The sequence below is a fragment of the Schistocerca gregaria genome, chromosome 4 (genome assembly GCF_023897955.1).
Source record: "Schistocerca gregaria isolate iqSchGreg1 chromosome 4, iqSchGreg1.2, whole genome shotgun sequence".
Classification (NCBI taxonomy): Eukaryota; Metazoa; Arthropoda; class Insecta; order Orthoptera; family Acrididae; genus Schistocerca; species Schistocerca gregaria.
Genome location: NC_064923.1, coordinates 310,902,534 through 310,974,622, shown reverse-complemented (window position 1 = coordinate 310,974,622; position 72,089 = coordinate 310,902,534). Strand labels below are relative to the sequence as shown.

Here is a 72,089-nt window from a genome sequence, read left to right as displayed (position 1 = left end):
CCCATTCGAACTCTTAGGGATTTATGAACGCCCCTGCAGGATTCATGGTGTCAATTCCCTCCAGCACTACTTTAGACATTCGTCGAGTCCATGCTACTTCATGTCGCTGCACTTCTGCGTGGTCATGGGAGCCCTAAGGCCTTCATATACCTGGGCATTGAGTCAAACAGAGCTTGGATGGCGTCTACTGTTACAACTCCACTTGCAGATACAACACGATACCACAGTTCATCAAGAGTAGTGACATTTTCTGTACCCAGAAAGGCCCGTACAGCACCTGCAATATGAGGTCGTGCATTATCCTGCTGAAATGTAGGGTTTCGCAGGGTCTTAAAACATCTGAAATGTAACGTACACTGTTCAAAGTGCCGTCAAAGCGAACAAGAGGTGACCGAGACGTGTAACCAATGGCACCCCACATCATCACGCCGGGTGATACGCCAGTATGACGATGACGAATACACGCTTCCAATGTGCGTTCACCGCGATATCGCCAAACACGGATGCGAACATCATGATGCTGAAAACAGAACCTGGATGCATCCGAAAAAATGACGTTTTGCCATTCGTGCACCCATCTTCCTCATTGAGTACACCATGGCAGGTACTCTTGTTTGTGATGCAGCGACAAGGGTAGCCGCAGAATAAACCATCTGATTAGCTGTGCAGATTGGGGACAAAATTCGACAGTATAAAGGGCATTATCAATTTAGGAAAACGCGTTAGGGCCATTGATAAAAAGTTTACTGAATATTTTGTAGCTAAAAAAGGCAAGAAAGATTTGTATCGTTAAGTGAAGAAATAAGTACAGGCTCTAATGGAAGAATAACCGAGTAAGTTACAGGGCAGTGACACACGCGAGACGGGGAGGTACCTAAAGATTTTTTCGCAGTCGCGTAACTGTCGGTAACAGCTAAAGACAGGCTCACACACCAACCATAGAGACAGTGCAAGGTAGTAGAGTCAGTAAGCCTTCGACCAAAAAAAAAAAAAAATTTCTCACGTAATACAATCGTTCCAGTTTTCATTTTCCTTCTTGTACTTATTGCATATTACCCGTCTTTCCCTGCAAATTATCCCCATGTTTCTCAGAACTTCAAACATCTTGCACCATTTTATATTGTCGAACGCTATTTCCAGCTCGACAAATCCTATGAACGTATCTTGATAACTCTTCAGTCTTGTTACATTATCAACCGCAACATCAGGAATGCCTCTCTGGTGCCTTTCCTCAATGCAAATTTATTGTCAGCGAGCAGATCCTCAATTTTCATTTCCTTTTCTTAATTTTACTACTCTTGATTTTTTTGTATGTTGAGTCAGTCCTTTGACAATCATTTCTTTTTTGATTTCTTAAAATTGTTGTGCATCCATTTTTCCTTGGCTTCCCTACACTTCCTATTTATTCCCCTCCTAACTGATTTATGTTTTTGTATTTATGAATTTCCCTAAACATTATTGTTCTTCTTCATTTCTTCTATTAGTTGAAGTATTTCTTCTGTTACCCAAGGTGTCGTCACAGTCACCTTTCCAAACCCATGTTTTTCTTTCCACCTTTCGTGATTGTCTTTCTTAGAGATATCCATCCTCTTCAATTGAACTGCCTATTGAGTTGTCCGTCAACGCAGTAATTAAAAAACTTAAAGTGTTTCTCTTTATCCCTTGGAATTTCTGTACCCCACTTCTTTGCACATTGATTCTTCCTGACTAATCCCTTAAATTTCAACCTACTCTTCACCATTACTGAATTGTGTGAGTCTGGGTATGCCTTACAATCAAATATCTGATTTCGGAATCTCTGTCTGATCTTTTCCAAGTATACAACCTGTCGTGGTTCTTCAACAGAGTATTCGCAGATGATACGTGAAATTTATTGTGGAACTCAATTAGTATTTCTCCTCTTTCATTCCTTCTATCGATCCCATGACCTCCCATAAACCTTTCTTTCACATCCCCACCCACAACCGTGTTCCACTTACACATGACTTAGATTTTTAGCTTGCTTTACATACTGAATTATCCGTCCAACATCCTTAAAGGCTTTTCTTTCTCTTCATCCTCTGTTTGCTTCGTCGAAATGTACACCTGAACTATTGTTGGCGCTGTTGGCTGCTGGCAATTCTCATGAGCACAACTGTATCGCTAAACTGTTCACGGCAACTCACGCTCTGCTCTACTTTCGTATTCATAACTAATCCTATGCCCGTCACACAGTTTTCTACTGCTGTTGATGTTCCTCTATATTCGTCTAACCGGAAATCCTTGTCTTCTTTCTGTGGTGCCACCGCCAGACACCACAGTTGCTAGGTGTTAGCCTTTAAATCGGCCGCGGTCCGGTAGTATACGTCAGACCCGCGTGTCGCCACTACCAGTGATTGCAGACCGAGCGCCGCCACACGGCAGGTCTAGAGAGACTTCCTAGCACTCGCCCATTTGTACAGCCGACTTTGCTAGCGATGGTTCACTGACTTCTACGCTCTCATTTGCCGAGACGATAGTTAGCATAACGTTCAGCTACGTTATTTGCTACGACCTAGCAAGGCGCCAGTATCCGTACTATTGATATTGTGAATCATGTACCATAAAGAGCGACGTTCTCCATTAATGGATTAAAATTAAGTATTCCACCAGCTACGCCCGTTTTTCTCAATTCTAATTCCCGTGTCATGTTCCAGACGTCACGCCAGCCAGCGTGAGCTAAAACGCGTGCATTTCGGTCTCCTTTAATTATACGGGTTGGCTCTTCTGCCAACCACAACACTTTCCATTTCACTTCACCGACCCCCACTGTACCTAAATTTCCCTTTTCAGATTTTCTGGCTTCCCTACCACGTTCAACTTCGGAATTTCCACGGCCCTCTTGAAGAACGCTACCCTTTCGTTGGTTATTCAATCTTTTTCCTACCCCTTAGGATTCTCCTCCCCGACATACGCATAGGAGACTAGTAATGAATCCTTTGCCAACGGAGAGATTATCGTCACACTTTTTCAGTTACATACCACGTTTCCCGTGGCTACACATTATGTGTCTGTAGTGCAGTGTTTTCGGTTGTCTTCTGCAGCCTCAACATCAAGGCTGATTCTTGCGCTTTTTAAGGCTCTTTCCCACCCCAAGGGCGAAAGTGTGTGCTCAACCTTTCTTCGCTCCTCCTCCCACTCTGACAAGGCCGTTGGTAGAACGGGCTTATCTGTTATGCTGGAAGCCTTCGAGCCTCATTCTTGATCACTTTATTCAAAATTTGTGTGACGAGGCTCGAACCAGAGACCTAGAACGTTTTTATTGCTAGTCAAAGACGCTACACCTCCTTTCTCCTCTTTCTTTTTTGATCTCATTTTGATCTATATTGTTCGTTGCGTTTGTTATGGGTTGACTTCCCAAGACACCCGTTCAAGTTCATCATTGATCCATGCACTCAGTTTTTTTTTTTTAATTCCAGAGAGCAGATAGCCCTCTGACCGCACACAATGAGCCACCGTACCCGCACCCCTAGACCACCGATAACTAGACGGTTCAAATCACTGTATGTAACAGGCCTCTCAGCATACAAAGCCAACAGCTGTGCTGCGGATTTAGTACCTCAAAAGATGTTGGCAACGACTTCAGTTTTGAAAGCTTTTCATCAAAGGCTAAGGCAGCTGTGCGTATTTCAAGTATATATTCGATCAAAATCTCTCTGTTGAACAAAGAATAAATATTGATTAATTGCATCATTCTTGTTCCTATCTGACAACAATTAAATAGCTAATTCACCCTACTCCCAAGTCAACTATCTTCTGGTTGCAGAAAAGTACGTCGCCAATCATAATTTGTTGCTTGCGTATTGGAAGGACAGGGTAATGGGAAATTGATGATCATTCAAGGCAATAGCACCTTTAATTTTACCTCCCAGTGGTGCGATGAAATGACGAACAAAGTAACAGTATTGAGCCGTGATTTATTTTCAAAGAATATAGTTAAGAATTTATATTATTTACTAGTGATTCATCAAGAACATTAACACATTTAATCACAATATGTGAGCATGGAAGTAGTTGCCAGGGAGTAAGTGATGAAAGTTTAAGCAAATTCCTTTTCAACATATGGTAATTTATTCACTTTAATGGAGCCTAAAGCATTTTTTTTAAAGAAACAGATTTAAAATTATAATCCGAAAGCACCCTCTAAATTCCAAGTTACAATTTATTCAGAGACGTAACGAAACAAATTGTTTTGACTGTATGAGCTTTGGGGCTAAGAACCTTGCCACTCCCTTTTGACACGGCCGTAGTTACGGCCGCTCACAACAACCTCTGAAAGACTACACCGGTGCTAATCTGCAACACACCAGATTTCTTTACACTAAAAGCTTTAACAATTCACACAAGCACACCAACTATGCACACCGTAGGAGGGATGCAAATGGTACAAAACAGTAAAATTAAAAAAATATCCTTGCCACCGAAGGTGTAACTTGATTTTAACTTCTAAGAAAAGTCTTATGGTGGAAGGGTGGCAACTTTATATACTAAAATGACCATTTAAATAAAAGCCCATGAAATGCAATCTTCTATAAAATAATACAAGGTTGGCCAAACAAGTTAACATACTCTACAGTACACAGATACCGCCTCTCAAGATGATAGGCAAGATCAATACATATTTCAGGAATCAGGCCGTTACACTCCAAGCAATAAATTCGCTAACACACCAAATCCGACAAACATGACAGAGGCAGCTGCTAACGTACGGCAGATTGATAGGGAGATTACCGAACAACGCGAACCGCAGGTTGCTCTAACCCGTCCCTACTCCACAAGGGCAAAACGGACAACCCAATTCATAAACAACCACCTTCCCGCGGGTAAGTAAACGAAGAGGAATGGTGGGACGACCCCAAAACAAAGCGGCCGGTGACCTCACCAAGAAAATAAGTAGAATTTAACAAGTAAATGAAACAACATATCACCAATCACTTAACTTCTAATAAACTGCATTTTCTCGAGAAGACCTGCCACAGCACCCCCAAATTGCTCTCTCGAAGCGCCCGCTGCCAACCGCTTCAAAGGACGCAGGAAGGCTCGCCAATCTCCAGTCTCACACCGTCGCAGTTCGCAACTGCCAAACTGATGTCGTGGGTTGACTCCCGTTGCTCTCGCCACTACCCCTCGCTATACGGCGCGGCCCACTGCACTCACGTGACGACCCCACATGCGGCGACGCTCAAGGCGGACAAGTCATCTTGTGTCTCAGTGAGCGACCGACCAACTGATCGATCCAACAGCCAATGACCATCGCCCGAGCAACTCGAGCAGACTGGCGGCCTAACGCACAGACTCAGATGCAGGAACTAAGCCCCGACCGGGCGACCACTCGGTGAGTTCTCTTACTGGCGGAGTTGAAAGACTCTCATTTACCCGGCTTTAAAGATTGATACAAACGAAAGACATACTAGCACTCCGGACGACAGACAGACACTAACTACCTCACAAATTCGGACGAGGGACAGACTAGCAAGCTAGGGACGAGAGACTGGCGAGCTTCTTTTTTTTTTATTGCATTTCAATTCCCCATCGTGGCGGGCTGGCAGCAGAAAATGCGCTGCTCTTCAGCAGAAAGACAGAACCAACAATAGAAGACAGTTAAAAATATACAATGGAGAGAATATGGTGAACATAGATATAAAAAAAGGGGAACATTATGGAAGGCAATAGACAAAAAAGGGGCGACTGTAAAATGGAGATAAAAACTGTAAAAAAAGTAGCACACACATCCTGGCGAGCTCATAGCGCGCCTTAAATGCACCTGAAGAGGCAACCTATCCCGTTTCCCACCAGAGGGAGACACCAAAGCTGCGATTACCACAGCGGCGCCACCGTGAGAAACGGAGGGCGACTGCTTCCCACTACGCGCTGTGGCGCGCTCTTCAAAACAGCAATTTTTACCATGGCTCAAGTACAATTAAAAAGATCAGTCGCTTCTGCAAAACAAAAGTTCCGCTCCCTCGTAAGACACTGAGAGACAGGATTCCAATCCCAGCGTCGCCATCTAGTCTGTACGTGGCAGAGCACACACTGGTTGACTAACGCAAGCACCGACCACTTCTAAAACACACACACACGAGGTATCCTATCACGTATATATCAAATACAAATACATGAGGCAACTCAGTATGATAAGAAATCAAACAATTGTTAAAAAATAAAAGAGTTGCTCGCAGATGAAAAGGCATCTCTCTTAAGAAAATTCAGTATTAAGATGCTGACACATAGTAAAATATGATCCTTTCCTTGAAATGACACTGTGCAATGTAATTCAATTAACAGGCGAGGTAACGACCCACGCCTACAGTTCTATGAATGAGCAATAATATTTCTGCAATATTCAGTTTTCAAGATATCAACAAGTTCTTAGTGCAGACACAACTTTTTCACCAATAAGCAGAACACAATTAGTGGAACAAATTATTAATGATGCACAAACTACGTCGCCTCACAAGTAAAACTATTTGAGACATTCCGGTTAACATTTGTTCCACAAGAAAAACGCAGTTTAAATAACCCAAAAGAACTATTTCGAAATAACTGTGATACAAAGACGTACCAACCTCTTCTGTGAGGTTGGTTTGCCATCTTTGATTGAAGATGTTATTGAACTTCGGGACCAGATGGCTTGATATATACAAGTATATGATAATAATAAGCATTTTCTGAAATATTTGTAATGCATGAAGGTTATTAACAAGATAAAACTCTCGCACTGACAAAAAGACGTCCGTGAGTGCGTCATTAATCGACGATTACTCAAGAACACGCCTACGATCTGCCTCATTTATTAATGAGGTTTTGTATTTCTGTTCATCATTTCCTGGCTGCTGTTTAACAATATGGATAACATAAAGCTCTTATATTAAAGCACGCAATAATTTAGGGTATATTAGTTTCAGAGAAGCGACCGGCCACAGGAAGATGTAGCATGGCTCATTTGTATCTGTTCTTTTTGTAATCACTGTCAACTACCTCTTGCTGCGTAGGTATGCAGGCAGCGTTCAGACTGAATGAACATGGCGTTGGAAAAGCTACTTGCTGTATTCTGATGATATGTTGAACTAAAATGGCAGTGAGAAATATTTGTCTTACAGCTGGGCATTCTAAGTGAGGAGTTTCACAGCTTATCTTTATTCTATCTTTTGCTGTTTCCTTATGAGTTTCATTATAGCTACTCTTTTGAATTTCTTGGAATCTATCCATTTACGCCACTCAATAGCTCTTAAAAGTTTCGTAGTTCCCCTCATACTTCTTCATACGTCTTCAAGTTTCATATTTTAAATTTATAACTTACATCCACATAATATAGGCGAGACAGCAAACTCGGATTATTTTAATCGTGATTCTTCTTTTGTATTTTGGTGGCTTTATCCTTCTTGGTTATTCCGTCACCTAGTTACAAGGACCATCGAAAATTTCCCGTTTGAGGGCGTCGCTGCAGCGTAATGCAATGTAGAGTAGATCCGATGCGGGTGTGTAAGTATAGACATGTAGGCTCTCCGACGTGCCTATAGTAAATGAGAAAATGTGATCTGCGGCGACGTTATTACCAAATAAGTGCAAACAAATGTTCAAATGTGTGTGTAATCTTTTGGGACTTAACTGCTAAGGTCATCAGTCTCTACGCTTACACACTACTTAACGTAAATTACCCTAAGGACAAACACACACACACCCATGACCGAGGGAGGACTCGAACCTCCGCCGGGACCAGCCGCACAGTCCATGACTGCAGAGCCTTAAAAGTCCAAACAGTACAAAACGTTTTGTTGTTCTTTTCTTGGCTGCCGAAGAACAAACTCCGGTAGGCATCCTTCAGACAATGAAAAATGTATATGAGGCAGCATGTTTGTCGCAAACCGCTGTTGTGGAATGGTTCGACATGGGGCGCTGTTGCTTCACGGTAAAGCAAGTCCACATACCGCAAATGTCGTAACGCAGAGGTTATGTCATCTCAACTGGGAGACACTCTAGCCACCTTCCTATAGTTCTTACCTCTCCCCATGTGAATACCACGCTCTCAATCACTTAAAGAAGATCTTTTAGAGTTGACGATTATGGTCGGACTAGGATGTGCAGCAGGCAATTACGGAATTTTTCACGCAGCGGGACACAGCGTTTTAGCAAATAACTATCTTCAAGTTCGTGAGTCCGTGGAGTGGTTGCCTGGGTGTTGACGACGATTTTGCGTCATAGGCATACCGAATCTGGACTGTACAGCCTTCAAACGGAAACTGTTTGATAGCCCCTTGTCTAAGTAAATTAAAACCCTTCGTCAGTTTTAGTGGTTTTTTGGTATAGTCTTCAGTCCGAAATTTAGTTTAATGGAGCACACCACACTTATTTATCGTTTATAGGTCTATCTATGTTCAGACACTGTAATTACTTGAACCCTCGCTCCAATTAAATTCTTTCAAAAAATAGTTCGTAACTTTCTCAAGAAGGAAGCCTTTATTTGCTATATTAAGTCTTCATTTTATATCTTCTTCTTCACTTCCACCATAGTCAGCTACTTTACTGCAAAAATACCAGCGGTGCTCTAGTACTTTTATCTAACTAGCTGAAAAAGACGTGCTTTGCTTGGAATTTATTTTCGTTTTTTTCTGATAACATTTTGCATCACTAGCCACGATCGTAAAATGGAATATCTAAAAATCGTAAAAGTGTTTGTATTTCACTCTTAAAAATTATCTTGAGTGCTCAAAAACAATCTTAATTAGTCTTGAATCCACTTAAGTATTCAACAGTATCGTTCTGAGCTGGAATGTATTCTCACCAAAACAGAAAAGTAGCTCAGCCGAAAACTTTCTTTAGTGTTCTGGAACGTTCTAGAGAGCTACGAAAAATCATGCAACATTTTGGAACTTTCTATAACATTCTTGAACAGTCTCAGCTACTCCGGCACTCGATTTCTAGCTACTTCATCGACTTCCCACGAGAAGTCGGTTAGTGAGATGCCCTCTTTTGACACCCATATCTTCTAACCCAAACCTTGTTTACGAATGAGGATGTAGGGCTACCGTACCATACACCTCCCATGGGGATGTGAGGGTGGAGTATTTAGTAGTTATAGCGGCATGTATGGCAAACTGCGCTTGCATTATATACACATATAATGCGTGCGTGTGTGTGTGTGTGTGTGTGTGTGTGTGTGTGTGTGTGTGTGACATGCCCTAATTTCAATGTACTCCATTGTAATTGTTTTAATTTTGTTGATGATCTTATAACTTGTTTTCAAGATACTCTCCATTCGCATCAACTGATATGCCAAGTAATTTACCCTCTCTGACAGAATGACATTGCAACTGCCAAATCTTAAAATATCCTTTTTTCCTAATGGTGAATTATAATTCATTTTTCAAATTCTTTCCTCGTTTCCTTAGCTGCTTTTTTATGTTTAAAACATAATACTGGTTTCCATTGTAGAGACTGTTTATTCATTCATACATTATTACAGAGATTGCGGTCCAAAACGCACTGTACCATACAGCCACAGTTACAGTATGTGCTGAAATTGGTATCCATGTGCCTAACGTATGTGATTATGCGCCTTAGCATGTTCTGTCTCACACGTTCACATTGGCTAGGCTGCATCCGAACAAAGGCAGCACGAATATGCTGCTCCAGTCGGACGTTAACACCGAAATGGGAGCACCATCATATGTAGCAGCCACATAACCGTACGAATTATCAGTGGCACATAATCCAGCAGGGAATGTAAAGTCACTCGCAAGAAACGCCCTCGGATCAGCTGTTAGGCATTATGTTCAAGACCATGAATATCGTCATGGAAATGATGAAGGAATTCACGGAGGTCCAGAGGCAGAACACTCAGATCTACGTTGCCCTCTATTTATTTATTTATTTATTTATTTATTTAACCTGATCAGATTAGGGCCATCAGGCCCTCTTTTACATCGGACGAGTGTTCCACACATGCAGCATTTCACACATCAGAGTTACATCATGACCACAGTTTAAATGAGAATATTAGCTTACTCTAGTGACAATATGAATAAAGAGTAGTGACTAAGACCTAATAAAATAAATGCGGCAGTATTTTTACAACAGGTGCTATACATACAGATTATGATAAAAGCAATAATAAGCAATAATAATAACAGTAAAAAAATCAAATAATAATGACAAACATGAGAAGGATTGGCAATAGTAATGAAGGTTTGTGCAGATGTACATAATATCTTGATGTGTAAAGTAGATGTCTAGTAGTTTAGCGTGTTTTAGGGAATGGAGATTTAAGGAGGGGGAAAGAGGGAAGTAATGAGGTGAAGTGCATTCATGTACAGAGGAAGGCATTACTGTTGCTTAAGTAGATACGTCATTAACTGTTTTTTAAAGCTGGACGTGTTTTTAAGTTCTCTAACATAACGACGGAGGTTATTCCAGAGTCGGGGTCCCGCTACTGTAAAGGACTTGGAGAAGGTGACTGAGCGATGCAGGGAACGGAGAGGATTTTATTATAATGGGAACGTGTGTTTCTGTCATGTTGTTAGCGTTTGTACTAATTTCTTTTTCAGATCGAAAGGGAAGAGTTTTTTATATTTTTGTAGGACATGAAGGGAAGCTGATGCTTTTTTGCACACTGCATTTACGTGCCCTGTCCAATTTAGATTTTCATCTATTATTACTCCCAAACTCTTTGCTGAGGGAGAGAAGTTAATATTTGTTCCATTTAGGATAAGAGGTGGTACGGATTCCCGATGTTTTGGGCTAATGAGCTTAGAGTGACCAACAAGTACCGCTTGGGTTTTAGATGGGTTTAGTTTTAGACCTATGTCGTGTGCCCATTTTGACAGTGCATCGAGGTCAGTACTGAAATTTTTAGTAGCTTTCTTGACTTTGCTTGGTTTCGCACTTAAATACAACTGAATCTCATCAGCATACATATGGTATTTGCAGTAGATCAGAACCGATGACACACCGTTGACATACAGAGAGAAGAGTGTAGGACCTAATACTGAGCCTGATACTACCTGCTGCCATTGCGATTTTATATTCCCAGATAGGACGCGTTGCTGACGAGACGTCATGTATGAGCGAAACCATTGCACTGCACTTGGTGAGAAATTTAGACCGCTAAGTTTGGCCAGTAAGATGTCGAAGTCGACAGTATCAAATGCTTTGCTGAAATCTAAGAAGCAAATGATAGTCGCTTCTTGTCTGTCCATGGCAAGTTTCAGACCATCTGTCACCTTTATCAGAGCAGATGTTGTGCTTCGATGTTTACGGAAACCTGATTGGTATTCGTCTAGTAGGTTGTTTGTAGTGAGGTAGATGGTGAGCTGGTCATGAACTATATATTCTAAGGCCTTTGATAGTGCAGGAAGAAGGCAGATGGGGCGGTAGTCAGAGGGTGCTGTGGCTATGTCCTTTTTAGGCAGTGGCTTAATTTGTCCCAGTTTCCAGGCCTCGGGGAAAACACTTGTGGTTAATGAATCGTTGAAAATGTCTGTTATAGAAGGCAGTAATTGGTCAATAATACGTTTTACCATCTGGATAGTGATACCATCATGTCCAGTAGATGCTGATCTAATCCGCATTATGGCTTTCTTGACAGTACTGCAAGTGACGTGCTGTAGATAGAATTTTTCTTTGCTGCAGTCGTTCAACCCTATGAAGTAATCAATGATTCTCTGTTCTTTTTGCGGTACAATTTTGGTTGTAGGTAACGTGAAGAATCGGTTTAGTTCTTCAGCTGGGACCATGTGATTTTCTGCAACTTTTAATTTTGCCTAAACCGAGACTACGAAGATTTTTCCATAGGATAGCTGGTCTACATCTATTGTCAGCTAATGTACGGGCATGTCTGAGCTTAGCGTTTCTCACCGCTTGACTGACTTTGTTTCGTTTCTGCTTGTATACAGCATGGTTTTCAGGTGTAGGGTGTATCTTGTGTGCTCGATGTGCAGTATCTCTGAGATTCATGAGCTGTTTTAGTTCATCACTCAGCCAGGGTGCACGTTGCCTTTTTACTTTTCTGGTCTTTATTGGAGCATATTTGTCGTACAGTTGAGTAATTTTGTTAGTGAAATCCTGGAGTTTGTCGTTTATGTCCATGAGGGGAGTAGAGGTCATCCCCCAAACTATTTCTTGTGCCTCAGTTTCGAGTTCAGGCAAATTTATGCGTTTGAGGTCTCGGTATGTAGGCACCAGTCGAGCTTTCACTCCTTTCTGCGACTTCCTCAGTAGTTTCAAAACCCCATCATGGATAGACAACCAAATATCCAAAGCCTGTCATTGTACGTCTTCAACGCAAACGGCGTTGTTAATCAAGTGGTAGAGTTCAGAGAACTCATGAAGGAGTCCCCCATCGACACATGCATCATGGGGGAATCCCACCTAAAACCGGGAATAAAGTTGACAGTTCGCAACCACGTTAGCTAACATAAAGACAGAACACCCCAAGCCGGAAGGGTGGCCATGTACGTAGCAACAGGGATATCCCATCACCAGGTATACTTACCAGCTACCAATAAAATCGAAGCATTGGCGGTGGAAGTAACCACTGCAACCGGCATCCTAACAATTTTTGCCATCTATCGACCCCCGCAATACGCGATAGATGAGGGAGACATAGGTGCTCTAGGGCAAATTGAAGACAAACTAATAATAGGAGGCGAATTCTATGCCAAATACCACGATTAGAACTCAAGCGTAACCTCCAGAGCAGGGGCCAAACTGCAACAACTACAGCGCGACCACCACTTCGAAAGATGGGGTCCGGTCGATCCCACACATTTTCCAAGAAATGGAGGTAGGTCCGACGTGTTAGACATAGCCCTCACTAGGGGAACCACTGGGTTTGTGGCCGCAACCCATTGATTCTGGAGGTCGACCTGGGGGATTGTGTAGCACTCCCACTGTACCAGACGTCTTACAAACTTACCTCTGATATCGCTCGCGTTCCGCCACCTGCTGCAGAAACAGTAGAACAAGCGCTACAGGTAGCATCTTGCAGGCAGCGGAAATGCCACTCCCCCACAAAGGGACGACCTGCCCCAGCAAGTACAACTACCAGAACATTTGCTATCCCAAAGCCGACACAAGAACAGAGTGGCAAAAGACTGGAAGATCACCAGAAATTAGGCCGCCAGCAGGCTGCTCAATCGTCTACAGATTGAGCTGAAGGTAGCTCTCAATGAGCACAGAAACCAGCAATGGCAAAACCGCTTCACAGCTCTCAAAGTAGAGGATCACACACTATGGCAAGCAACCAAACAATTTACAAAAAGACGCCATAGGTTGCTGCCACTGCACGGCGAGAGGGGTCTGGCCTACAGCCATGCTGAAAAGGCCAACGCCCTAGCAGACACCTTCGAAAAGCAGTTTCAAGTGGCAGAACACCACGATGACGAACATGAAGAGTTCTTCCTCAGTGCTGAGGAGGTCCCAGAGGACGAACCCTCACTTTTCTCCCCCGAAGACGTCGCAAAAGTAATTAGGTCCCTGTGGTGTCACCGCCAGACACCACACTTGCTAGGTGGTAGCCTTTAAATCGGCCGCGGTCCGGTAGTATACGTCGGTCCCGCGTGTCCCCACTATCAGTGGTTGCAGACCGAGCGCCGCCACACGGCAGGTCTAGAGAGACTTCCTAGCACTCGCCCCAGTTGTACATCCGACTTTGCTAGCAATGGTTCACTGACAAATTACACTCTCATTTGCCGAGACGATAGTTAGCATAGCCTTCAGCTACGTTATTTGCTACGACCTAGCAAAGCGCCATGATCAGTTTCTATTGATATTGTAAATCATGTACCATCTAGAGTGACGTCCGTCATTAATGGATTAAAGTTAAGTATTCCACCAGCTACGCCCGTTTTTCTCAATTCTAATTCCCGTGTCATGTTACAGACCTCACGCCAGCCTGCGTGAGCTAAAACGCGTGCACTTCGGCCTCCTGTAGTAACACGGTGTTCGCTCTCCTGCCAACCACAACAGTCCCTCCCTACAGAAATGGTGCCAGGACATGACAGTGTCACCAACAAACTAGTCAGAAATCTTCTGCCATCGGTTATCGAACACCTCGTGAATGTCTTCAACGAGATTAATCGCATCCACGAGTTCCCAGCTTACTGGAAACACGTGGAAGTGGTCGCTATACACAAACCAGGGAAACACCCTTTATTCCCGCAGACTACAGGCCGATTAGCCTCTTTCCAAACCCTCAGCAAGATCTATGAGCACCTCCTGCTAATACCCATACGAGATCACATCACCCATGAGCGACTTCTGCCGGATTTCCAATTCGTATTCCGACAAAAGCCCTCGGCCGCACACCAGATCATGCGACCAGTGGAAGCAGCTACAGAGGGCTTCAACCACACAGGCTACTGCGGGATAGTGCTACTTGATGTAGCTAAAGGCTTCGACTCAGTATGGCATAAAGGGCTATTATACAGGTTATACACACAAGGTTTTCTCGGGAGCATACTCAGGTTCATCCAAAGCTATCACACGAACAGCACTTTCATTGTCAAGGTAGAAACAGCCACCTCCACCAAAAGGTGTACTCTTTCCGAGGTGCCCTGGGGATCGGTCCTGTGGCCCATTTTGAACAGTCTGTACACTGCGGACACCCCTCAGCCCCATTGGTGCACACCGCACAGTTTGTAGACGACACAGCCTTTTACACTCGTAATGCGAATATGCAGTCGGTCATGACACAGATGACATAGAAACCAGGGCCCGTCGCTGTCGCAGCAACGTCAATCCTGAAAAGACAGACTATGCTGATCACCAGGAGCCTCGGGAGACGCGGACCCCCCACAAGCCCCCCCCCCCCCCCCCCGACCTGCACCAACACAGATCCCGACTCACCTGGCGCAGATCTGCCAAGTATCTCGCCGTAACCTTGGACTCGAAACGAGGTCCACAGGAAGGTCTGCACCAGAATGTCTGTCCTGTACCCAGTCCTCAACACAACCAGCTCCATCCCTGCTCTGTAGGAGTAAATGTATATCAGGCGCTGACACGACCAGTAATGGAGTATGCATGCCCTGTCTGGGAATACGCGGCGAAGCATCTGAACACCAGAGGCTGCAGAACCGTGCCCTCAGAAGGGCACTGCATCTACCCATGCGATTCCTCACCGATGATCTGCACGTCGCTGCCGAAATTGCCCTCCTCGAAGAAAGATTCCAAGATCTGGCAAGAGCTTTCTGCGAGACCTCTTCCATATCCGGAAATAACCTCGTTCATCCCTAGGTCGGTACGACATATCCTGTGATAAGCACGAGAGCCCTATCACGATCTTCCACTCGAAGAGAAAAATCCTAAAAATCTCCAAATCCTAAAACCATTTCACAATCCTTAAAATACGCAACATCTCACGAACCTTAGACAAGTACAAGACACAACCAGAACACCATCACAGTACACAGGCAATCAAAACAATCCATGATATTCACACGCACAGACACACAACGTACTGAAGAAAAACAAGCAGTTTCGAACCGTAATAAATGTCTTTTAATGAAACGTTATACCTCTTAATCAAATTTTTATTGTTCCTGGAAGCCATTAAATAGGCTACCTGCAACTAATACTAGTTTCTTGGTTCCAGTACCTGAGAGAGTCGCTCAATAATATACCCTGAATAGCAGAATTAAAGGATCACTTTTTCACAGACGCATTATTGCCTCCCATTGCGAAGCATAAGTTGAAATTTGTCTCAAATGCTCCTACAACCTTCCTCTGTAAAGGTGCAAAACCATGGCGATCTGTTATGCCACTCTTGGGCTCGGTGACACTTCAGACGTCAAGGTGTCGACGTATGTGAAAAAAGGCCACAGCACTAGGCAACCCACACCCAAGCAGTGTCAACGGGGTTGCCTAACCCTCAGGCGCTACAGAATCCGCCAGACTGAATTGGTGTCAAAATTTCTGCACTTACATTTCTAATGAGCTGAGCAAACGTCCATGGGTGTCACTAAGGGTGTTGCTCACATTCAGTCGTGATGCACCTCGACAGTGTCCTTAGAGAAGGTTTGAAACCTCCGAGGGTATCAAAGGTGTGTCAAAAGTTGTCACGAACGTCTCTCTGTTACTTAAGGCACTGCGAACTTTCGTCTTCGACCGCGAAATGTGTGAGAATCAACGCCCCAGAGAAAGGAGTGGGTTCAATGGCGCCCTTTGTGTCGCCACCTGAGTCCTTTTCACGTCGATTCCGAGTGGCGGTATATCTGAAATGTTTTCCTCGGACGCCTACACGACAACCACGTGACTTCAACACTGGGAGTTGCCGTTATGATCTCAATCACAGAGGCATTAAAAGAAAGGATTAAATTTGAATATGAGGTGCTGTGACCACCTTAGCATATTGTGACACGTCGACAGTGGTTTTGGGTAAAGCCTAGTGAAATTTGGTCCCAATGTGACATGAATAACCCACCTTACTGCCCACATGATATCCTGACAAGAAAACCACCCAACTGCACCCCTTCAGATTTAGTGGTAAGATGACCCAGCGGACAGGCCGTCAAAAACTGAACAAAGATCAAGCACGAAAACGGAAAAAAGGCGTACTGAATTACGAATAAAAAAGGAAAATAGAAGGAGTGAATAGTCCAAGCTTACCAAGTGCAGCATTGAGTGCAGTGTAATAGACAGGGCGTCGTGGTTGAGTGGTCATCGTATTGAAATGCGACAGCGGCGAGCCAGGTTCGAAATCCCTTCATGGCACTCTTTTCACAACTTTATGAACTATCCGTCCAGTCATTGAAATGTTTCTTCTCTTTCTGTAGCCTTGGCAGCTTTCATTCTACTCACTGGTTATAAAATGTGAGTCATGTGGTATGAATACATTACCGTCGCAAGTAAATGTGATGAATAGTGAGAGCAGGCGAGATGCCACTGAGATGTGTCACAGAAATAAAAACAACGAATAAACGGATGTGAACTATGTTACAACAAAGGAATTCAAGAGTCAAAACATACAAAACGGATCGCTACTTCAGAAACGTTAAAAACATATATTTTGATAAAGCGCAGAGAAACTGTATGATTGTGAAACTGTTGCATTCATTTGTTGCAGGTTATGTGACAAACTATTATGTTTTCATTATTTCCTTGGCAGTGATTACAGCCACATTCACACAAACGCCTAAAATGGGCAAGGAGGCATATCTCACTCACTCACGAGGGTGCAAATTAGGTTCTATGACATCTACATCTACATCCATACTCCACTAGCCACCCGACGGGGTGTGGCGGAGGGCACCTTGAGTACCTCTATCGGTTCTCCCTGCTATTCCAGTCTCATATTGTTCGTGGAAAGAAAGATTGTCGGTGAGCCTCTGTGTGGACTCTAATCTCTCTGATTTTATCCTCATGGTCTCTTCGTGAGATATACGTAGGCGGGAGCAATATACTGCTTGACTCCTCGCTGAAGATATGTTCCCGAAACTTCAACAAAAGCCCGTACCGAGCTACCTGAGTGTCTCTCCTGCAGAGTCTTCCACTGGAGTTTATCAATCACCTCCGTAACGCTCGCGCGATTACTAAATGATCCTGTAACGAAGCGCGCTGTTCTCCGTTGGATCTTCTCTATCTCCTCTATCAACCCTATCTGGTACGGATCCCACACTGGTGGGCAATATTCAAGCAGATGGCGAACAAGTGTACTGTAACCTACTTCCTTTGTTTTCGGATTGCATTCCTTAGGATTATTCCAATGAATCTCAGTCTGGCACCTGCTTTACCAACGATTAACTTTATATGATCATTCCATTTTAAATCACTCCTAATGCCTACTCCCAGATAATTTATGGAATTAACCGTTTCCAGTTGCTGACCTGCTGTATTGTAGCCAAATGATAAAGGATCTTTCTTTCAATGTATTCGCAGCACACTACACTTGTCTACATTGAGAATCAATTGCCATTCCCTGCACCATGCGTCAATTCGTTGCAGATCCTCCTGCATTTCAGTACAATTTTTCATTATTACAACCTCTCGATATATCAGAGGAGCATCCGCAAAAAACCTCAGTGAACTTCCGATGTAATCCACAAGGTCATTTATGTATATTGTGAATAGCAATGGTCCTACGACACTCCCCTGCAGCATACCCGAAGTCACTCTTACTTCGGAAGACTTCTCTCCATTGAGAATGACATGCTGCTTTCTGTCATCTAGGAACTCTTCAATCAAATCACACAATTGGTCGGATAGTCCATATGCTCTTATTTTACATGTCACATGAACTGTCCCTAATGCCATGTATGACACACTAGAAGTGTTCTCCGTTGGAGGATTCGCATGATTTGTCGCCTTGGCATCAGATGTTTGCGTTTCCCATTAGAAAGCCACTTCCTTTCGGATGCTTATGGAGTAGTTCAGCAAAATCAACTTTCACTATAAATCCCTTCGGTACACCTCGCTGTTGTGAACGGACGTTACACCACGACGCAGACACAAATAATTTGAATACAGCGAACAGTGACCAGAAAAAATAGAGGTACGAGGAAACTGTGAAACGATTCGCCCTCTCTACAGTCCAACCGTGACCACTTTACCACGGCACCGTCTGTTCTTTTATTCCCTCAATGTTGCATTTTCTGTTCTTTGACTGTTTATATTTTGCTTCTCTTTTTTTTTTACTGTTCAGTATACCTTATTCCTGTTTTCATGATTTATATGTGTTCAGTTTTCGATGTGCTGTCCATCTAAAGGGAGGGAGGGGGTGCGATCGGGAGTTTCCCTTGTGAGCTGTAGCCCTTTTCTCCCTTGTGTTGAAACGTTGTAGTTCGAAGCATCGCCGAGAGTGAAGGTAACATTGCAGGGCGCCACGTTCTTGCACCATTACAAAGGAAGGCTATTGGCATGTTTAAGTTAAAGATCATATTTTTGAAAGGCAGTTATAGGGTTTCGAAAACATCATACCTTAGCTTTGTTGCACAGTTTATATGTTGTGCAAAACACAGCCTCATGTCTAACAACAACAAAAACCAGAAAATGGCGGAAACTGCTACAGTCAGTTTGTTGTGTGCATCCCTTTATGAGATTCTACAATCACTCAGTAGAAAGACGCACTGACTAAAAAGCATCATGTGTTCTTATGAACTAGATTTTTGTTGAAAAGTGTACAAATTTTCAACAGTATGCGCTGTCATCCACGGACACACAGTTGTTAAATGATCATTCGTCAATAGTCATTGTGCCACAGCTGATAACAGTGAACATTTGTTGTTCCAGCGATCTCCTGGATATTTCCGTGACAGTTAATAGAATAAATTATTTAGTGTCTCAAATTGTCAGCTCTTATTACACTTGCCAGTCATATTCTCACTGCCTGTCATAATTACAGCAGTTCTGTGAGCCTGATGCTGGATTCTAAGACTAGAAGCTGCCACTGATGGGTAGTCCATTCCAGTTCCAAGCATAAGCCGCTGTGATACTTTGGCATCATACAGACTAGAGGGCCCACCAAACTGGTCCTCCAGAATCAGTGTACATCAAGACATCAGACTTCACGTCACACGACACTTTTGTCCACCTGATGGGGCAGTACAGGAAGGGACTGAGAGAGACTGAGCTCTCTCCGGGCAGAGCATCGACCCGTCACCTTCGCAGTGGGTCTGCCACCCAGGAAGCGCCTACGGATCGGCGTGTGGGCAGCCTACCAGACGAAGAGTCGCACGCCTATGCTACAATGCTACAGGCCGACACAGCGACCAGGTGAGAGCCTTTAGTCTGTCACTAATGACAGCAGATTCCACTATGATTGACACTACAATTGGCTGTCGCTGAAGCCACAGCTCCAGAGATGTATATTGTAGAATATCCTTAAAATAAAATAATAAAATAGAAAAACAGTACTACTTTCCTGTGCGGATATGGGCGACTCTTAAAAACTGGATACCAGAAGCATAAATTTGGTGGAAATAACTGCTGTTGGACAAGCCTACGAAGGACTTCAACCCTGGAAGTGGTTATGACCCAACACACCAACAGAGGCGACAGAGGCATGTCAGCAACCAACGTTTCCATCAGTCCCACAGGATGAGTCAGAAAAAAGCACTGTCACTTGTTCGATGAAAATTATATTTTTGCCATATCCAGAATAGGACTTAAAGACTGGAAAGTAACTTTTAGGCTCCCAGGTGTACCACTGTATCTGTCTCAGTGTAAGAGAAATAGTAATGAGAGGTATCTCCTTCCCAAACATTCTAGAATTTGGGGCTTGACAGGTCACAAGGCACCCAGTGATAAATTCATACCTACGACATACACTAAATATGGCAAATGATTGACCAGAGTCTCATTGGACAATGATTATACCTAAGAATTAGTTCAAATAGTCACTGTAGTTAATTTCTCTTGTATTTTGTGAGTTATACCTGGTTTGTTCATTTAATAAAAGCAAAAGTAAATTGCAGAAACATGACACAGACATGGACAGTTGGTACTAATGAGACGATAGCCGCTCTTAAGTAGTGAGTTTCTACATTATTAGATGAAACTGAGTAGCAGAAAGGATATAGTGAACAGTTAAGTCAGCAGTTACAACATTAACAGATGGAACAGCAACCGCAATCAGGTTTAGGTAAATTAGAACTATGGTAAGTGTTAGGGCAAGGAAATAAAAACAAAAAATGTGCTTGCTTTTTAGATAAAAACTAAATGACTTAACACGAATGTAAATTAAATTTCAGAATCATTTACAGGTAAGATTTGGAAAACAGATGCACTAACTTCCGAGCTTACATAAAATCCAGATGGGGATAGTGTCAGGGTCAGGGAAGCAGAACACAGAGCATTGGACATTTTCTTAACAGAAATTCCCCCAGCTTTCTCACGGGCAATGCGTATGGGATGCCATAGTGATTTAGCTGCAGGTTGCATTTACAATCATTACTTACTGCAACAAAAGAGCAGTATGACCAGAAATTATATATGTCTGGTAAAGAATGTTTCCACTGTTTGACGGCACAATGTCGCCAACCATAATACTACAATCGAGCACAAGACTCAGGAATGTACATTCAGGAAACACATCAAGCGCACCAAGAAAACAAGGTGTGAAGCGTCAGCAGAAATGCCCCTTCTTCAGAAACCATTCCCAGTACAAACAGTATTGTGAGAGGGCACACAAAGATGGATTGTTGCTTGATAGTTTAGGTAAATAATAAAAAAGTGTAGATTTCTAGTGGAAACAGAGCTGCATGTAATCGGTTGCGAGCCTGGACTTTGTGGACAACAAGAGACTGAACACTCCCAGATACAGACTGCATAGTAGAATTTCTTTAGGCACTACACAGATCGAATAAGGCAGGAAATACAAATTTTCTTGAGCAAATGGAAGTGTTTCCAATTGTGGTACAAGAATTTTCTACAGTAGTTTGATTAGACTTTCTGGTTACGTATCACACTAAAATCTATCTTTGACAACAAAAAATTGAACACAACAGGAATTCGTTATCAATGGGTACATCAGTTACAGGTGTTTCTATGTTCGAGGTACAACAATTTCTAAGATAATGCCAAACTAACTGTATACAAGAGCATTAAAGATTGTTTCACATAACAGGGTACACACAAGTTCATGTAAGTTAATTTGAGATACAGCAGATGTCGATGTATTGCAGCAAGTTTTATGTCTGGCAAAACAGCTATCAAATAATGACATTCTGGACAAGAAGCATTCTTTTATACAAAGGTTTATAGCACATGTAAGGAACATAAATGGTCAGGTTACGGTGCCAATAAATTTCAGGATGGATGAAGTGAATCTCCTGAAAGGGTTTGTAGTAACAACACTAAAAGTACTCAGTGAAGAAAACATGACAGGTCAGTGGCAGAATATAATATCAAGTTAACCATTAATAAATCTGGTTTCCATAATAAATTCAGTCAATTGAGGGGTTATGAACATAAAATAATTGAGTCATTCTTGGCACAGTATGAAGATTTATTTAATTCTATAGACAGCTATCCATAACACAGCATCATATTAGAATGGACACTCATATACCATAAACCAATAGGTTACTGAAGCACCTCCAGTCTCTGAAAGAACAGTTCATAGGACAACTGTCAGAACGCTTAATAGAACACAGTGATAGTCAATGGTCAGCAATTTTGTAATTGTACATAACAAGGCATCTGGCAGAACGAAAAAATATCGAGTCTGTTGTGATTACAAATATTTAAATGAACGTAAAGTAACTGATGCATATTTAGTACCCAACATCTCTGAAACATTGGATAACTGCTAGCAACATAAATTCTTTTCCACTGTGGATATGACCAGTTGTCACCAAATAAAACTATTCCCAGATGATAGGCCTAAACAGCATTCACAGCACTGTCCTGTCACTGCGAGTAGTGCAGAATTCCTTTTGGTTTAAAGAATGCACCTGCAGCAATCCAGTGCTTGTTAGATGGCATCCTTCAGGGTTTGAAACTGAAAATATGGATTGTGCATTTAAACGACAGCATAGGTTCTTTTAAATACACTCCTGGAAATTGAAATAAGAACACCGTGAATTCATTGTCCCAGGAAGGGGAAACTTTATTGAAACATTCCTGGGGTCAGATACATCACATTATCACACTGACAAAACCACAGGCACATAGACACAGGCAACAGAGCATGCACAATGTCGGCACTAGTACAGTGTATATCCACCTTTCGCAGCAATGCAGGCTGCTATTCTCCCATGGAGACGATCGTAGAGATGCTGGATGTAGTCCTGTGGAACGGCTTGCCATGCCATTTCCACCTGGCGCCTCAGTTGGACCAGCGTTCGTGCTGGACGTGCAGACCGCGTGAGACGACGCTTCATCCAGTCCCAAACATGCTCAATGGGGGACAGATCCGGAGATCTTGCTGGCCAGGGTAGTTGACTTACACCTTCTAGAGCACGTTGGGTGGCACGGGATACATGCCGACGTGCATTGTCCTGTTGGAACAGCAAGTTCCCTTGCCGGTCTAGGAATGGTAGAACGATGAGTTCGATGACGGTTTGGATGTACCGTGCACTATTCAGTGTCCCCTCGACGATCACCAGAGGGGTACGGCCAGTGTAGGAGATCGCTCCCCACACCATGATGCCGGGTGTTGGGCCCGTGTGCCTCGGTCGTATGCAGTCCTGATTGTGGCGCTCACCTGCACGGCGCCAAACACGCATACGACTATCATTGGCACCAAGGCAGAAGCGGCTCTCATCGCTGAAGACGACACGTCTCCATTCGTCCCTCCATTCACGCCTGTCGCGACACCACTGGAGGCGGGCTGCACGATGTTGGGGCGTGAGCGGAAGACGGCCTAACGGTGTGCGGGACCGTAGCCCAGCTTCATGGAGACGGTTGCGAATGGTCCTCGCCGATACCCCAGGAGCAACAGTGTCCCTAATTTGCTGGGAAGTGGCGGTGCGGTCCCCTACGGCACTGCGTAGGATCCTACGGTCTTGGCGTACATCCGTGCGTCGCTGCGGTCCGGTCCCAGGTCGACGGGCACGTGCACCTTCCGCCGACCACTGGCGACAACATCGGTATACTGTGGAGACCTCATGGCCCACGTGTTGAGCAATTCGGCGGTACGTCCACCCGGCCTCCCGCATGCCCACTATACGCCCTCGCTCAAAGTCCGTCAACTGCACATACGGTTCACGTCCACGCTGTCGCGGCACGCTACCAGTGTTAAAGACTGCGATGGAGCTCCGTATGCCACGGCAAACTGGCTGACACTGACGGCGGCGATGCACAAATGCTGCACAGCTAGCGCCATTCGACGGCCAACACCGCGGTTCCTGGTGTGTCCACTGTGCCGTGCGTGTGATCATTGCTTGTACAGCCCTCTCGCAGTGTCCGGAGCAAGTATGGTGGGTCTGACACACCGGTGTCAATGTGTTCTTTTTTCCATTTCCAGGAGTGTTTTTTGATGAACATGTAAAGTGCCTAAATGTAATATTTGAAAGTAGAAGGACAGCTCGCCTCATGGTTAGCATTGGAAAATATTATTTTCCTTACTTACAGTTTACTTACCTTGGCTGTATCACAGGTAAGATGGAGTGAGGCCAAATTGTCGTCTCACTTTAGCTGTGTATGACTGTAATTGTGCAAAGAGTAAAGCAATCACAATCATTCCTCAGGGTAGCCTTTACAGAAACTGCACTGCCATTGATTAGATTACTGAAGAAAGGTGTTACATTAGAATGTCAAAAATATAAAGGAGACACTGAAATCTGATCCTGTATTGCTTTTCCTTGATTTTACAACAGCATTTGTACTATCATGTGATACAAGTAACAATGCCTTAGGTACCATTTCGTGTCAAAACATATATGGAAAGGAGAATCCAGCAACATATGCACGATGTCAGCTGCATAGGGCTAAGCACAACTATTCTACAACGAAAAGAGAGGTGCTTCAATAAAAAGTATTTTGTGTTTCTACTGTTAGCTATATGGTCATAAATGTAAAGTACTTTCGGATCATGAATCCTTGAAGTGGTTACTGGGACTGAAGACCCTTCATGTTAACACACAGGATGGGCACTGGAGTGACTTTCGATACAAAGTAGTTTACAAGCTTGGAATTAAGCAAACAAATGTGGAAACATTTAGTAGAAAAATCGTAGTGTTACAAGTACCTAGGTTGGTCTGACAGAATAAAGGAAGGCACAAGCAGCTGATGAAGAATGTCAGTTCTACACAAAGTAGCCTCAGTTTCTAATGCATGATGTTTTACTGTGCAGATCAATAAAATTTAAAACACATGTCTTCATTCTGGCAGCACTCCAAACCAAAGTGTTATGACAGCCACATGATCATGTGCTGTTGGAAGAAGGTTGTAAAAGAGCAACTGATAGATGAATTACAGAAAGAATTCGGTGAAAATCACATGGTGATGTGGAACAGCATATCAGAAATAGTTTCCCACGTGCTCAAAGTTTAAAGTTCAGTCACCACAGATTACAACTCCATAGGATACCATAATCAGACATACCATTTCAGATGGTAGGAATTAACATGTTAGGACTATTTAAGAAAAGTTTGGTGATGAATAAATATGTTATAATGATGACTGACCGTCAGTGGCCAGCCTATGCTATGGACTGACACAGAAACCTCCAGTCAGCCTTTAGGCTTCCACTGATGACAGCAGATTCCCTTACAGCCGATGCATAAACTGACTGTTTCTGAGGCGACAGCTACAAAATGTATAGTGAGCAATAAAACGAGTAATAACTAATAACGCCCCAGACCATCTATCCCGTCAAAATACAGTAGTAGGGGTTTCATACCCAGAGAGGATGACTTGTACAGAGCTAATTAGCAGTCTCACTATCAGAAGTGTTTCATATTTTTGGCAACTTCAATAGTTCAGTCACATTACTCAACTGTTGTTTTATATAATACTTTGTACAAAGAATTTATGTAATTTTAAACAATTATCAGCTGCTATATACAGACAACAGCAAGGTCTATCTAAAAAACGGTTGTTAAGCAGAACTTATATGCCTGAGTCAAAATATTCCGATAAATTGTGGACGTATTGTCTAATGTGGTATCCCTTTACTTAGTTTTTGAACATTAGGAAGTTTTCAATTTATTGCTTGAGGCTTACCTGAAACCTGTTGTAGACTGTTGCAAGAGATTATGAAACTCTATTACGAATCGCCAAAAGGGATATACAGTCGACATTAAAATCATTTTTACTTCTAGTTTTAGGGCAGTGTATTGCACAACTGATCCTAAATTCACTTTTGTTAGAAGATTTCCTCATACTGTAGCAGTGAATATGCAGAATACGCTAGGAATCTTGTATGCTGGGAAATATGAGAGGTATTTGTATATGTAAGGCATGCAGAACTGAGCTTTCTAGTTAACTCATGCATATTCCTCTACCATCCCAGTTTATTATTCATATGAATTCACAGGAACGTCACACACGGAGTATCATCTATTCAGTGCTTTTGTTAGGGCTGTACTCCTTGGCAAATGTCATTCTGACCGATATGAAAGATTTATCACCCGGTTTTTCGAAAACTATTTGGTAAAAAATTTTATTTTTGCACATATTACAGTATGATACCTTCACCCAACAAAAAACTCAGTTTATTTCCTTTACTCTTCATAGAAACTGCGCTGTGTCAAATGAAGTGAAACACTACACGAAATTTTAGAGTTTTCAGAGGTGAAAATGCATTCCATAAGCTTTAAGTATGGTTGCTTTTAGTTGATACACTGTAGAGAGTGATGTAGATGTAGATACTATATCAAAATTTTATGTTAAGTCCAAATCAGATCAATATATCATTTCGTTCTCCATTTGTTGGGTTTTATATCCGACGGACGATTGCGTGCGACACGCCCAGTTATGTCCATGTAGACTTGTTGGCTGATGTGAAATACTTATCATTCGGTTTTAAGAAAACTATTGGACGAAAAAAAATATTTTTGTACATCTTACAGTCGGATTTTTAGTTTGATGAGGAACTTAACGTCTTTTCGTTATATGCCATAGCTCCTGGGCTGCATCAAATTAAGTAAAACATTGCACGAAATTTTACAGATCTTGTAGAGGTAAAATCATATTGTGTAAACTTTGAGCATGGTTCATTCTATCTGCCACATTACCAGAAGTTAAATAAAGATTATATATTTAAATTGTATTCGAAATTGAGAGCAGAACGATATGTAATTTCGTTCTCGAGTTATAGAGTTTTATATCGGATGGACGGTCGCTCCTGACTTGCCCATTCACTCCATTGTGCATCGTGAATCATGTACTCATAACAATCGTCAAATCTCATAAACGAGTCAAGAAATCGAAAGGAAGTTTCCTGCAAATGATAGCACTCAATGAGGCACCTATGTTTTGTGACAAATATTCTAACTCTGTGATACAACAATAAATGGAAGTAACTTGTCCACAACTGTGAGAAGTCAGTGTCTCAGGACGCATGTGGGTGTTCATAGGAGTGAAGGAAAACTGAATTGGCCAACGCATACACGCCCAACAACACCTGACGAAAGACATAGTAAGACATGTGTGCAAGTCTACAGCAGCCAAAGAATTAACAATATACTGTATGCGTTCCAAGAACAAGCACTGAACCTCACTGCACACCAAATTTAATGCGACATCACTGAAGATTTAATCTTTTCCCAGTCTTGTAATCTGCTAATGTTACCCTGAATTTTGTAGTGTTAGGATAAGAGTTCACCCATACAAGGGGATACCTTTTAATGGGTACCATATTTACACTTTTTTTAAATCCACGCAATCAAGGGCCTTGTCAAGATCATGGAAACTTTCAAGGGTAATGTTTCTTGTTTAGTTTTATGAGAACTGAGTTCTTGAGCTTGTATATTGCTTGCTCAGTACAAAATGTTTTACAGAAATCAAAACGAGTTGTTGTGCAGAAAAAGGCCAATATTTTAACCTACTTTTAAAATATTTTTTGGAACACAGGGGGGTGAGAAGATGGTCTTTAATTATAGATTAAGTCCTTATTAACATCTTTACAAATGGGTGTTACTACTGCAAACTTCATTTTAAGCAGTTATGCGTAGTTATTCTCTCCATTTACTTCCTTCTATGATGAAGAGGCTACTAGGAGTGTTATCCATGAAACGAATGGTATTTATCTACCAGTCATTAAATATCTCGTTTAGGTTTAATCAGTCAATCATCCTTTGGACGTAATACAAGACACGATGGGTATCAAGGACCACATGTTAAATCAGTCATGTGGATAACACCCTATAAAAGAGTATGGCAGCGAGAATAAGTCAAGGAAGACTAAAACGGTGACCTAAGGGAACAGATCAAGAAGAGGCAGCATATCCAAAAACTAGAGACAATCAAAGGAAAAAGTAGGTTGGCAGGCGATGGCGTTGTGCGTTAAAGGAAAGATCTGGGTTCACGCCATGGTCCAGGGGAGAGCTTCAGTCTGTGAGAGAGTTGGAAAACAGTGCATCCCGCTGGAGAGAGAAAGATTGATTCTAGTGTAACGTAGTTTTAGTAATATTAACTAATTTCCAAAGCAGCATGGGATACTCAAATCCACCAGAAACTAGATCTATGGACAGTAGTTATATGTATCCATGTACGATTTTAAGTTTTATTTCTTTTATGTTTATCTCGCAGATAAGAGCAAGCAGCTATGTTTCCTGTTGTTGTTGCTGTTCCTGACGTTTCTAATACCGTTGCAAATTGATCTCTGTATAAGTAACAACTGACAATTCGCTGTCATAAACATTACACAAAATGTATGTGTGAAGTATCAATCTATTTGTTTTGTACAGATCGTGTCATCAGCGGTTTATATTTCAGACTTTATTAGTTCTTCACACTATGGACAATGTTACTTCGTATCACACATCCAAGCAAAATACATCTTCTCATAACTAAGAGTTTATATTCTTGAAAGCGGAAAGCGTAAGATGTTCACAATATAGATATCTGAAATTTCAATGGTGTTACATATATGCCGATATTGTTAAACTAACATCATGTAAAGACGCTTTCACTCTAACTACAATCGACGTATGTGCCTTGCTAAGTTCAGAGTACTATTCTAAAAGCATAAGTATGCAAGCTGTGAAATATAATAAGAGTGACTTCTAAATATTAACTACAATAACTTTAAAACCTCCTTGTTGACCTGAATTAAGTCTTTGAAATTTTAATCGCTTTTACACGTCAAACATTGGTATTTAAATGGTACACAGCACTGCAGCCAGCTAGCACTCAATACCGGACTGAAGATAATGTTCATTAGCGTGATAAGAAATCTGAGAGAAATGAACTAATACGCATCACAGATAGCGCCACACTTCATACACAGCTTGTACTTAAGGCTGAATAAAAAAGGTAAAAAATTCCGTTCCATTTAAGTGCTACGCCCTAAGCAGTCTCAGATTATGTACAGAACTATCCACTGTCATTTAGTGAATTACTTTCATAGCTTCGTAATGGGCACATATTTCATAATCACACAATGAAATGTGTGTGTGTGTGTGTGTGTGAGAGAGAGAGAGAGAGAGAGAGAGAGAGAGAGCAACTCTCCGATTTCATCATGTGATTGCAAAATATGTGCTGCATTAGGAAACTACAAAAATGTATATCAAATTTGAACCACATTCACGGTGTTGTATGGTTTATTTAGTGGTGGAAATTCTTCAAGCTCTCCCTGTCTTCTCTTTGATCCAGTCGACGTAGTACGAAACTTCAACGTACACGCCAGGAGAGCCTTTGGTAACACATGGTTTCCTGGACCACGAGACTATACCGATCTGAGTTCCGTTCACTAACAAGGGTCCTCCTCCGTCTCCCTGAAAATGGAGAAATATAAGTCAATCAAACTTGCTACAAGTCAAATGCTACATTAGACACAATTCAGAGGATGTATTTCAACGATTTCATGTCTCGCACACCCAGAGCTTTCACAAAATACGGATAAATTCGTAATTTTAGTTACCTTACAGGATACTTCCAACCGAGTACATATCACAGAAACTAGAACATTATTAAAGAGAAATATCATTGACTTAAATATATTATTTCAGGATAGAAAATGTTCACTGAACAAAAAACGGGTCAGCATAGCCTTCCATAGATCTTCAAAGAAATTCGACTGTGTGACAAACTTTGAATGGCAGAGGAAAACCGAATCAGAGCAGTTGTACCTGCATTTAAAACCCCTTAAATCCGGTCGTGACTCCAGTACGTCGTGAAGCGTACTCAACAATTTTTGGTTCTTTTTAACAAAAGACCCAGTTCAGGTCCTAATAAATTATTAATTTTTTACTTTGGTAATCGGTTTCGGTGTGTATGGTTATCCGCAGAAATGAGGCTCAGATGGTGAGATGAGCCAGCACACAGAGCTTCTGTGAGCACCAGCTAGTACCTGGAGCAAACTCACAGGTTCCAGGTACCAGCTGGTATTCACGGTACAACAGCTCATTTCGCCACCTGAGCCTCTGGTCTGGAGATGGCCATACAGATCGAAACAAGTTGCCGGAATTTAAAATAACTAATTTATTTGTATCTGTATTGGTTTTGTGTGTGTGTGTGTGTGTGTGTGTGTGTGTGTGCGTGTGTTTTAATATTGTATTTTACGCTCGCGGTGGTTCCTAAATAACGTAAAAAATATTTATTTCTGCCTCGTTTATTCGCTCATTACCTGATGTTATGTTGACAGCTGTTAATTCTTTCTGCAACACACACAGCTGAACACTCCTAACAAGCTATCAATGAGCTGGTATCATTACAGACAATAGGTTATACTATAAATGCGGCAAACTACAACTAGTAAGTTCAAAACTTTATGAGGCTACATGAATTATTAAATCTGTTAATATGTCGTAGGTATATCTCCACTTGTTGACTACGAGTACCCGCAATTGTAATATTATAGGAAAACAAAAAACCGGAAAATGAAATATCTTGTTCGAGAAGTAATAGGATTAGAGAGGTAATAGAGCTTAGATAAGTAATAGGCATGAAGAAAAAAACTTTTTGTCCAGAAAACAATACGATAATGGTATACCACAAGCGCATTTGGTTAATAAGTGATGGAATCAATACGATCAAGCAGTAAGTGGACAGCTAAGTTTCCAGAACCCATTGATACAGAATTTAAACATAGCACTTACAGTAAACATGGGGTCTGGTTTGCATTCTACAATGCTGGAGTAAAAGTGATACGAGAAAATGTTACATAATTAGAACTAACGTGTTACATCAGATAAATGTTTGAACTTAATTGGAAATAGGTCTCAAAGAAAGGAACGAAAACAGATTTAGCGAATTGTATGGGAAAAAGAGAAAGAAATTTTCTCATTCATTTTAATTATGTAAACAGACACGAATTGTGTAAGCCACAGGAAGAGAAGACATACAAATAAATAAATATTTCAGTCTAGGTATAAGAATCAAATACTACAAGTACGAAATGGAAGAAAATAGTATGAACTGCGTAGGAATGTAATCATAAAGAAATGAAAAGTAGCGAAAGTGGGCGCACAGTGGTGGAAATTTAGCGACGACAAATCTGACGCGGCTTTGAAAAAGTCAGTTTCGAATGTCAGTGAACAGTTTACCTCTTCAACACTATCCTGGTGTAGTTACGAGGATTTTTCCTTTATACTACTTTAGTAGCTTGTGGGTCAATACTGGCGCGTTTTAGATCAGCCCTCTGCGGGAATCACATAGTGAACAGTTTGCTGTTATTACAGCTTAGGCAACTTGCGCTCATTGTACGGTAAAAGCTGCTTATTTTCAAACGTGCACAAAATGTTTTTCCCAGGTCCTAATGTTTTTTCTTAACACTAACAGCGACTGCTACTTTTGATACTTCTGTGCGCATGACTCAAAAATAGCTTGGTATAGACACATTCTAAAATAGATTAGAGCAAAAAATGGTCAATAGTGATTGAATAAAAGCAATTTTTTGCTTGTGTATAAATCAGTAGCGGGAAGTTATTATTCCTTTCAAAAATTTGTGGCTGTAGAACCACATGTAATAAACTACTTCAACTAACTTACAATTTAGCTTCTTTAAGACTGAGTAATTGGGAGGCCGCTGCAACATAAAGAAATTTGGCATGACTACCAGGACCCGGAACCAGTGATCCGACACTCTTACCTCCTGAATAGGAATGTGGCCGTCAATGAACACTCTACAAACGAATGTGCCTCCTCTGTTCAGAGCAAGTGACAGTCTACAGCGAGATGAAAGAAACCAGAGAAATTAACATGGAATGAAAACAACTACCACTTCACCTGCACATTTACAAGTACACGTCAAGAAGACACTTAGCTGGAACTATGATTACAGTTTTTTATTCGATACACTCTGGAATAGAATTTGATAGTTATATAACGTCTGTTCTTATGAAGAAATTAATCATGTTTGCATATTTGCGATAGGTGCACTTTTAGGAGCTTTACAATCTTTATTTCTTTTTTGGCAGTCATGCACCATTGCATTTTTAGAACTTTACAACCTTTATTTCTTTTTTGGCAGCAACACAGCATTCCGTTTTCGTATCTGGAAATGATCTATACTGAATACTGTAGACACTACAGGGTTGGAGGTGAATAAAAAATCCCCACGATTTCTCAGCTACCATTCCCCATTCACATTTATTGGCATTTTTTTATTTCCTTGTAGGTGTTGTGTGCTGAGATTAACTGTTTTGTTTAGATAACTTTGATAACAGTAACAACGTGACATTAGGTGACTGATGAAAAAAGTGTTTATTTTGCTACACAATCAATTGCTGTCAAAAACTTCGACAAGCTGATAGTAGTTTCGTTCTACTTATGGACAATTTTCTGATACTGGTCAGAATACCCTATTTTCCACTTTGTTTTCTGACGCATTACCTACCGCTGCCTTAATTATTCAGACAAGTATGCAAGCTTCAGTGATATATTTCACTAATAACAATACTGATGCTCGTCTATTTATTTTAATGCTGAGGCAGCTATATGTAATGCATCAGAAAGTAAAATGCTATAACAAAGGTGCTTCATGCGTAGACCATAACTAGTAACAACTTAATGAAGTTTTTAGCCTCCGCCAATGGTGTAGCTATATATACATGAAACAGATTGTAGCTGTGTAGCACGACATTTCAAAAATATTTTGTTCCCAAGGGGATCCACAGCCTCTCTGTGTTTACTTTATGAAAATTATGTTATTAGCTAAATTCAGCCGTGAATCATTATCAATCTCGTTTGCTAATTCACGTGTTACATATCGTGTTTATGACATTCCTTTACAAAATAATGTGATGAGCCCGATGTATAATACCAGACACAGCAAATGTGCTTGATAATGGCTCAGGGCCGAAATTAGATAACAGCACGACTCTAATAAAGCATTATGCAGCTTACAACGGACTTTGAATTCTTTCATTCATTTGAAAAATATGTTTCGTGACTCATATTCCATTAATTCCACTGACAAAACTACCTAGTACAGCGAAGAAGACAATTTCCCGTTCCTGTCCAATGCAAGTCTCGTGTTAAACGGTGTCTCATACCGCTCTGTACATAAACCGATTTTTCACGGGCGCTTCAACTTGTAATGTTAGTACAACTAAAATTCAAAATCCATATAGGCTGTTGATAATTGTAAAGCAGTGAAGAAAGTAAACACTTCTGACTGATTCTGTTGTTTCATTTTCTCTCCTATTCCTTCTACGACTTGATGTTACCACACTTCTACTGTAACCATATTTAGGAGTTTTGTGGTGTTAAGGCATGCATGGAAATCAGAGAAGTCCTGAAGGATGTACCAGCAGAGTAGTCAAAACGACAGTTTCTTGAAAGAGTAGAAGGGTAAAATGACAGCAACTTATTTTTATGGAAAACAGCCACTAAATTCTGTAGACCTATATGTAAACAGATGAGTGTAACTTACGCTACATTGCCCCCTGCCTCCCTCAGGCATCGCTGCGCAGATGTCCTCTTCCAGAACCTGGTACTCGTAGCCTGCATACGCCTCCTGGCAGTCCTCGTCAGACCACACCGGGATGTCAGCCTTCCGCAATTTTTCAGCTGAAGATTCGGACTGGAAAAATAACACATTCCAGTTTCACAACTGTTTATCGAAACGAATGACATTCGTAAACCTCATAACTCTAAAACATTACGCAAGCTATCATAGAAATAAAAATTAAATTTTATATCTACGAAATGATTTTGTCGTATCACTTGTCCATTCTCAATACGTTAGTCAGTTAATTCTATATTATGTGGGATATTAATCCAATTCAAATCTCAATTATGTGCAATGTGTCGGATAAACGTTATCTGCACAGAATTTGGCTGTGAGAATTGCGAAATGTTTGCCATTTGCACTTAATAAAGCACCCATCTTGCTTGAGTGTTATTGCAGAAAACAAGATTTCAGTCTGTCACACTCCTCATGCTACTACCAAACAATCATATATTTAACAATAAACGTAAAAATAATTATTATTTACAATTAACCTGAAGAATGTGAACGAATTTATCTTCTGAGAATTGCGAGATCCTTCAAGAAAAGGCTACAGGGTTATTGTCGATGAAGGTCAATTGCAATTTTTGCCATTAATTCTTCCTTGGTAAGTGGCTCACTGAAGAATGATAGCTTTATTATTTCTCTGGATATCATTTGCGTGCTTATATTCTGTCCCCCATTAAATACTGAAATAACTTAAATGAATGGCAGTAATTTGTTTCCGCAGTGAATTACTTACAACAAAATCCCCACTCCGGAGATTTCAAATGATGATCAGATACCACAAACTATATTTAAACAAATAAACTTCTATGTAACGTTACGTTACTACTGTGTGACGTCATAGTGTATATTTCAAAACGGGTGTACCGTTCTGCTGGCAGAAATATTATAGTAAGCTAAAAAAGTATTGGGCATTTCCTGTAAATCCTCCACCTTCCACTGCTGTTTACAGTTTTGTCTGGTTTTCACTAAAGACAACAAATTTCTGTTGTAAGATATATGTAAATGTCATATTTTCAAATGTTAAATAGTTTCTACAATGCATTGCTTAATATCAAATACTTTACTGCTTGTGCCTTTGGAAGCACACTGACAAGTGATCACGTCCATACATTACTATTTACTGCTATTTTGTGCAGCTGAGGAGAGAATGAAGCTGTCTCAACCACTCTGACAGGTCCCTACCTTTGTGTAACCGTCTCCAACATAATATACCTGTACGCCAGTAACCGCCTCGCCATAGGTAGGAGAACAACCCCAAGCATCACGCAGGCAACAGGTAAGAGAAAAATACTGGCTCCATGGCAGTTATAAAACCAGAGAGCAACTGGAGAATCTACAGAATGCCTACGTGCTGACATTAATCAGACGATAACCTCCAGAAGCAGAGGATCGATAAGACGGGCACGAAGCCATCAGTCGAAACACCCAGCAGGAAAGAAAGCAATCTTATTACCTACTCTCATAATAACTTTTATTACATGTCTCTCTAATTACGGAGAACGTAATTAATAAGACAGGTGATTCATGTGAAAGGTTTCCGACGTGGGTGTGGCCGCGCGACGGGAATTATTAGGCTTTGAATGCGGAATTATAGTGAGACTTCCCATTTCGTCAGTTTTTAGGAAATTCAGTGTTTCGAGATCCACAGTGTAAAGAGCTTGGAGAGAATACTCACTACGGTGCCATGGAAAACGCAGTGAATGACGGCCTTCACTTAACGACTGAGAGCAGCAGCGTCTGCGTACAGTTGTTAGTGTTAACAGACAAGCAACGCGGAGTGAAATAACTGCAGAAGTCAATGAGGTACGTACGATGAACGTATCCGCGAGGACAGTGTAGTGAAATTTGGCTTTAATTGGCTATGGCAGCAGACGACCGATGCGGGAGCCTTTGCTAGCAGCACGCTAACGCCTTCAGCGCCTCTCCTGGGCCGTTCCGTAGGTAAACCACAACGGAGGGGTATCTGTTGAGAGGCCAAACAAACGTGTGGTTCCTGAATAGGGCAGCAGCCTTTTCAGTAGTTGCAGGGGCAAAAGTCTGGATGATTGACTGATCTGGCCTTGTAACACTAACCAAAACGGTCTTGCTGTGCTGGTACTGCGAACGGCTGAAAGCAAGGGGAAACTGCAACCGTAATTTTTCCCGAGAGCATGCAGCTTTACTGTATGGTTAAATGGTGATGGCGTCCTCTTGGGTAAATATTTCGGAGGTAAAATAGTCCCTCATTCGGATCTCCGGGCGGGAACTACTCAAGAGGACGTCGTTATCAAGAGAAAGAAAATGGCATTCTGCGGATCGGAGTGTGGAATGTCAGATGCCTTAATCGGGCAGGTAGGTTAGAAAATTTAAAAAAGGGAAATGGATAGGTTAAAGTTAGATACAGTGGGAATTAGTCAATTTCGGTGGCAGGAGGAACAAGACTTTTGGTCAGGTGAATACAGGGTTATAAATACAAAATCAAATAGGGGTAATACAGGAGTAGGTTTAATAATGAATAAGAAAAAGAGGACTGCGGGCAAGCTACTACAAAAAGCATAGTGAACGCATTATTGTGGCCACGATAGACACAAAGCCCACGCCTACTACATTAGTACAAGTTTATATGCCAACTAGCTCTGCAGATAATGAAGAAATTGATGAAATGTATGATGAGATAAAAGAAATTATTCAGGTAGTGAAGGGAGACCAAAATTTAATAATGATGGGTGACTGGAATTCGAGAGTAGGAAAAGGGAGAGAAGGAAACATAGCAGGTGAATATGGGTTGGGGGAAAGAAATGAAACATGAAGCCATCTGGTAAAATTTTGCGCAGACCATAATTTAATCATTGCTAACACTTGGTTCAAGAATCATAAAATAAGGTTGTACACATGGAAGAATACTGGAAATACTAGAAGGTATCAGATAGATTATATAATGGTAAGACAGAGATTTAGGAACCAGTTATTAAATTGTAAGACATCTCCAGGGGCAGATGTGGACTCTGACCACAAGCTATTGGTTATGAACTGTAGATTAAAACTGAAGAAACTGCAAAAAGGTGGGAATTTAAGTAGATGGGACCTGGACAAACTGACTAAACCAGAGGTTGTACAGAGTTTCAGGGAGAGCATAAGGGAACAATTGTCACAAATGGGAGAAAGAGATACAGTAGAAAAAGAATGGGTAGCTCTAAGGGATGAAGTAGTGAAGGCAGCAGAAGATGAAGTAGGTAAAAAGACGAGGGCTAGTAAAAATCCTTGCGTAACAGAAGAAATATTTAATTTAACTGATGGAAGGAGAAAATATAAAAATGCAGTAAATGAAGCAGGCAAAAAGGAATATAAACGTCTCAAAAATGAGATCGACAGGAAGTGCAAAATAGCTAAGCAGGTATGGCTAGAGGACAAATGTAAGGATGTAGAGGCTTATCTCACTAGGGGCAAGAAGATAATGCCTACCGGAAAATTAAAGAGACCTTTGGAGAAAAGAGAATCATTTGTACGGCTATCAAGAGCTCGGATGGAAATCCAGTTCTAAGCAAAGAAGGGAAATCAGAAAGGTGGAAGGAGTATATAGAGGGTTCATACAAGGGTGGCGTACTTGAGGACAATATTCTGGAAACAGAGGAGAATGTAGATGAAGACTAAATGGGAGATAGTATTCTGCGTGCAGAGTTTGACAGAGCTCTGAAAGACCTGAGTCGAAACAAGGCCCCTGGAGTAGACAACATTCCATTAGAACTACTGACAGCCTTGGGAGAGCCAGTCCTGACAAAACTCTACCATCTGGTGAGCAAGATGTATGAGACAGGCGAAATACCCCCATACTTCAAGAAGAATATAATAATCCCCATCCCAAAGAAATCAGGTGTTGCCAGATGTGAAAATTACCGAACAATCAGTTTAATAAGCCAGGGCTACAAAATACTAACGCGAATTCTTTACAGACGAATGGAAAAACTAGTAGAAGCCGACCTCGGGGAAGATCAGTTTGGATTCCGTAGAAATATTGGAACACGTGAGGCAATACTGATCTTACGACTTATCTTAGAAGAAAGATTAAGGAAAGGCAAACCTACATTTCTAGCATTTGTAGACTTAGAGAAAGCTTTTGTCAATGTTGACTGGAATACTCTCTTTCAAATTCTAAAGGTGGCAGGGGTAAAATACAGGGAGCGAAAGGCTATTTACAATTTGTACAGAAACCAGATGGCAGTTATAAGAGTCGAGGGACATGAAAGGGAAGCAGCGGCTGGGAAGGGAGTGGGACAATGTTGTAGCCTCTCCCCGATGTTATTCAATCTGTATATCGAGCAAGCAGTAAAGGAAACAAAAGAAAAAATCGGAGTAGGTGTTAAAATCCCTGGAGAAGAAATAAAAATTTTGAGGTTCGCCGATGACATTGTAATTCTATCAGAGACAGCAAAGGACTTGGAAGAGCAGTTGAACCTGAATGAACAGTGTCTTGAAAGGAGGATACAAGACGAACATCAAAAAAAGCAAAACGAGGATAATGGAATATAGTCGAATTAAGTTGGGTGATTCTGAGGGAATTAGGTTAGGAAAAGAGACACTTAAAATAGTACAGGAGTTTTGTTATTTGGGGAGCAAAATAACTGATGATGGTCGAAGTAGAGAGGATATAAAATGTAGACTGGCAATGACAAGGAAAGCGTTTCTGAAGAAGAGAAATTTGTTAACATCGAGTATAGATTTAAGTGTCAGGAAGTCGTTTCTGAAAGTATTTGTGTGGGGTGTAGCCATGTATGGAAGTGAAACATGACCGATAAATAGTTTGGACAAGAAAATAATAGAAGTTTTCGAAATGTGGTGCTACAGAATAATGCTGAAGATTAGATGGGTAGATCACGTAACTAATGAGGAGGTATTAAATAGAATTGGGGAGAAGAGGCGTTTGTGGCACAACTTGACAAGAAGAAGGTACCGGTTGGTAGGGCATGTTCTGAGGCATCAAGGGATCACAAATTTAGCATTGGATGGCAGTGTGGAGGGTCAAATTCGTATAGGGAGACCAAGAGATGAATACACTATGCAGATTCAGAAGGATGCAGGTTGCAGTGAATACTGGGAGATGAAGAATCTTGCGCAGGATAGAGTAGCATGGAGAGCTGCATCAAACCATTCTCAGGACTGAAGACCACAACAACAACATCGCATGGCTTTTGGACCTCCGTTTAAAGTCCCAATTTGCACGTACTGGGAGAGAATACCACAGCATTCATAACAATAATAATAATAATAATAATAATAATAATAATGAATATTACAAATCACACTGCTCTAATCTAACATTACCACACCTGGTTAGTGGTCTTGCGCCTGTCAGCAACGTTTTCTTTCTTCTTCCTTCTTTCTTGTAGGAGAGAATGGATTGTAAATGCAAATAGTTAATTTGGGAAAAAAAGTAAACACGTAGCACAACTTATGTGTGAGACTTGTATCACTCGTGTTAACAATCGCATCCTATTTTATAGATAAACCTTGGATTAGGAATAACAGTACCATTTCCCTGGTAATCTTCCTGCCACATATAGTACTTGTGGTTTGATATTAATTAACCAAACAGCTGCATTTGTTAAACAATCGCAACAAAAACTTGTATTATACTCTTGAAGCTGATGCAATAGCCACGCACTTGCTCCATTACAACAAGAATTTTAGCGTCACCCAACTCTGGTTTGTATGATGCGTTCGTATGTTACTTATATCCCCTCTAATTGGTTTCCAGTTTTTGCCTGGTAAATTTTTTATATTTTTACCATTTTCCTTATGTTTCTATTTTTTCCCTATTTTTCATTATTTTACATATTTTCCCATATATTTATCCATATTTTATTCAAAGATGCACAACAATATTTATGCTCTTATTGCATATCCCATCAAGTTTCTTTAGCATCATTAATTGTTTGGATCCCTTGAAAATGGCAGAGGGATTCTATAACGTGACTGCAAAATCACTTGTTCCGCTTTTGCTCCAAATGATAACCCAAAACGAAACCTTCCATCACCACATAATGCTAACTATCAAACACAAATCTTATATGCGCTAAAGCACACATACTAAATTATGTGAACTGCTGAATTTATGAGATACAGTTTTACACCTACTGATTCTTAAAAAAAAATCACCATGACCACCCAACAATGATGACATCCGTATTTACTTTCTCATATGTTAATAACACAGAATACAGTCCATCTACTGCTGCAAAAGCTTAACTTACTTTTCATATTGTAAAACAAATAGGTGAATTGCTCTATTTTGTGTGTCGGTTTCTCAGAGAATTCACTGTTTCGCATACATTCGGGACGCGGTTCGGAAGTACATCTACCTGTGGTAAGTACAGGGTGGTGTTTGAAGATGGATCCATCTGATTTAGATCCAGGATAAAATTTGGAGTGGATGAACCGGCATTAAGTCCAGGATAATATTCAGGGTCTGTCTGCCAGTGTTATGCCCAGGATACTGTTTGCGGTTGGTCCCCAAGTGTTATGTCTCAGTAGATCTGTGGATGTCGGGGCTTGGGGCCAACACATAAAACAGTATAATAGAGCTATGTTTGCTTACAATAACTCTAGCTCCATGAACATTATCATTGTTTCCTTCTATCAGATATATATTGTAAGCTTGCAGTATATGTATGAAGCTCGGCCAGCTGTAGACGGAATATATTGTGCTATAAACATACAAGAAAGAACAAATTGATTTCAACGTTGTTAGGTAGTCACAGAGTGATATATTTGTAATAATCAGTAGGTATAAAGCTGTATTTAAGATATCTAAAGTCTTAAATGCATTTTGGTATTTGTTGTAGCTTACATGATAATTGGCTTCTTAAGTTAGCCTTATGTGTAGATGGAGATTCTATTTCTTGATTACCATTTACAGGAAGAGGAAGAACAAGTGTTCTTGCAGACACTATTTGGCTTGGCTTAGGGTTGCAAATCACTAATGGATGCTAAAGAACCTTGGTAGGGTATGAAACAAGAGCATGAATATCCTTGTACCTCCACACCTACAAATGGATAAAAGATGTGGAAAATGTGGATAAAAAACGAAAATTTTGAATATATAGGAAAAGTATGAGAAAATAAGGAGTATGATGACAATATCTATCCGAAATAGGAATACAGGATGTTCTGTATTTATACAGAGGGAGTAATCGAAATTTTCAGCACAAGCATTTTATGTGCAGGATATCAATGACGCTACATATGGAGGTGAATAATACCGCACACACCCTTAAAAAACATTATAAAGAGGCTGTCACCAGGATTCCTGTCAGAAATGACCTTTTGCGATGCAAACTACCCCACATGCCAACTGCATGTAGTTCCCGGCTAACATTTGCTAGGAAATGAGTTGCGATGGAACTAGCCACTCACCGCAAAAGTTCCTGCCGCGTTTGAAACCTATTGTCTTTGATAAGGTATGATACTCATGTCTGATCCCTGTTGGGTAGGAAGTAACACATTGGTTGACTATTCTAGACACGTACGCCCTCGGAATTTCAACAGAAGACGACAGCGCGCAGCATCTGTCTAACCTTTCCGTGCTTACTAAATAAACCTGTAACGCGCTGCTCTTAAGTCTTATTTCATGGGCAGCTCTAAATACAGTATCTCCTTTCTGCCATTCTGTCATGTCACCGCGTCGACCCCTCTTCATGCACTAACTCCATACGAATGACTGACACATAAACACTACATCACTTTGGTGACTTACATTAGCGATAGACAGTCACATAATCGATGGTACTTCTACGCCATCTATAGAACTACATAGTAACAAGTGTGCTCTTTCAGGAGGCGGCTTTGTGTGGGACTGATGACCTAGCCGTTTAGTCCCATAGCCCCCTCAATCAATCAATCGGTCAAGGAGTTGACTAATACTTTTTCGGCGAGATATGGGTCCTCTGTTTCCAAGCACAACAAAATACAGATTATTCCAAGTTATTCACTGAAATATTTTTCGTATACTAAATTTATCGTTATTGTTTTTTTGAGTATTTGGAATGAGCTGAATGTAGTATGAACTTACAAAATTAACAATGAGTACAACAACATGGAAATATTTAAAAACTTGTTGTTAAATATTATTGAGAATTCCTGCTTTTAGTATCTCCTCAGTTGGATTTGGATATCCCGAAATAACACGTCGGACCTCATTCTGCTCTGCGTAGTCCAGCAGTTCTACATGGCATGGACTCCACAACGCTTTGGAAGTCCCCTGCAGAAATATTGAGCCGTGCTGCCTCTATAACCGTCCATATTTGTGAAAGTGTAGCCTTATGTGCACAGACTGACCACTCGATTATGTCCCAAAAGTTGTCGATTGTATTCATGGAGAGCGATCTCTCTGGCCAAATCATTCCCTCTAATTGTTCAGAATGTTCTTCAAGCCAACCTCGAACAACAGTTGCTTGGTGACATGGTGCATTCTCATCCATAAAAATTCCATCGGTGTTTGGGAATGGTGCCGCGCAGGATTAGCCGAGCGGTCTGAGGCGCTGCAGTCGTGGGCTGTGCGGCTGGTCCCGGCGGAGGTTCGAGTCCTCCCTCGGGCATGGGTGTGTGTATTTGTCCTTAGGATAATTTAGGTTAAGTAGTGTGTAAGCTTAGGGACTGATGACCTTAGCAGTTAAGTCCCATAAGATTTCACACACACACTTTTGGCAATGGCTGAAATTCGTCTCTTAGTAGCCTAACATACCCGCTTCCAGTCAATAATCGGTTCAGTTGGATCAGAGGAATCAGTCCATTCCATGTAAATACAGTGGAGCCACCACCATCTTGCACATTACCTTGAGTCCATGGCTTTGTGGGTTCTGCGCCACACTCGAACCCTACAATCAGCTCTTACCAACTGTAATCGCGACTCATCTCACGAGGCCACGGTTTTCCGGTCATCTAGGGTGCAACTGGTATGGTCGCAAGCTCAGTAGAGGCGCGCCAAGCAATGTTATGCTGTTAGCAAAGGCACTCACGTTGGTCATCTGCTGCCACAGCCCATCAACGGCAAATTTCGCCGCACTATTCTATTCGATATGTTTGTCGTGTCTCACATTGATTTATGCGGTTATTCCAGGCAGTGTTGTTTGTCTGTTAGCTCTGCCAACTCCACGCAAACGCCGCTGCTCTCCGTAGTTCAGTACAGGCCGTAGGCATTGTGTTGTCCGTTGTGAGAGGTATTCCGTGATATGTAGTATTCTCGGCACACTCTTTACACTGTGGGTCTCGGGATACTGAATTCCTTAGATTGGATTAGATTAGATTAATACTAGTTCCATGGATCATGAATACGATATTTCGTAATGATGTGGAACGAGTCAAATTTTCCAATACATGACATAATTAAGTGAATTTAACAACATAATTAAATAATATACCAGCTTTTTTGTTTTTTATTTTTTTAATGTTTTTTATTTGTTTTTTTTTTCTTTTTTTAATTTATATGTAAAAATTCCTCTATAGAGTAGATGGAGTTGTCATTCAGAAATTCTTTTAATTTCTTCTTAAATACTTGTTGGTTATCTGTCATACTATTGATATTATTTGGTAAGTGACCAAAGACTTTAGTGGCAGTATAATTCACCCCTTTCTGTGCCAAGGTTAGATTTAAACTTGAAGAGTGAAGATCATCCTTCCTCCTAGTATTGTAGTTACGCACACTGCTATTACTTTTGAATTGGGTTTGGTTTTAATTACAAATTTCATAAGAGAGTATATATACTAAGAAGCTACTGTGAATATCCCTAGATCCTTAAATAAATTTCCGAAATGCAATATCGCATGTTTCTAGCTAGAACTATCATTCCGCATTCAAAGTTTGTTAGTTCCTGTCGTGTGGCCATAACAACGTCGCAAATCTTTTCATATGAATCACCTGAGTACAAATGACATCTCCGCTAATGCATTGCCCTTTCATACACTGTGTACGCGTTACTACCGCCATCTGTGGAGGATCATATCGCTATGCCATGACTTTTGCCACTTCAGAGTATAGTACTTTCAACTGGAAAAATACAATAGCAGGTTGATCTGTCTTTGCTGTTATCCAGACGGATCCTTCACATTAAGATTCACCAAACTCTTCGTAACTCGTGCTCAAACTGGTCTCCTAAATTCTGATATGATTCTGTGCTTGTTGGCAGACGGTTGTTCGGGAGATACTGTTGACCCATTTTCCGTGTCAAACCGTTGACTTAGTACATTTAGTTTATATGCTGTTTTTCTACCTGTCTGCGTTTCCTACACATTGTGATTCTCATTATGGCGTGTGTCCCACGTGGCCTCCAGCTGTTTTCTCCACCTGAATTGCAATGCATTTACGGATTTGTACGTACACATTTTATTTATTTTACTGTTTGACCCGTTAAGTTCCCCTCATGTGAGTCATACTGCCTTGGTGCATCCTTCCGTGATTTTGGTGTGGGACGGGTGCGGACGACGCGCTTGTTGCCACGGATACCAGCCGTAGAGAGTCTCCAGGGTAATAACTCTGTTGTTACCATGTGACTGAAGTTACTGTCACGAGAAATTCTACCTCGATGATAAGTCAAAGGCGCTACAGCTAATCGTTCTTCTTCTCCTGTTCCACATCATTTTACCTGAGCTTCCAGTGGACGGGGAGACTGAAAACCGAAATGTTTTGTCCCTTTAACTGGATAATTGTTATCATCGTTAACTATGACTGTACCGTTCAGAACAGTATCTAGACAGAGTTATGTAATACAGCTTTTGTGATAACGCTGTGAGATGGTAACACAGTGAGATGCGGTGCAACAGTAAGTCATAGAAATCCGTTCTGTTTTTCTCCTACGTACAGTATTTCACCAACACTTCATTTCAGTTACACTTGTGACTTGACACTGGCTCACCTCTGTAGCTCCCCATCCGACCACAGTGGCTACGGTCCCGTTAGGAGTCTGCTGTCCCTGTTCCGGTAGAGGGACGGGCTGTACTGTGGGTCCTAAGGTGAGAGGCTGCACCAGCTGAAAGCAGTCAAAAGAATCACCGTTATTACACTTTCCATTCTGTTGCTAGTACGGTGAGGATGTGCGGGCATTATAAAGAGGAACTGAGTACGTGGAGTGTACACTCGTGTAACTCTTAGGTTAGTGCAAAACCTTTTCCTGATGGACTGAATTTCTGTGGCATGAATTTCAAGTCTCTTTAGAACAGAAGTAATGCAAGCAATTGTGACGTCTAAGTATTTGTGTTTGCATTGGTGGTGATGCTGACGCAACGGCAAGCAGCCTACACATCCTGAAGAGCACTTTGGGAACCACAAAGATTTAAGTCCCTATAAGGACTGGTCATCAACAATATTGTTACATACCTCCATCCGGTGACACACTTATCAATGCTCAGAATTTGGCGCAAAGTCTGCTGATCAACCTAATGCTGGTGATGAAAGTCTCTTCAACAAGATTCGAACCTGCTATATCTGTGTACAGCGTCACTCCACAAGAGCATAAGATCACCTTCCGAAATATCTGGGAGACATTTTTCATGATTATTCCCATTTTGGACTTAGAAACTCGGTTGTTTGAAAATGGATTCCCCACCAGTTCTTAAGGGTCACAGTATGGTATTCAGTTATATTCAGCAAATATTCATACCAATAATTCATACAGCATTTGAACAGGAGTCACTAAACAGGATAGAATATTCCACAATTTTTGAAGTACATAATGATGTAAACTTGAACTGGGAAAAACATGTTATGGAGCTACTCACACAATTAAATTCAGCTTCTTTTGTTCTTTGTATAATTTCAGTCTCGAAAACAAGCGAATCAGTCCCATGACATGTTTTGCCAATTTCCACATAATAATACATTATGCAATGATTTTATACGGTAACTCTATAGAGTACTGATTACGCAAAAGTGGCCAATGAGAATAATATGTAGGCACCTCTTCCGGTGTTAGGAATTTCATCTGGACCTTCATAGTACCTCTATTCGCTAATGAACTTCGTCATAAATAATCTACGAAAATTTTAGAAGAATAGTGATGTCCATACCTACAACGCTAAAAGAAAAAATGGTATTTATTACTCATTATCAAAGCTGTCAGTGGCTGAGAAAGTAGTGTAACAAGGATCAACAATTTTTTTTATGGTTTTTCCGATAATATAAAATGTCTGCCTGGTAGCAACACAATTTATAAATCGAATCTAAAATAATTTCATCTGGACGTTCCTTCTGTTCCAGTGACAAATTTTTATTTAAGAACTAGCAGCCAATAAAGAAACAGCTGGTTTACAAGGATACTTCAATGAGTAGAACTGAGAAATATATACGCTCGTTACTGTTAGAACTAATCATGTACACACATACTGTCCACTGACTGGATCTACACCATTTCCATTAACAAATCGTTCAAACAATGAATGGAATTTCTAGCTATGTAGCTAAGTACCTAGTATGCATATATTTTGAAAAATAAAATACTGGCGTGAAAGCAGATAACCCTTGATGGGAATGTCGTTCGTTATTTGACATGAAAATATACGGCGTGAATAGCCTGTTTATGAGGTGTATGTGCTGTGAAGTGTTGTGCGCTTCTACGCATGATGTTACCTGCTAGTTAAGAAAATTTAAAAGAGTTCAGAGGAGACCATAGACGTATTGTAGGAGTCCAGTTCAACCCTTAAGAAAAATATGAGACCAGGCAATTCTATGATCCTCAAAATAACAAATATAAAAACTAATTAGCTGAAAAATGTAATTGAAGTCATTGAAGTGTGTGGAGCCAGTTCTCTACGAAAGGTAGAGCTTTTACAGTTTCAGAACAATAGCACGTAAATTAACAGACGATTGTATTCTCTTATTATGTGGCATCTGAAAATACGGCATTGAAACACGTTGCAAGAATACTAATGCAACACATGTGCAATACAATGTGTATATAGTGTGCATGTTTTTATTGTCTACATCCAAGTGGTGCACATAATTAGCGTCACATAGTGCATCGAAACCCAAGTCAGCGATCAACTATTTACAACATAGGACCAAAGTAAGTCGAGATCTGACATTACTTGCTTAGTACAATAGATACTGTAATACTTTAAGGACATTCATTAAAATTTCCAGAATTTTGCATGTCCTAACAGAAAAAATAATACCAATAGCAAGAGTAAAACTATATAGAACTGTGTCAAACAAGAGACAGAACAGCCAGGTCGTATTCAAAACTCCCTAACAAACTAAATTAACAATGTTGTGTCTTAACAATATCCAAGTTGCAAGTACTTTTAACAATCACATTCCAAATGCAGCAACTATAGGAGTAAGTAGTTCAGCTGAAGAAGCAAGAGAACTTATTAAAGGCATCATTCCAGAAAATTTTAAAACTAAAAATACCACCAACATCCTTCAGTGAAATTACTATAATTCTAAATATTCTGAAAAACGAAAGCTCATGTAGGAATGATGGAAATCCAAAAAAATTGTGAAAAGTTATTGCAAGTTATTCAGTAATGTCCTTAATGATACAAGCAATATATCACTGCCACAGGAAATTCCTCCATGGAGGTTAAAATATACGGTTATTAAAACAACTGATAAGAAAGTGTTAAAACAGGCTTAAAAATTATGATCTAGTCTCGTTACCGGCATCTTTTTCCAAAATATTCGAAAAAGTAATGTTCTTAAGAGTATTTACACACTTCAGTGGAAACAATCTACTTAGCACAACACAGTTTCGAATCCCGAAAAGGTTGCTCGACTGAGGGTGCTATTTATACATTCACTCATCAAAGAGTACAAGCCTAAAATAATAGTATATCACGAGTTGGAATTTTTTGTGATCCTTCGAAAGCGTTTCATTTTGTAAATCAGGATACTCTCTTACAAAAACTCAAGTTTTATGGACTTGATGGCTTAACACATAGCTGGTTTGAACCATACTTAACAAACAGAATGCAAATAGTTGTGCTGAATAATTCAGACAATGTCGTAAAGGTGAAAATTTTAGAGACTGGGGAAAAAATCACAAATATTTGTCTCACACGATTAAGTTACTAGGTCCCTCCTATTCCTTATATATGTGAATCACCTTCCACTTAACATTCAACAAGCAAAATCTGGTACCTTTTGCAGACCATACCATTATTATCCCCCCCATGAACCATGGACCTTGCCGTTGGTGGGGAGGCTTCCGTGCCTCAGTGATACAGATAGCCGTACAGTAGGTGCAACCACAACGGAGGGATATCTGTTGAGAGGCCAGACAAACATGTGGTTCCTGAAGAGGGGCAGGAGCCTTTTCAGTAGTTGCAGGGGCAACAGTCTGGATGATTGACTTATCTGGCCTTGTAACAATAACCAAAACAGCCTTGCTGTGCTGGTACAGCGAACGGCTGAAAGCAAGGGGAAACTACAGCCGTAATTTTTCCCGAGGGCATGCAGCTTTACTGTATGATTAAATAATGATGGCATCCTCTTGGGTAAAATATTCCGGAGGTAAAATAGTCCCCCATTCGGATCTCCGGGCGCGGACTACTCAAGAGCATGTCATTATCAGGAGAAAGAAATCTGGCGTTCTACGGGTCGGAGTGTGGAATGCCAGATCCCTTAATCGGGCAGGTAGGTTAGAAAATTTAAAAAGGGAAATGGATAGGTTAAAGTTAGATATAGTGGGAATTAGTGAAGTTCGGTGGCAGGAGGAACAACACTTCTGGTCAGGTGACTACTGGGTTATAAACACAAAATCAAATAGGGGTAATGCAGGAGTAGGTTTAATAATGAATAGTAAAATAGGAATGAGGGTAAGCTACTACAAACAACATAGTGAACGCATTATTGTGGCCAAGATAGATACGAAGCCCACACCTACTACAGTAGTACAAGTTTATATGCCAACCAGCTCTGCAGATGACGAAGAAATTGAAGAAATGTATGATCAAATAAAAGAAATTATTCAGATAGTGAAGGGTGACGAAAATTTAATAGTCATGGGTGACTGGAATTCGGTAGTAGGAAAAGGGAGAGAAGGAAACGTAGTAGGTGAATATGGACTGGAGCAAAGAAATGAAAGAGGAAGCCGCCTGGTAGAATTTTGCAAAGAGCACAACTTAATCATAGGTAAAACTTGGTTCAAGAATCATAAAAGAAAGCTGTATACATGGAAGAAGCGTGGAGATACTGACAGGTTTTAGATATATTATATAATGGTACGACAGATATTTAGGAACCAGGTTTTAAATTGTAAGACATTTCCAGGGGCAGATGTGGACTCTGACCACAAGCTATTGCTTATGAACTATAGATTAAAACTGAAGAAACCGCAAAAAGGTGGGAATTTAAGGAGATGGGACCTGGATAAACTAAAAGAACCAGAGGTTGTACGGAGTTCCAAGGAGAGCATAAGGGAGCAATTGACAGGAATGGGGGAAAGAAATACAATAGAAGAAGAATGGGTAGCTTTGAGGGATGAAGTAGTGAAGGCAGCAGAGGATCAAGTAGGTAAAGAGACAAGGGCTAGTAGAAATCCTTGGGTAACAGAAGAAATATTGAATTTAATTAATGAAAGGAGAAAATATAAAAATGCAGGAAATGAAGCAGGCAAAATGGAATACAAACGTCTCAAAATGACATCGACAGGAAGTGCAAAATGGCTAAGCAGGGATGGATAGAGGACAAATGTAAGGATGTAGAGGCTTATCTCACTAGGGGTAAGATAGATACTGCCTACAGGAAAATTAAAGAGACCTTTGGAGAAAAGAGGACCACTTGTATGAATATTAAGAGCTCAGATTGCAACCCAGTTCTAAGGAAAGAAGGGAAAGCAGGAAGGTGGAAGGAGTATATAGAGGGTCTATACAAGGGCGATGTGCTTGAGGACAATATTATGGAAATGGAAGAGGATGTAGATGAAGATGAAATGGGAGATATTATACTGCGTGAAGAGTTTGACAGAGCACTGAAAGACCTGAGTCGAAACAAGGCCCCTGGAGTAGACAACATTCCATTGGAACTACTGACGGCCTTGGGAGAGCCAGTCCTGACAAAACTCTACCATCTGGTGAGCAAGATGTATGAGACAGGCGAAATACCCTCAGACTTCAAGAAGAATATAATAATTCCAATCCGAAAGAAAGCAGGTATTGACAGATGTGAAAATTACCGAACAATCAGTTTAATAAGTCACAGCTGCAAAATACTATCGCGAGTTCTTTGCAGACCAATGGAAAAACTAGTAGAAGCCGACGTCGGGGAAGATCAGTTTGGATTCCGTAGAAATAGTGGAATACGTGAGGCAATACTGACCCTACGACTTATCTTAGAAGCTAGACTAAGGAAGGGCAAACCTACGTTTCTAGCATTTGTAGACTTAGAGAAAGCTTTAGACAATGTTGACTGGAATACTCTCTTTCAAATTCTGAAGGTGGCACGGGTAAAATACAGGGAGCGAAAGGCTATTTACAATTTGTACAGAAACCAGATGGCAGTTATAGGAGTTGAGGGACATGAAAGGGAAGCAGTGATTGGGAAAGGAGTGTGACAGGGCTGTAGTCTATCCCCGATGTTATTCAATCTGTATATTGAGCAAGCAGTGAAGGAAACAAAAGAAAAATTCGTAGTAGGTATTAAAGTCCATGGAGAAGAATTAAGAACTTTGAGGTTCACCGATGACATCGTAATTCTGTCAGAGACAGCAAAGGACTTGGAAGAGCAGTTGAACGGAATGGATAGTGTCTTGAAAGGAGGATAGAAGATGACCATCAAAAAAAGCAAAACGAGGATAATGGAATGTAGTCGAATTAAGTCGGGTGATGCTGAGGGAATTAGATTAGGAAATGAGACACTTAAAGTAGTAAAGGAGTTTTGCTATTTGGGAAGCAAAATAACTGATGATGGGCGAAGTAGAGAGGATATAAAATGTAGACTGGCAATGGCAAGGAAAGCGTTTCTGAAGAAGAGAAATTTGTTAAAGTCGAGTATAGATTTAAGTGTCAGGAAGTCATTTCTGAAAGTATTTGTATGGGCTGTAGCCATGTTTGGAAGTGAATCATGGACGATAAATAGTTTGGACAAGAAGAGAATAGAAGCTTTCGAAATGTGGTGCTACAGAAGAATGCTGAAGATTAGATGGGTAGATCAAATAACTAATGAGGAAGTATTGAATCGGATTGGGGAGAAGAGAAGTTTGTGGCACAACTTCACCAGAAGAAGGGATCGGTTGGTAGAACATGTTCTGAGGCATCAAGGGATCACCAATTTAGTATTGGAGGGCAGCGTGGAGGGTAAAAATCGTAGAGGGAGACCAAGAGATGACTACACTAAGCAGATTCAGAAGGATGTAGGTTGCAGTAGGTACTGGGAGATGAAGAAGCTTGCACAGGATAGAGTATCATGGAGAGCTGCATCAAACCAGTTTCAGGACTGAAGACCACAACAACAACAACTGTTATTATAATAAATCCCATTACAGAAAAAGCAACAAAAGGGATGGTAAATGATATTTCCCAAAGAATTATTTAGTGATTCTCTGAAAATGGGCTCTACATAAATTTTGAAAAAAAACATGCTACATTTAGTTATGTAGAACAAATAGAGTAGTACAAACATTTGAAGTCAGTAAACAAGGTAGGTAGCTCCAAAGTTTCGTATGTACACATTTTTGTGAATTAGATGAAGCATATTACCGAACTTCTCAAACAGTTAATTTCAACTACTTTACTCTTAGTACAATTGCTAATCTTGGAATCAAACTTATCAACTTCTTGACATATTACACATATTTCCACCCAATAATGTAGTACAGAATAAATTTATGAGGTAATTCATCACTTACAAAACAAGTATTGATCGCACAAAAGCGAGCAGTAAGAATAATATGTGTTAACCCACGAACTTCATGTAGATACCTCTTCAAGGAACTAGGCACTTCAATTGCGCTGTCACAATACATATATTCGCTAATGAAATTCGCCATAAATAATCCATCACAAATTGAGAAGAACAATGATGTACATACCTAAAACACTAGAGGGAAAAATAACCTTTATTACCCATTGTTGAAGGTCCCAGTGGCTCAGAAAGGAGGTCAGCATGCAGAGGCAAAAAATTTTTGATAATTTTCCCAAAAACATAAAATGTATGACAGGTAGCAAAGCAAGTTTTAAATCTAATCTAAAATCATTTTATGTGGACTGCTCCTTTTCTTTCACTGACAAATGTTTATTCAACAACAACCAGCCAGTAAAAAAACAGTTAATATATAAGGGTGGTCGCATGGGAAGAACTGAAAAGTATATGCGTTCATCAATATGGAAACTAATCGTACAGACATATATTGTAAATTGACTGGATCCAAATCAGTTCCCTTAGAAAATCGTTCAAATGATTGATGGAAATTGTTACGACGTAGCTAGTACTCATATATTTAAAAAAATACAAGCGTGAAAGCAGATAGCCCTTGATGGGAATATCGTTCGTTATTTGACCTGAGAACATCCGCCGTGAACAGACTGTTTATGAAGTGTATGTGCTGTGATGTGAAGTGTTGTGTGTTTCTGTCCATGATGTCAATTGATTGATAAGAAAGTCGACTAGTGCCCATAGAAGACTGGAGGCGTGTTGCATGAGTTGAGTCCAGTCTTAACAAATATATGAGAACTGGGAATTTGATAATCTTCAAAATAACAAACTTAGATTTTTAATCAATATTTTACATGAAAGTGGATAATTTCGTTGTCATGTTGTGTGGTTAATATTATGTAAGTTAAAAAATGATTATTTTGTCTTATTGTGCTACATCTGAAAATATAGCATTGATAGACATTGCAAGAACACTAATGCTACACCTGTAGACTATAATGTACATGCATTCATTATGTGCGTCTAGCAAACCTCGATGCATGTGCTGTTTTCCACTGCGTACGTGCATGCACACGAGAAAAGGCGCACATCTTTTGGTACACGTTAATAGCACCATAGAGAGCATTGAGGGCCAAGTGAATGAAAACTATCTTAACAATGGTGCCATCATTATAAGCGACTGCTATCTTGAGGCAAATACAAATATGATGTAAGTGAACTCGCTTCAGTTTTTCACAGTTCATACAGGTCCTTTAACTTGAGATATCAGTGGCTCAATGATCTCACGTCATAAAACTATCTACTGCAGAGTCCCACTTCCAACACTTTTCGATTAACTGTGTGCTGTGAAACACCTCTTTCACCATCTGGTATTATGTTCAGCTGCAAAGTTTCCCCAGTTAAGGTAGGCTAGTAATTTGTCGATTACTAGCGTATTCATTAATATTGTAAGAAATGGGCATAAGGTTTTACTTACTATCTTGACAAAATTAATTTTGGAACTGTTTTTGTATGTTTAGGGGTACATACCTGCAGTACATGTATACGCTGAAATCCCTGCGCTGCAGTAGCGCAGCATGCCACTAGGCGAGACGGGACAAAATGAAATGGCGCAGCCCGTCTCCTTGTCATCAGTAGACTGATGAATATTGTTTAGGATTTTCTAGCAGCGCGCTGCAGCGCTGTGACGTGCAAACTTCGATGTTATAAGGAGAGAGATCACGTAGCCACACAAAAGTTGGCAACGTGTATCGATACCACAGACACTAGTGACGACTCGCTGCAGTCCGCAACGGTATATGGGATGGGCTAGTGAAGACCACGCCTCCCCTATCAGCAACAGTAGCGCCCTGACACTGAGATCAGTATAGCGTTGAGCATGCATGAACTCAGCCCATTTCGAGACTTCAATTACACCAGTCAACATCATCGTCTAAGACCAACAGTTACTTAAAGTTTCTGATAAAATGTACACCATAAGGTTGAACATTGCACTGCAGGAGAACAGTCTGTTAATTAGAGCATCAAGTGATGATTCGCTGGTTCATTACACTTGTAAATTATCCAGTACTCCTGTGGCAAAAACGTAAATGAAAGTGAAGTACATCTATAAAGTGAACTAATATCCAATAAGTTCTAGTTTGATGAGCCTTCTCTCAGAGCAATCAGAGAACCCACAGTTGTGACTACAGGAGAGTAGTTTCATGTGGTCACAACACATGTAACTGGAAAAAATTTAACTTTATATTTCCTAAGTGGTAATTAAAAGTTATGCATTAATGATGGCGTTAGCGTGTGAAAAACACATGACCCTCGGTTCCTATTACACCCATATACAGACACAGGAGCGTGACATTAATTTTGTAAAGCTGGTACTGAGACAGTCAGTGCTAGTGTGTCTCTATTGGCAATATATCTGAGAAGTTTTTATGGAAGGAGGGCAGGACTACATACAATTTAAAAGACAACTTAAATATTAGCATTTATTTAATCTCCTTTCAAGTAATTACTCTCTATTAAAGTAATATGTACTATCAAGGACCATACTTACACGTCATATCCTTTGAGAAATCATACAGTGCTGTACAACGCTGAAGCAATAACTTCTACCACCTACTTATGCTTTGTCATATATATATATATATATATATATAATCACTTAATCTGCATACAGGAGTCTGGCATTTACCTTAATCAGAGCTACGTCGTTTATGTAGTCATAATGGTAATTTTCGTGGAAGACGAATTCGCTGACATGGATGAGTACTCCAGTATCATTTTTCACACTGTTGGTACCGGCTCGGACGTCGGACACGCGGATCTCCTTTCTGAAACAGAACTGGCACGTCGTCTCAGGGAAATTAATGTAATTGAAAGGTCCATGAAATTCTGCCTAACAACATGTGTTCTGCTTCTTCAGTGCTGTTGTACTTTGCCACTTAGTATCAATATTAGTCTGCCATGAAGAGAGATTAATTTGGAAAATGCCACTTTGACAGATACACAAAAATCGAACACTAAATAATTAATAACTGTCGTAAAAAAAAACTCTACGAGACAGATAAGCATTGATAAAGAACAAGACCTAACAAAAGCAGATACAAGGTGTAATAACTAATGCATAAAAACACCCATTTGTAACACTACCGATTGGCTTGGATGTTAGTAATCATCAAGTAGGAGCCTAATAAATGAATTATATTGACAGTGTCCTGAGGATAAGGCGCTGATCGGCTAATACTGTTGTGAAACCTGTTTTGTATCAGTGTATCAGCCACTGAGTATTGTATTAACACAATCAATAAGGTTGTGTTGTAACAATAATCACTACAGAGTACAGCTGTAATTATTTACTACGTTCTTGATTTTACACTAATTTGAGGCAATTTAATGGTGGTAACACTCATCACAAGGTCACTCTTTGGCACCTTCACACGTTATAGCATTAATTAGCACAAACACATCACAGTTTCAGTGCAATAGGTTGTCGGTGCGGGTGACGCAGAACGTATAATCACGGTAGAGTATAGATAATAAAACACTTCAAAATAAACTCTTTTGTCACGATCGGTAAATTGCTGAGGGTCAACTGGCTCAGTCGACAATACGCATTACGGGCGGCCATCATCCATTACACTATGTCGTGCTCGCATGGAGCTCTCTTAGCGACACTTCCCTGCGTACTGTCTGCACTTACTAACAGTTGCTGTACCGCACTGTCGCTGGCGGCGCTCGACTCTCGATGTCGAAGCATACCTCAAACTGTGTGAGGCAAACTTACATTTATCTTTACGTAAAGGGCTGCGGACCTCTTACAAAGCTTAGAGGAAGCTGAAGAACAAGCAAGTGACAGGGACAGACAATATTCCCACTCACTTAATAAAATGTGCTGGAGATTAACAAAAGGAAGCAGTAAGAAAAGGGACGAATCTCTATTAAGGGGGTTTACAACAATAAAAAACGTTACCACGCTTACGAAAGGAAATGCCAATGAATATTCAAATTACGTAAGACTGACATTTCCATCACATACATCAAAAACTCAGCTTAAAAAAGGGCAGACTCTCCAAAATTGAAACGAAGAACATGAGAAGTTGTAATAGCAGTACGAGTTGTATTAGAAAGAGTGACTGAAAAGAACATCATTACTTTATAAAAGGCTTTGAACGGAGTGAAGCGGCAACGTTATTGGAAAAAAGAAAGAAAAGCTTTTATAAAGGAAGATTGAGCGTAGAGTTACACAAAAATCAAAGTTGATAAACATACGGCCAGAAAAAATTAGTACACTGTGATTGAAGACGTCGGATTTGATTCGATGACACCATGTGCCACACGGTGCTAGTAGATTTGTTGATAATGGTTTCATCGTAGCGGCGTAGCTGCCAGAGCGCCATCTGTGCCTACTATCTAATACGGAACGCTCACATCCAGAAGGCTCAGTGTTGTGCAGACGTGTGAGGCAAGCAGGCCACAGTGCCATTGGGTCCGCACTCGTCCTTCCTACAGTCAAGTGTGCACATTTGAAATGAGTCAAATCGTTCCCCCCTCGCCCCTCCTCCCTCCGTTACACACACACCAAGAACCATGAACCGTACATGATGGGATAAATTGTGTGCCTCAACGGTATAGATGGCAAGAACATAGGCGAATGGAATAACTCACACTATGTGATGAAAAGTATCCGGACACCCTCCAAAAAATACGTTTTTCATATTAGATGCAATGTGCAGCCACCTACTGCCAGGTACTGCATATCAGCGACCTCAGTACTCAGTAGACATCATGAGAGAACAGAACGGGGCGCTCCGCGGAACTCACGGACTTTCTAAAGTGGTCAGGTGATTGGCTGCCACTTGTGTCCTACGTCTGTACGCGAAATTTCGACGCTCCTAAATATCCCTAGGTCTAGCGTTTCTAATGTGATAGTGAAGTGGAAAAGTGAAGGGTCCCACCGTTGTGGCCGAGCGGTTCTAGGCGCTTCAGTCTGGAACCGTGCGACCGCTACGGTCGCAGGTTCGAATCCTGCCTCGGGCATGGATGTGTGTGATGTCCTTAGGTTAGTTAGGTTTAAGTAGTTCTACGTTCTAGGGAACTGATGACCTCCGAAATTAAGTCCCATAGTGCTCAGAGCCATTTGATTTTTGTAGCGGTATTTTCAACCTCTGGTATAATGCTCAGTTGTGGGTGTTCATCCAACAGGATTGTTTGTAAATAACATTCAGTTTAGGGGAGTCTAGTTGAAAGGTGGCTACACTGAGAGATAGCGCCAAAGATTATTATTCCGCCGCCTCCACTGGGCGCAGTAGTAGTTCAGAGGATGTCGAGAGCAGTCGCTGTTCTGTGGACGAGAGAGTAGACGATCTGAGTGTTGACTGAAATGTTGTACTGTTCGGTTGGTGTAATGTTTAGATGGAGGATGATGCAATTGTCAGAATATATTTGAGAAAGGAGATGAGCTTTGGATTTATGATGCTGGTGTAATGGACTATTTTCGTCAATATATAATGAGGTAAAAAGGTATTACAGGTTTCTTTAATGACAATCCCTCTTGCTCTCAGGTACAGTCAACAAAGGATCTGGCTCGTGTTCATTTAGACGTGTAATTCTGGTTTATATGTGCAATTGTAGTATTTCTGGTTTTTCAATTAGTTCATTGTAAATGGTGTTTAAAATATTTTCTCGTATTGAGAAAGAACCGAGCCAGATACATCAACGTTGAGTCACACTACCACACACAGAACAGTTACACTTGTGCTTTGTTGTTTCGTAGCTTTTATAGTTACAAGGGACTTAATTAATCAATTGTGTTAATGGAAATTCCTTGTCATTCTTTATTTTGATTGCATGCAGTCTGATTGTGTGCTAATACTATTCAGGGCCAATCGGTTATGAGAGGTCGTAACCGGTCAGCAGCTAGTAAAATTATTGCATTTATTCATTAATATTAGTCTTTCTTTTTTAATTAAGCCCCCTTGCATAGTCACAACTGCACTTTCTCGAAGGGGTTTGCCTATACCAGATGCCCACATTATATGTGTTAAGATCTCCACTTATGTGAAATGTCGATTCATCACGGAAGACGTCACGATACATAAAATCGTCATCGCCATGCAGAAAAATTCTTTTGTAAAGCTGGCACGTAAACTGTAGTCCTTAAGCTTTTAGAGTTTTTAACAACTGCAAACGATAAGAGTGTAGTTTTAAGTGTCCCCATAAAAGTCTGAATGCAGACGTCACGGCAATTACTGATACAGGACTAGCATTCAGAAATAATTTCTTGGGGCCGCACATGAAAGAGTCTCTCACTCGTTAACACGTTCTCCAGTCACTCTTGATCGACCAGCTTTGCAAAGACAGCCGGTGTCCTCAAACTTATAAATCCATCTACGGCTGTTATCACTTGGAGGATCACAATGGAACTTAAAACGGAAAGCTCGTTGCACTGTAACAACAGATTCAGTCCTTGCAAAGTGTAAAACACAAAAATCTTTCTGTTCACTGGTCGCCATCTTTACTAATCAGTTCTGAGCGAGACTTTAGGATTGATGGTCGTATACGTGTTTTCTGGTTCACGTGGCTGTGCCGTGAGTATTCCGTTTTTAACATGGAATCTGAAACCGAGTTATGCGGGATTACACTTAGTGACCGGCGTCCGTATAGCAAAATCGATTCCCTACGTGGAAAGAACCCAACGGAAACTTGCAATGCTTTGAGAGAGGTCTATGGCAAAAGCACTGTGCCACGGCGGTCTACTCCTTTCCATGAAGGTTGGACGAGCACTGAGGAGAATCCAAGAAGTAGAAGGCCATCGCCTGCAACAGACTAAATCATTCAGGTTATCGCGAATGACGTCTTGAGAGAGGATCGACGAAAAACATGAGGAAATTACATATGAGCCCAGAATGTCTACCACTTCTTCGAAACCCCATAGCTGCCTTCCATTGTGACGCTTACCTTTGCAGTTTGGCTCAGATTTGACTAAAACCTTCCTCTGTAACAGTAAGAAAGCTTGGCACCCCGCGACCTCATTCTCTGACTCATCGACGCCTCGAACAGCAAGGTGTCGACGCATGCGAAAAAATTGTCTCAGCTCAGATGCTTATATGAGGTGTCAGGTGGGTTAATTGTTTCACATTGACACCAAATTTCACTATAATTCTACTCAACGCTGTCGTGGACGTGTCAGGTGATAAGAAAGTTATCACACCTTCTCTTACCTACATTTAACCTCCTTCTTTTAACAATTCTGCGGTGGAGGTCAGAGCCACGACACACAGCGGTGATATCACCCTGTTTTTTACGGGTGTCAAACAGCCGCACGCAGAGAATCGAATACGAAGAGCCCTCAGGAGCTCCATGAAATCACCCTTCACATCTGGGCGTTGATTACCACTCATTTCGCTGCCGAAAACGACAGTCACAGTGTGATGAGCAATGCGACGACGTTCTTGACAAGGTTCGAAACTGATGACATCCTCTGGTGATTCAGTCCTACCCTAAGGACACCGTTGATCTGCAACCCCATTGAACGTGATCTGACCCTTTTTCAATGTAGCGCGACCACAATTTTTGCTCGAGTATGCAGGACAGGACCACTAGCAGCGATTCAAAACCTTCTAAACCTGGTGCAAGGCAGCAAAGGTTGTTAATCCTCTTTTGGCCCTTCTGTTTTGCTCCCTCCTTGGCGTGAGCACGAGCGCATTGACATACCCCACCCACAGTTCAGCAACACCCGGTGTGCTACGCTCGCACCTTTAATCATACAGTGAAGGCTTTCACGACCGGATGGTACTGTTGTTGATAATTCTTCCGGGGTATATGGCCGTGGTCCATGGAATTCTTCTATTCCTAACGTTTCGTCCAATACTACGTTGGACATCTTCAGAGGTATGACTGGTCCTGCTGAGTCCTGCCGACTAGCAGGTGTCCAACGTAGTATTGGACGAAACGTTAGGAATAGAAGAATTCCATGGACCACGGCCATATACCCCGGAAGAATTATCAACAACAGCTCGCAACTTTGTTGAGCCACGTTAAAAATGTACTTGTAGAGACTTTGACACCCATTCAGCTAAGTGGTGCTCTGCTGCTGCTCTGGCTCACTTAAAAGTTATCGATGGGAAGACAGTAAGTGGCAACATGGAACTGCGCTGGTGGAAGAGCTCTCTTGAAGCGAGCGGATATTCGGCTAATGGACTGGCCTTCCCCTTCCACTGTCTTAAATCAAACTGTCCACAGGTGGGATATGTTAGCGGCGACTAATACAGCACATCCACATGCACCAACGAACATCCTTCCGTTGTCAAGTACCTTGGTGGAGGAATGGAACGCCTTTAACAAGCTGGTGGCAAAATGGAAGCATGTTGCATACCATGCACTGCGTGGTGATCACACATTCTATTAAGGATGCTGGATCACCTTTTTCATTGACCAGGAGACCATCGTAAATCGCAGTACTAAAATGTTTTGTCTGTGAACAAAATTGTCATTTTTGTTCGTTTCATTGCCTGCTTCTTTCAGTTGCCTTCTGTACGTTCGTAGTATACTGTAGCGATCTAAGACAAAAAAGAAGAACAACGCACCACGAAGGAGTTATCTGAATTGGACGGATATTGGTACATGTGATGTATATGTGCAGACGAACAATTGAATTTTCAGTTACAGAAAAAGTTGGTGAGTTATTCAAAAAGACGAGCTTCACAAGTTTAGAAAGTGGAACATCATCCTTATGCAAGCAATTATTCGGCTTGCCTTTGATTCATGGACTCTTTGGATGTCCTCCTGAGTGACTTCGGTTAAATTCTGTCAAACGTGGAGAGTTAGACTTCAATTTTTCATCGTGTCGTAAGTGATCTCACGTCATTGAAAGGTAAAAGTCATTCAGAGCCCCATTGAATGTGAAGTTACAGGCATACACACACTGAAATTTATTCGTAACACCATAATTTCCCAGTTGGACTTAAAATCTGCAAACAGTATTACAACTTAGCTTCTGGCTTTTAGCACACTGAAATACAGCAATCTCATCTATAGATAAAGAAATATGGTCAGACGTGTTTATTTTTGTCGTCATGGTGATGTATTCTAGTTTTCCTTACCCATCCACACAGTGACCAGCAGTCATCACCCAGTACTCGTTGATGATTGTAGCGCTGCATTCTGGTACACCGTAACGGACATATTGAGCCTGGAACAAATAAAATAGGACTACTTTTTCAATTTATCTGTGTTGCATTCGCTGATTAGATGCCACACTCTACAACCAAATCACCAGATTTTGTTACCCGGCAGATCTCTTAGTTATGCACTTGGTACATACAGTTATTTATCGTTTTCTGAAATACCATACATGTACGCTTACCTGTATGGCCTATCATAGCGAATGTTACTTTACAATCCATGATTACTGGACTCAGGAAGCAACTGCATCGGTAGGCGTGTGGTGTAGTGGAGAGTCATTTTTAATTTATTGTCTAATGATACTAGACTTCAGTGTTATCAAAAAAAGTTCGGATATTAGGGACTCACTTTTCAAAATTGTAGTGAGAACAGAGCCAGCATGTCATCATGTGTGATCAACAGAACATTGTTGTAAAGAGTGAATAGTTCATTAGCTATACATAGAAAGATAAAATACTCTGGAAACATCCCCCATGCTGTGACTAAGCCATGTGTACGCAGCATCCTTTCTTTCAGGAGTACTGGTTCTGCAGGTTCGCAGGAGAGCTTCTGTAAAGTTTGGTAGGAGACGAGGTACTGGCAGAAGTATAGCTGTGAGGACGGGCCGTGAGTCGTGCTCGGGTAGCTAAGTTGGTAGAGCACTTGCCCGCCAAAGGCAAAGGTCCCGAGTTCGAGTCTCGGTCCTGCACACTGTTTTAATCTGCCATGAAGTTTCAGATAAAATATAGTTTGAAGGACCACAGTAATGATTCATTAGAGCATGTTGCTCTCTTGTTGAGGTGTGTACCATTATTGGACTAACAGTCATGTCTTCCTTATATTCGTACCAATTCCTCGGCAATGTAACTGCGGTATCTTCTACAGCGTGTTCGTTTGCGAGGTTGAGAGGTTGGTAGCCTATCTGTCCGCTAACTGACTAGTATTCTGACTTTGTGCTGTGAGTCTCATCATGAACGTCAAGTAGACAGACACTCAGGTTTAAATTATTATACTTTTTGTACTGGAGTGTGCACTCGTTTGAGATTTCTTGGGAGATTAAAACTGTTTATCGGACAGGTATTCCAACTTGGGACCATGGCAAAGGTCCCAGGTTTGAGTCCCTACCATCGAGACAATATTAATCTATCATTAAGTTTCACATTTAATTTATCCAGAAAGCATTATTTCTCATTAGCTTCATGAAGCACTTCTGCCTGGGATTTGTGCTAATGGAGACAATAAATGGCCAATAACGTTGATATTTTACCATGAAAGGAAACTCGTTATCTCCCGCTTCCGTGCCATTCACAACCCTTGAGTCACCCTGTCCTGGAGGTGCAGCTGAAAAATAAAATGAAACATTTATTGATGGTCCTACATATTTCGTAATAAGAAATGGCTCTGAGCACTATGCGACTTAACTTCTGAGGTCACCAGTCGCCTAGAACTTAGAACTAATTAAACCTAACTAACCTAAGGACATCACACACATCCATGCCCGAGGCAGGATTCGAACCTGCGATCGTAGCGGTCGCTCGGTTCCAGACTGTAGCGCCTAGAACAGCACGGTCACTCCGGCCGGTTATTTCGTAATAGTAACACTTAAATAAGTTATGTTCCATGGATAATCAAATATTATAAAATGGTATCTGAAAGACAGTATGACAAAAGAGACCTCACTTGCAGTAAGTGCTGCCTGAATTTCCTTACGTGACAAGTTCTTGTTGCGTTCAGTCACGTCATTTTATGTGAACCAGGGCCACCACGTTTGAGAAAACTAAATCCCTAGGTTTTCCTCACAAAGAGACTTTCTTTTTCGTTTCAAACATCTCTGCGACTGATTTTTGCGTGAGTCGATTAGCAGATACCAAACTCCAGCATTTCCGAGCGCCATGTGCCCGTTCTGTTGCCTGTTTCGTAAGCAAAAGAAGAGATGGCTGCCAGCTGGCTACCCTTTTCCCCACAACTTCAGTTTGTCACCAGTTTGCTTTATTGGAACTATAGCTATAATCTATGCTTTTATTCTACAGTGCTGGAATTTTTTGAAGCAGTGTATATGAGAGATTCTAATAATAAAACTAATCAGCTGTACTGTTTTCATATTATGCACCACTTTACAGTCTGTCAGGAATAAGTGATAATTTACGAGCTTGTTGCAAGACGTCAGGTGTATTCGTTGTAAACTTTTTCTGATAATAAATGTTTAGCTACTAATGTGACTCATTGTTGGTACTGAAAAAGGCGCTAGGTGATAGTGTGTCTTAATGAGCTGAAAAGAAAGAGCGGTTCGGGTTTGTTCAATCATGGTCTATACTCAGCAACCGTTAAGCATATCAAGAGCGGATGTAGGTAAGACACTTGCAGTGCACTGCCAACCAATGCACTCATAAAACACATCTGAAAGAAGGGACTGCATGGTAAAGAGTGGACAGGCTTATCAATGTGGTTTCCATTGGAAACGGCTACCGCAGAGTAGGGAAAACTCAATCTATATCTCAACTCTACTCAAAAGTAGAACTTTCAGCTGCAGCTGGAGGGTTTGCAAAGCTCATATCAGTAGGTTGTGTAAGGACAATCAACACTTCCGTGAGGCACTCATCTCTAACTAGGGTTCCAAAAACAAAAACAAAAATCTGAGGTCATCAGTCCCCTAGAACTTAGAACTACTTAAACCTAACTAACCTAAGGACATCACGCACAGCCATGCCCGAGGCAGAATTCGAACCTGCGACTGTAGAAGCATCGCACGGACTGAAGCGCCTACAACTGCTCGGTCACAGCTGACAGCCCACTGACGTGTGGGTGTTGGTAGTCTCCTGCTGGTATATGGTGCGGCAGTGGTCTACAAAGGCACTGATGATTTCGGCCTGCCAAGTGATTTGCCGAGCGCGACAGGTGTATATCTCGCTCATGGGTCGTTGTCGTCGGTGTTTCCTATCGGAGGCATTATGATGTGTGTTGAGGTGTTCCTGTTTCGCCGAATCTTGACGTCGTGTTCCCGCCACCGTCCCCTGCAGTCTACGGCGTATCAGCGTTACGACGTGTGCCTTAATCGTACAACGTTACCACTTGGTTTCAGGGGTGGGTGGCTGGGCGTCCAGGTCGTGGAAAACAGCTTAGAAATAGTCGGCAGTGTGCTGGCGCAACGCAGCTACTTACTTGCCATACTGATCAAGGTACGTCGAATGGCAGCTTTGGCTCCTTCCAACCACAAAGTCAAGGTTGTGCAGTACTTAGGTAAGCGACGTTCACAGGCAGCCTGTGCCTCAGTAACGTGATGGAGGCAGCTGGGATCATAGGGGTGGGAGGTGTTGGCTTCGACGGTGCGTGGCTGCTCCGCACCACTTCTGGCTGAAGAACAATATTGCGGATGCAGGACCAGTGGCCCGAAAAGGCCAATGACCAGAGTTCAGCACCTTGGAATGCTGGTGTGAGTTCCGAGATACCTAAATTCTGTCAAGTTGGCTCGCGCAGTGACCCGTCTGGAACCAATGTCCAGGTGCATCACCGTGCCGAACTTCCCAACAGATCATCGACGACAAGGCGCAGTTCATGACAGGAGTCGTAGGGGCATTTGATCCCTAGGGTGCAGGACACAGGTGAAATCTTCCCCAAGCAATTAATGGTCGCAGCGCCCTAGATATAAAGGAGCGATTTCCTCTGAACGGAAGTGTGCTCTATAGCTTCTCGGGGTGGAGCCGGACGGAGCGTAAATGTTGGCAATGCGAGTCCCCATGACGACTATTGCCATACCTCTGGCGAACGGAAAGTATGTGATATCAACTACCGTAATGCCCTCGCGTGCATAGATCAATACGCCACATCCCTGGTGGTCACCAGGAGAGAGATAAGTGTTGTACCTGACGACTTCCAGAAGTATGGCCAAGTGTGCTTCCTGTAGTGATTCGATGTCGACGTCTGATGCCCACATCTTTTCGCGCAGCAGTTGAATTTTCGCTTGTGAGCTAATGGTTCAAATGGCTCTGAGCACTATGGGACTTAACATCTCAGGTCATCAGTCCCCTAGAACTTAGAACTACTTAAACCAAACCAACCCAAAGACATCACACTTATCCATGCCCGAGGCAGGATTCGAAGCTGGGAGCGTAGCGGTCGTAGCAGTTCCAGACTGAAGCGCCTAGAACCTCTCGGCCACCAGAGGCCAGCGTGAGGTAATGTTGCTAGTTTTGATCGTTGCTATTCGGTACGTTTGAAGTCGAGGCCCACCGTTGAGGGGAACTCCATCAATGGGAGTTGAAGAGGAACGAGCCAGGGCCAAGCCGTGTCGTACACCATCTGATGGTGTTATCATCTGCTTAACTATGACTCTGTCTGGGATAATTTTGTCTCCAGCATGTAGTTCGAGCAGTAGTCGATGTCGTCACTCTACGCCATCAAGGGCGCTGTCGTTGTGGCGTTAACATGTTCCACACGTCGTCCGTAGAAGCGAAGGACGTCTCGGTGACAGTCATAACGGTGGAATCCATTGGTTCAGGTGGACCTGGACGAGACAGCAGAGTACGTACAGGCACAGCCGAGCCGGAGTCGCACTGTCGTCATTCTTGTTGTCGTGCAGGTTCTATGAGGCCTCGTCGGTCCTGAGTTATCTCGTTCCAAGACCGTACTGTAAGATGGCACTTGGCAACGGAGATCGTTGGTGATCTGTTGTACACCGTTAAGAGATACGTTTGGAATTGCGCCCGGCGTTTGGCAGTGTGGCCTTGAACAGTGCCACAGGGGCGGAAAACCGTGATAACGTTTTCCACAGAGAGCTCGAATGGTAATTCGAAAACTCGTTGGTGCGGATGCTCAAGCCTGTATCATCGACACTGCCGCCGGCGTGGCAAAACCGTAGGCCATTTTTGATGTCACGTAGCATTCTTTCATGCACCGTGTCAAAGACGACTTTAACGTACACCGTTTTTCTTAAGATGGACCAGTGGATGACGAAAATGTCAGAAGCTGGGATCTTAGCTACGTCGCTTAGGGGCGTTCCTCTTCCAAGGATAGTGGTCGGGTGTACTCATTGCAGAAGGTGAATCCCAAAGTTTATTTTCGAAAACTGTTCGCCATGGCCCAAGTAGATGTAAGTGACGACCGTTGAAAGTAAACAACAGCGAACGAGCGCTCCACAGGCAAAAACAACAGCAAGTTCGCACTGCGTGGCTGCGAAAGCCAGATGTAACTCGACCACGGAGACGGGTATAGATCCAGTTCTTCAATTGATTCTGGCAAGTTGTTGGTTCCTGATAAAATTAGAATATACTATGCCAGTGTCTGCTCACGTGTAGCTGTCAGCTTAGTGGATAAAAAATTAGTCACCCCCGGAGAAATCATTACAATTATCATTTAATAGCTTGTAATTTCGTCCAGGGTCCTTGATGACCTCCTGAATTCGGTTAGGATGTGAGTCCACAAAGTTGCGCGAGTAAGTCGCATTCAGGTTAAGCCATTCGCTGAGGATCTGATTGCGCAACTCCACCAAATTGTGGTATGCTGAAGTCGAACTTTTATCCGCTTCTCCGGCGAGTACCACAGATTTTCTGTGGCGTTCAAGTTAGGTGATATTGCAGACCAGTCAATATGAAATAGGGTGGGCGTGGTTTTCTAGACCATTTTCTCTAAACGCCTGATTGACCCGCTGAACAAGATCACTGACTGACATTTGCTTCCTGACATGACTACCTGCATGATGAACTTCTGTACATCCAGCTTCAAAGCTTCTGCACCTTTGCCGAACTTTACTCACACGCGTGACAGTTCCGTTATTTGGTCTGCATTAAATCACGTGGAACGGTCAACATGAAGAAATCTAATGGCAACACGCTCTTCGCACTTGGTGGATGACTGTTATTCTAGGCATTTTTGCGTGTTCAATGTTCGCTCTGATCTTAAAAGTGCAGCTGGCGTAATCGACGGGCAAACTCGAGACACTGCGCAAAGTATCTGCGAAAAGCCTTATCGGATTCCGTCCGTGGTTTTAATTTCACAACCAACTGGACCTTGGACAAAATAACACTCGTACACCAAAAATTAAACTATGCTACACTCCTGGAAATGAAAAAAAGAACACATTGACACCGGTGTGTCAGACCCACCATACTTGCTCCGGACACTGCGAGAGGGCTGTACAAGCAATGATCACACGCACGGCACAGCGGACACACCAGGAACCGCGGTGTTGGCCGTCGAATGGCGCTAGCTGCGCAGCATTTGTGCACCGCCGCCGTCAGTGTCAGCCAGTTTGCCGTGGCATACGGAGCTCCATCGCAGTCTTTAACACTGGTAGCATGCCGCGACAGCGTGGACGTGAACCGTATGTGCAGTTGACGGACTTTGAGCGAGGGCGTATAGTGGGCATGCGGGAGGCCGGGTGGACGTACCGCCGAATTGGTCAACACGTGGGGCGTGAGGTCTCCACAGTACATCGATGTTGTCGCCAGTGGTCGGCGGATGGTGCACGTGCCCGTCGACCTGGGACCGAACCGCAGCGACGCACGGATGCACGCCAGACCGTAGGATCCCACGCAGTGCCGTAGGGGACCGCACCGCCACTTCCGAGCAAATTAGGGACACTGTTCCTCCTGGGGTATCGGCGAGGACCATTCGCAACCGTCTCCATGAAGCTGGGCTACGGTCCCGCACACCATTAGGCCGTCTTCCGTTCACGCCCCAATTTCGTGCAGCCCGCCTCCAGTGGAGTCGCGACAGGCGTGAATGGAGGGACGAATGGAGACGTGTCGTCTTCAGCGATGAGAGTCGCTTCTGCCTTGGTGCCAATGATGGTCGTATGCGTGTTTGGTGCCGTGCAGGTGAGCGCCACAATCAGGACTGCATACGACCGAGGCACACAGGGCCAACACCCGGCATCATGGTGTGGGGAGCGATTTCCTACACTGGCCGTACACCTCTGGTGATCGTCGAGGGGACACTGAATAGTGCACGGTACATCCAAACCGTCATCGAACCCATCGTTCTACCATTCCTAGACCGGCAAGGGAACTTGCTGTTCCAACAGGACAGTGCACGACCGCATGTATCCCGTGCCACCCAACGTGTTCTAGAAGGTGTAAGTCAATTACCCTGGCCAGCAAGATCTCCGGATCTGTCCCCCATTGAGCATGTTTGGGACTGGATGAAGCGTCGTCTCACGCGGTCTGCACGTCCAGCACGAACGCTGGTCCAACTGAGGCGCCAGGTGGAAATGGCATGGCAAGCCGTTCCACAGGACTACATCCAGCATCTCTACGATCGTCTCCATGGGAGAATAGCAGCCTGCATTGCTGCGAAAGGTGGATATGCACTGTACTAGTGCCGACATTGTGCATGCTCTGTTGCCTGTGTCTATGTGCCTGTGGTTCTGTCAGTGTGATCATGTGATGTATCTGACCCCAGGAATGTGTCAATAAAGTTTCCCCTTCCTGGGACAATGAATTCACGGTGTTCTTATTTCAATTTCCAGGAGTGTAGTTTCGAAATATGTGGAGTACTATAAATCAGACACTGAAGAATAACGTCCAACATGACACAATATCGGAATTTTTTAAGGGGGGGGGGGGGGGGGGGTAGGACGTCAAACGGGCCGACTTGGAGCAGGAGAGGCACCACAGGACATTTTAATTCCTACTGTCTATACTTTTACAAATAAATTCATAAAACTTTATCATCATGACCAGAAAGAATTCAGAATTCACATTCGTACCAGTGGGAGTTCCAAAATATATATCTTTATTTCTTTCTACACGTCAAATTTCATCATTTTTTCACTTACTATTGCCAGCATGTGTAGCTATAGGTACACTTTTCTTCATAAGTAGGAGAGTTTCTTCCATAAATTTTGCACAGCACACAAACAATACTAACAGGTGTATAAAACTCTAGAATTTTCCAAATCTATTAAAAACTGCGGTAAAAATTCAGATAATAAACTGTAGAATTTGAGTTTTTTCTAAACATGAAGTTTAAACAGCTCATTCATTTTTTCGTAAGCTAAAGAAATTCTAGTTTCAAACCCCTGTAACTATGGTTTGTATACTGTGCAAAATTCGTCGAATAATCTCTCCTATTTATGAAGAAAACTGTACCTATAGTAACAACTGCAGCCAAAAGTAAGTGAAAAAATGATGAAATTTCAAATATCAAAATAACAAAATTGTTACGTTTTTGAACTTCCACTACCAAGAGTGTGAATCCTGAATCCTTTCTGGTCATGCTGACAAAGTTTTATGAATTTACTTGTAAAAGTATAAACAGTGGAAGTTAAAATGTCCTGTGGTGCCTCTCCTGCTCCATGTTGGCCCGTTTGACGTCCTACCCCCCTTAAGTCAGTGGCAGTGTCTACGAGACTGTATTAAAGTGAAAACTAGATACCCATTCTCAAGGAAAAAGTCTCATCTATAGGAAGAGGTCATCAAGGGTCCTAGACAAAATTACACGCATTAAATGATGCTTGTAATAATTTCTCTGGGGGTGACTAATTTTTTATCCAGCAGGCTTACAGATGCACGTGAGCAAACACTCTCACCATGTGGAGGTAAAACGTATTCTGCTTAACAGTGAAATTAATAAACGTAAAAAGTGCTGTGTACATATTCTTTCAGTGAAAAAAATGCAACAAGGTCGACAAACATGGAGAGGCTGTTTGGAAGAAAGGGAAGCCGTCAGATTACATAGACATGCCATGCTGTACCATCCAATAGGAAAGAAGAATGTTGAAGATGGATAGAAATGGGAAATTGGAAAATACAGCGTCATACTTGGAATGCAGAACAAGAAAACACAGAAATTGTAATACAGTCGTCTAGTGCCCATTTCATTGACTAGCCAATAATAAACACATTTTTCACATAAGGTTTACTGGAACGTGTCAACATTAATTAGGTGTTATTTAGAATCTATGAAGCCAATGGTTGATGTTAGGAAGAACCTATTTGCATTGCCACTTACGGGTCACGCCGTAACACAGGTCTGCAGATCAGCGTTAATACATCTCTCTATGCTTTCTACAAAGGTTCATAATGGAGCTACCGTAGATGATTTACTCGTATGTTCATCTCAACATGGCTATGCTCAGTGGGTGACAAAATATGTCTCTGAAATACCCTACCGCTTTAGGAGCAAGCACTAAGGCAAGAACCATTCAAACAGTAAAGAAGAACTTTCCGTACGATATGTCAAAGTGGTGACTGCAGCATCCTGAAGAACTCGCTCAAACTGATACGACATGTTTTCGTTTCAACATAAAAAAGCAGTGCGAATACGCCTACTGTAAGTCACTGTGAAAGCTATAAATTCTATTTTCGACAGTTTCGTACAAAAGAATGAAGTCTAAATCTCGCTTGAATGCTCATGGAACAGTGAGTGCATTAGTTTGTTCTATCCTGATGCTCCTATTGCGCGTTTAGATAAAAAAATTATGCGTTTAAGAACATTTTTGCACGGATCGATCTTAGTAATACCGAAATTTAGATGTAAGAAAAAGGAAATTCCATTGTGGATTTTACACCTTTTCTTTTATTGCTGGTAATTTAACGTAACAGTAGGAAGCCAAATGTAGACTTCAGGGCTTAGTACAATGCAGTGAACGGTGTATATTTGATCTTCTTCTTCGTAGTGGACTCTATGAGTGATGTTTTGTTCCAAATGCCTTGCTCTTCAGTAAAATTACTTTTCGCGCACAAACCTGTAGTGACTGCGTCAATAGTTTCATTCTCGCCACCAGATGCACACGAAACCTGTTATTCATTACATTGCTATTGCTACCTCTCACGTTACTGTGTCTCGTATGATAAAACATGTCGATAAAACTAACTACTTAAGGCGTCTCCATCTATCTATCTACATCTATGTCTTGAAGTCTCTCTGTCTCTCTGTGTGTATATGCCTCTATTTATATCCATCTCATTCACTCTTACACACGGTCATACTTTCACACTGACACACATGTGTCGAAACTAGATTATTTGCATTTCATTACTAAAACAAGAACAATACCAGTTCTATAGATGACAACGGATCGTAAAATATTTATTTGCAGCTTCTAATGTGTTATAGTATTTGCCCATCTGAAACCGTCAATCTTTATAATCGTAGGGCACGTTAGTTTTGTTTTACAGTTATTGCTGTCGGCAGTGACGTAAAAGTTCGTGGTAATCTCTAATACGTTTGGCACGTTTGTAGAGGCAGCACAAACAACGTTATTTGTGATGACACGTGATTCACATCGATTTACATGTAAATTTCCATTTACGATCCACAGAGGAGTATAACGCTTTTTCGAGTAAGTGTGAAAATATCTTGAGGGTATTTTTGTTCTGTCATTGCAACTACAAAAATGCGTGGTTTTTTTCACCAGACGCGTTTCACGTTATTGAGAGAGAGCATCACCAGTGGTCTGCAATAAAATTATTTACAATTTGATTTGCTTTTAGATCGGAAAACAGTTCGTTGAGAACATGTTGATTAGTATTTACAGTGATTTTTCTTGATTTTACGGTTATAGAAAGAAATGCCGTCTGCTAGTACATTTCAAATACTCAGATTCAACTATGATTAAAGTTCTGGTGTTTGAAGCTTTCATCGAAATTAGATTGCTTGATAGCAAGAATATATGGTAGTGTACAGACGACATCTTACATTCAGATTACGCCAGCAATGTGAGAACTACAGAGGAAACAGTATCTCCTTTTTCATAAAAGCTACTACTTGAAGAAGGATCAATAGTGGAAATATTCAATCTTCAGAACCTAGGATCAAACAGTAATTGTAGAAGCACATTGAGCCCATGAACGTCACATGATAGCGAAACATGAGCAGTAGAGCTGAGAATCATAATAAAAACTGGTGAATTAGAATGTCAATTTTAAGTATATTTTGTGCTTCTGCGATTATACTGTAGCAAAGACGAAACGCATCACAGAAACGTAAACGGCATTATGAATGTTACAGACGCACTGTCAGCATTAATATATATGGGAAGCTAAAAACTTTAGTTATTTGTTAAATAGCTTGTATGCACAACTGTATTGCTTTGCACCCAACGATTTGAGCACTTCACTGTTGAAACATCAGTCAGGCAGTTGCTATGGACAGATAGGCTCAAGTACTTTAAAAATACACGCCATTGTCTAAAAGCTGTTGCGCTAGTGTGTTATGTAATAAGAGTTGGCACACTGCACAGTACATACCGTAACACAGATTGGCTGAAAGCAGCAATAACACGAACCCAAACACAAAAATCATAGTGAATGCTAGGAACGGGACCTTCTTTTGCGACAATGTCCCGTGTAAATATACAAAATAATGCATACATTTCTGCAAAGTTCGAATGATAACAAAATTATCTAATCTGTTGTTATCAAAACAGATGATTAAATTCCAACCAGCCGTTGAAAGCGCTTGTTCCACCTCATAAAATTTGTATTGGAAGAACATCTTGAATGTCACATTCAGAGATCTGAGAGAGAGCTAAAGTAGCTTCGTAATTTGTACATTTTTCCCCAGTTTGAAATATAGTAAAATGTCGCCTGATCGCGTGCGTGCGTTACTGAAAACAGCAGTTATGAGTAGTGGTGA

At 41.5% G+C, this 72,089-nt stretch overlaps 1 protein-coding gene across 1 annotated transcript; it reads right to left on the bottom strand.

The window, feature by feature from the left end:
* Positions 1–28,320: 28,320 nt before the first annotated feature.
* Positions 28,321–71,802, bottom strand: LOC126267842 (trypsin-1-like). The gene is made up of 7 exons (XM_049973148.1): positions 71,702–71,802; positions 61,783–61,856; positions 60,455–60,543; positions 54,046–54,184; positions 44,404–44,517; positions 33,434–33,583; positions 28,321–29,333 (listed from the first exon to the last, which is right to left on the bottom strand). The coding sequence occupies exons 1-7, from the start codon at positions 71,754–71,756 to the stop codon at positions 29,181–29,183; spliced, it is 774 nt and encodes a 257-aa protein (XP_049829105.1). The 5' UTR covers positions 71,757–71,802; the 3' UTR covers positions 28,321–29,180.
* Between the last annotated feature and the right edge of the window lie 287 nt (positions 71,803–72,089).

Excerpts from the sequence above, each read along its gene's own strand:
- LOC126267842 (XM_049973148.1), bottom strand. The coding sequence starts at position 71,756 with ATGATTTTTGTGTTTGGGTTCGTGTTATTGCTGCTTTCAGCCAATCTG. Across the intron at positions 54,185-60,454 it reads GCTGGTCACTGTGTGGATGG|AAAGGAGATCCGCGTGTCCG; the intron begins GTAAGGAAAACT and ends GTTCTGTTTCAG. Across the intron at positions 44,518-54,045 it reads ACGACGTAGCTCTGATTAAG|CTGGTGCAGCCTCTCACCTT; the intron begins GTAAATGCCAGA and ends GACTGCTTTCAG.